Source organism: Phoenix dactylifera, chromosome 6 (assembly GCF_051530095.1).
Source record: "Phoenix dactylifera cultivar Ajwa chromosome 6, Ajwa_hap1_PhDact_Kaust_v1.1, whole genome shotgun sequence".
Lineage (NCBI taxonomy): Eukaryota > Viridiplantae > Streptophyta > Magnoliopsida > Arecales > Arecaceae > Phoenix > Phoenix dactylifera.
The window spans coordinates 21,356,193-21,428,281 of NC_143195.1; the positions used below are offsets into that span (position 1 = coordinate 21,356,193).

General features: G+C 38.3%; 3 protein-coding genes and 1 non-coding gene across 10 annotated transcripts; 1 reads left to right on the top strand and 3 right to left on the bottom strand.

The window, feature by feature from the left end:
* The first annotated feature begins 8,317 nt into the window (after positions 1-8,317).
* LOC120106672 (uncharacterized) lies at positions 8,318-17,477 on the top strand. 6 transcript variants are annotated; one of them, XM_088723349.2, is made up of 2 exons: positions 8,318-8,760; positions 15,255-17,477. In XM_088723349.2, the coding sequence occupies exon 1, from the start codon at positions 8,483-8,485 to the stop codon at positions 8,717-8,719; it is 237 nt and encodes a 78-aa protein (XP_088579475.1). In that variant the 5' UTR covers positions 8,318-8,482; the 3' UTR covers positions 8,720-8,760; positions 15,255-17,477. The 6 variants fall into 6 exon arrangements, with proteins under 6 accessions (XP_088579475.1, XP_088579479.1, XP_088579476.1 ...); XM_088723353.2 differs by lacking the exon at positions 15,255-17,477 and adding an exon at positions 14,556-15,140; XM_088723350.2 differs by lacking the exon at positions 15,255-17,477 and adding an exon at positions 12,020-12,971.
* Positions 17,478-17,553: 76 nt separating this feature from the next.
* On the bottom strand, positions 17,554-45,631 carry LOC103720268 (transcription factor MYB3R-5-like). Its single transcript, XM_008809883.5, has 9 exons — positions 45,516-45,631; positions 44,690-44,744; positions 44,324-44,381; positions 43,172-43,266; positions 42,979-43,079; positions 27,642-27,770; positions 25,557-26,775; positions 21,721-21,769; positions 17,554-18,959 (listed from the first exon to the last, which is right to left on the bottom strand). Exons 1-7 carry the CDS (start codon positions 45,629-45,631, stop codon positions 26,211-26,213), a joined length of 1,119 nt encoding a protein of 372 aa, XP_008808105.3. The 3' UTR covers positions 17,554-18,959; positions 21,721-21,769; positions 25,557-26,210.
* Positions 45,632-57,162: 11,531 nt separating this feature from the next.
* LOC103720263 (transcription factor MYBS3-like) lies at positions 57,163-60,273 on the bottom strand. Of its 2 annotated transcripts, none has more exons than XM_088723354.2 (5): positions 59,916-60,273; positions 58,233-58,429; positions 57,986-58,081; positions 57,708-57,830; positions 57,163-57,598 (listed from the first exon to the last, which is right to left on the bottom strand). In XM_088723354.2, exons 1-5 carry the CDS (start codon positions 60,166-60,168, stop codon positions 57,401-57,403), a joined length of 867 nt encoding a protein of 288 aa, XP_088579480.2. In that variant the 5' UTR covers positions 60,169-60,273; the 3' UTR covers positions 57,163-57,400. The 2 variants fall into 2 exon arrangements, with proteins under 2 accessions (XP_088579480.2, XP_008808102.4); XM_008809880.6 differs by having other exon boundaries at positions 58,218-58,429; positions 59,916-60,270.
* Positions 60,274-71,552: 11,279 nt separating this feature from the next.
* On the bottom strand, positions 71,553-71,661 carry LOC120106676 (small nucleolar RNA R71). Its single transcript, XR_005508759.1, has one exon. It is a non-coding gene; the product is annotated as a small nucleolar RNA R71 (small nucleolar RNA).
* Positions 71,662-72,089: the final 428 nt, after the last annotated feature.

The window sequence follows — 72,089 nt, forward strand, 5'->3', positions numbered from 1 at the left end:
TGTTGTAAGCATTTTCTTGTTGTTAATTTTCTTATTGCAGTATCTATTCCTGTTTCGCTTCATTCACAAGCTTCATCTGTTACGATCTTTAATGGATCTAATTTCTCAGAGTGGAATGAACAAGTCCAGTTTCACCTAGGTGTTCTAGATCTTGATTTAGCACTCCGATCTGTGAAACCGGCTGACATTACTGATTTGAGCAGCTCGGAAGAAAGATCTTTTTATAAGACTTGGGAAAGATCGAACAGATTGAGCATTATGTTTATGCGGATGAGTATAGCGAACAATATCAAGTCAACGCTTCCTGAATGTGACAGTGCTCAAGCATTATTGAAAACTGTGGAAGAACGTTTCCGATCTGCTGATAAGTCTCTGGCTGGGACATTAATGGCTAAACTTACCACCATGAAATTTGATGGTACTTGTGGGATGCATGAGCATATCCTTGAAATGACAAATATAGCTGCTAAGCTGAAGGCTCTTGGGATGGATGTGAATGAATCCTTTTTGGTTCAATTTATTTTGAACTCCTTGCCTCCTCAATTTGGATCATTTCAAATTCACTATAACACTATTAAGGATAAGTGGAATGTGAATGAATTGACCAGTATGCTTGTTCAAGAGGAGACAAGACTTACAAACACTCCATAACGAAGTTATCACCACTGAACAATGAACACACAGTTTAATAACAATGAACAACAAATTAATGATCAAACACTCCATAACGAAGTTATCACCACTGAACAAGTTGTAGAAGAACCACAAGGGATGACATTAAGGAGATCTCAAAGAGAAAGGAGATCTGCCATTCCAAATGATTATATGGTTTATCTACAAGAATTTGATTTTGATATAGGGACAAGAAAAGATCCGGTTTCTTTTAAACAAGCCATAGAAAGTGTTGATTCTACTAAATGGATTGATGCCATGAAAGATGAGTTGAAATCAATGGATCAGAATGAAGTCTGGGATGTTGTTGATTTGCCCGAAGGTTGTAAAACAGTTGGGTGTAAGTGGGTCTTTAAGACCAAGCTCGACTCAAAGGGTAATGTTGAACAACATAAAGCCAGACTGGTGGCCAAAGGTTTCACTCAGAAAGGAGGCATTGATTATAAAGAGACCTTTTCTCCTGTATCTAAAAAGGACTCATTTAGAATCATTATGGCTTTGGTTGCACATTATGATTTAGAGTTGCACCAAATGGATGTAAAAACTGCTTTTCTGAATGGGAGTTTAGATGAAGAAGTCTATATGGACCAGCCCGAAGGTTTTTCATTAAAGGGAAAAGAACACATGGTTTGCAAATTAAAGAAGTCAATATATGGTCTTAAACAAGCTTCCCGACAATGGTATCGCAAGTTCAATGATACCATCACTTCCTTCGGTTTTAAGGAAAACACTATTGATCGGTGTATATACCTGAAGGTCAGTGGGAGCAAGTTTATCTTTTTGGTCCTATATGTTGATGATATATTGCTTGCCAGTAGTGATCTTGGCTTATTGTATGAAACTAAGGTTTTTCTCTCAAAGAACTTTGAAATGAAAGATATGAATGAGGCAACCTACGTGATAGGCATTGAAATATTTCGTGATCGATCACGTGGATTGTTAGGGTTGTCTCAAAAGGCATATATAGACAGAGTTCTAGAGAGATTTGGTATGGAGAATTGTTCAGCCAGTGTTGTTCCAATTCAGAAAGGAGATAAATTTAGTCTCATGCAATGCCCACAGAATGAATTGGAACGTAAGCAGATGGAAAATATACCTTATGCTTCTGCAGTTGGTAGCTTGATGTACGCTCAGACCTGTACCAGACCGGACATCAGTTTTGCAGTTGGAATGCTAGGAAGATACCAAAGTAATCCAGGGATGGATCACTGGAAAGCTGCAAAGAAAGTGATGAGATACTTGCAAGGAACAAAGAATTACATGCTTACATATAGAAAGTCAGATAGCCTTGAGGTGATTGGCTATTCGGATTCAGACTTTGCTGGATGTGTGGATAGTAGAAAGTCAACGTTTGGCTATTTGTTCCTATTAGCTGGAGGAGCAATCTCATGGAAAAGTGCCAAACAGACAAGCACTGCTTCGTCCACCATGGAAGCAGAATTTGTGGCATGCTTTGAGGCCACGGTTCATAGTTTGTGGCTGCGTAACTTCATCTCGGGACTTGGGATTGTCGACTCTATTGCCAGGCCGCTGAGAATCTTTTGTGACAATACTGCAGCCGTCCATTTCTCCAAAAACGACAAATATTCTAATGGTGCCAAGCACATCGAACTTAAATATTTTGTTGTCAAGGAGGAAGTTCAGAAACAAAATGTGTCTATAGAACATATGAGGACAGAGCTCATGATTGCAAATCCTTTGACAAAAGGTTTACAACCGAAGACTTTTAAAGAGCATGTTGAAAGAATGGGTCTTAGTTGTAATCCATGATATTAGTTGAGGATTGTATTATGTTTATTTCTTTGACACTTAGATATAATTGATTATGTTTCTGATTTTCCTGTTCTTCAAATATATGTACATGTATGGTTTTGAATGTATGATTACAGGAATTGTCTCTGACAAAGACATAATGTTTGACCATTAAAGATACTTCTCATTTATGGACTGTGGTTAAATAATTTGCTAGTGTTGTAGTACTTGGAAGGAACTATGTCATTATGTTGATGTGGAACCGCCTTGACTCGCATTAGTAAGTTGTTTAATTATGGTATTATGATGACCCAACTGACTGTGGATTAGAATGATGCGCGCCTAATGTTTATATCATTCTAACTAAAGTATGGTCATATGGGCCAAGTGGGAGAATGTTGGGTTTTGACCCACATGACCACAACGTGGTCAGTTACAGAATGAATCCCGTAACTGACTCCTAGAGAAGTGGAAACTCCCTTAATCCTTGATGGAAGGATAAGGCTTATGGGTCTCACCCTCTGCCTATTGATCGACACAGAACCAACCATCAGGGGGTGTCATTAACGCAGGGTCAAGAGGGAGAAACGAGGACTGTAGTTGTGCAGATTACTCATGGATCCAGGTATGCTTCCTTTCATTATTGGTTCATGATCCTCTTTATAGATGTTCCTACATAGACGTCTGAGTCGACCTTCAATTGTTTCATACTCTGCAATGCTGTCGGGGTTGGTCTGAAGAATGGCATCGCAATACCAGCAAATCCGGTCATAAGATAGCCGCCTATTACCATAAAGATCCATCATAGCCACCTCCTTACCACGCCAAGCTTGATGATACGGCAATTCAACACCATATTGTCGACGAATATCCTTTACAATATCACTCGGCTTATATAACGGCATATCTTGAAGTTGATCTTTAACAATTTTCGAAATCCAATATTTTGAAGCCTTTGGATGAGACCGCACTTGCAACCCTCCTCCACATGTGTGGTTACAGTGCATTTTTTTAATTGCAAACTTTTCACTATTCCCAAGGCGAGAAGCATGGATACGCCATTCGCAACCTTCATGTACACATTCTACAGTAACTCGATCACGATCGTTCTTCACGAAGACAAAATCTCTGCAATTTGCAATGCAATAGTTGCGAATGGTGTCACATAGAGTTTCCACATTCATGAACTCCTGACTAATGCCCTCTATACTATTTTTCTAAGTATCCAACGAATTTTTTTGACGTGCTTCCTCTTCAATTGCGGCTCTTGTTTCTTCAACAACTTGACCAAAATTACTTGAGCTACCCTTTGAAAAAAATTTTCCCTCTCGAACTAATTTCAGCACAATGGGATGAGCCACTGTCCATACAATAGGATAAACATTATTTTAGCAAACTTACTAAAGTTCGTTGCACAAACTAAAATTTCAAATATGGAATACCTCTCAATTACCATAGCAGCACCTTCGATCAAGGTTGGAGAATGAGTAACAACCATCTCGATCACCTTGGCATTTAAGTTGACGTGTATTTGATGCATGAACATCCTTATCGCTCATGAGCGTAACAAGCATTCTAGACTTGTTTGGAATATAAAACTTAACTTTTATCATTGTAGAAGATAAATGTCTCTACCTTTCAACCATTTTCTTAAAAATTTGATCAATAATTGTGTCTTTTGAGATGGAAATAATCACAGCTTCGCTACCATAACAACAAATGGCCATAAAAATAGAGCTAGCAGTATCTTCTGAAGCCATGACAATGGAAAAAAAAGGAGGCAATGAACAGATAATTCCGAATTGTAAATAGAGTTAGGAATATAGTGGAGCAGAGTCTCACCACGCAGAGAAAGAGGGACTATCAGCGTTCTCTCAATATTTTTAGGTCAACACAAAAGCTCAACATGCTCTCTCCCTATCCGTCTAGCATCCATCCTAATGGGTGCCTGTCTTTTTCCTGACCAAACAATCTCCATTAGCAAAGACAAAACAGAGAAGAATAGAGACAAAATGTGTACCCTGTTGCAGGCTATTTTTTTACCTTTTTTCCGTTTCAAAATCTTCCTCTAAAGCCATCTTCGGTAAACATCTTCCATGGGATCACCAGGGGCATCTTCGCTTGCAAGTGGGAAGCTTACTTGGGAGCATCTTCTGTAGAGAAAAATAGAGTGTGTTTCAGATAGAAAACAGAACGCGGAAGATTTTTTTTCCACTTCCAGCAACATGGGGGTAGTTACCGTAACCTGGGGGCACTTTGGGTACTATATTTTAAAGAAAACAGTAACTCAGGGACCGAAAATCAAAGAACCATTTAGTGGTGAACCGGAAGTTTTGTTTTTGGTCAACAGGGACCTCCTGTGACAGTGGGGTCTTTAAAGGGATGGAAAAGTAATTTCCCGAATATAAAAAATGTGGGGAGCTTTTCTGGGAAAAAGGTTGCTGATTTTAGAGTTTGGATCCACTTATAATTGCGCGAGAATGTATATTTTGGCCTCGTGGATAAAATAGGAAACTGGTAACATACAAGAAAACATTTTGTGGGAGGGATATAGAGTTACTTGGTGAAAGATGAGTATGTTATGGTAATAATGCGATTGAGCATATAACCTCGGTGGTGTTTGATTATAATTTTTTTATTTCTTAAATTATTTTTTAAAATGTAATATATGGTGGATGGACCGCTTTATTATGAATTTGTTTATTTTATATTTTATTTGTTGTTGATTTAAAAAAGTTTGATTTTGATGATACAAAATATTTAAGTAAAAATTTACTAATTGTTTGTCTGGAGCATACAAAAATATTCAAGGAAGCCAAGAGAATATCAATCTAAATTACTCAAAGTGGTAAGGATACAAGTCAAAATATGAAGTTTAGTATTAGAGTAGTCGACTTCAAGAGAACACGAGTCAACCCCGATACCATAAAAAAGATTGGCATGCTTTCAAAAGTTCATCCCTAGATAAGCGAAAGACGGAAAGGAGTGAAAAATTGGACATCCAACCACTAATCGACCCTAGAATGGCCCTAAACAGAAATTGAATGGTAGTTAAAAATCAGCCCTTTCGCAAGTCGACTCTAGTGGATCATGAGTTAACTCATAGCAAGCTCAAGTCAACTCTAAAGTTAGATAAGTCAACCCGATGATGCCACAGAAAAAAGACAGAATGCTGCAAAAATGAGCATTTTATCGAGTCGTCCCCTAGATGAAGACTCTAACCCTAAAGATCATAAGTCGATCCTTGAAGAAGCTGAGTCAACCCATCTGCGTCTGACAATAGTAGCGACTAATTTTTCTGCGAGAACGAAACCGATAAATTCACTCTCAATGGCTATTTCAGCATCTCTAATGGATAAAAATGACCCTCCAATAGTTTTTCAAGTAATAAATATTTTGGAACATTAGAAGAAAAGAATAAGAATCAAAAAACAAGCAAAAAATGTAGCATTTAGTATGAGTTTTTAAAAACTATATCCACCACACATTGAGAGATATTATTGCAGAGCTTTCAAGCACACTTCAAATTCAATAGAGGCTTCCTCATGAGCTTCAACGACTATTACTCTTCAAGGAGCTAATGTTCTTATATTTATTCTATTGAATTAATTATAATAAGTTTTAAGTGCTGAAACTTAGGAAAATTTGTGTTGTATCCATATTAAGCCTAGGGAAGGCTTAGAAAAAGGGATGGTAGTGGTTAATTACCTATGAAAATCAACTAGATTGATTGTGAGCCTGTATAAAATAATCTGGCTATACTCTTGAATAGATTATAGTGTTATTCTTAAGATGTTTTTTTTGGAGAGTGAACGTAGGTGCTAAGTTTAGCACCAAACCATCATAAAATTAGTGTCTTGCTTGTCTCCTGTAATTTAAATTTTCTACCTCATGTACTTGCTCTCTCACTTCTCATGCACTTCGAAAATCAAATATACTAAATGCAGCTTAGTTGTAACAATTTTATAACATAATTCATCCTCCTCTCTTGGGTTACATATCCGGGCAATAAGTGGTGTCAAAGTTGGTACTCTTTCCTCCACATCGCCCCCTCGCCCACCCGCGCTGACTCAACTGCCAAAGAGAAAAAGATCTATGGCAACCCAATTGGATCCTCCCTTGACGATAGTTAGTCGACTAACCATTCTCTACTATTCAGTAGTGTGAATTACACAAACTAAAAAGCACACATGCACATTATTGTTTAAGGAAAGAGTCCGATGATTCTAGGGTCTCTTTGTTCTTTGATTTTATCAACCATGGATGGGGAAGAAGATGGACCAAGCTTTAAGGTTAGGGTTCAAAGCAAAATTTGTTAGAAGAGAACTCGGACTCAAAAGTAGACAGAAGAAAAAGATAAGTCATACCTTATAATAGGGCCAAGAAGATGGTTGTGTATGGAGAAAGGATAGACGAGTTGTAGATTGTATTGTGAAAATTATTATAAAAGACGCTTAATCAAATCAAGCCGACAAAGTGGGACCTACATATAAGAGTTTGGCCGGGTCAGAAGCTGACACCAGAGCTTGGCATCAGTTACATCCTATCACTTTTCTAATCATCGGATAATAAGATGTAGGGGGCATTGTTTGCATCATATCCTACAATAGTTGGACTAATGGATCACCTGTTTATAACAAATCCAGCATGCACAGTCAGACAATGGGCCACTTTGATTAAAATTGATTATGTGATGCTAGAGTGCTTATATTGGCCCAATAGGTTGGCCCAGTATAGTCAGGAATTGGTTGTAGTTTAAGTCAACTGAAGCGAAAAAATCTAATTGCAATAAATTTAGAAGTATAGGCAGTTGAAGGCATAGTAAAATGAGAGTGGATGTTAACCATGATGTGTATGTGTAACTGTATGGAAAGTAGAGATAAAAAAAGTTTGTAAAAGAGAGAAAGAACATTTATATAACAATAAAATCTGTCTCTTTACATTATTATTTTTACTGTGCTTTAGTTTTTACAGTAGTATTATAATAAATCAAGGCAGCATACTATTATTCTCAAAAATTCTTAAATTTACAAAACATTGGAATCCGATACCATCCTCTTTAAGTTTTAGCTATAGAGTGGTTGCATACATTCTCCTTTCATCGTTAGCTTGATATTCTAGTTTAACTAGAAAATAAACGAAACAGATACAACGCGAATTGGTTTGGAGTAAAGAATGCAACAACCATGCAGCTAGGGGTGGCAATCGGGTCGGGTCGGATCATAAATGGATCGGATCATAAACGGGTCGGGTCAGAAAATCATAAACCTGAATCCGACCTGTTTATTAAGCAGGTCAGAAATTACAACCTGAACCTGACCTGTTTATTAAACAGGTAACCTGACCCGATCCGTTTAACCTGTTTAATAAACAGTTAACATGTTTATCCAACCCGACCCGACCTGTTTAACCTGTTTGCCCAACCTGATCCATTTAACCTGTTTAGACCTGTTTAACCTGCCCAACCCAACCTGTTTAACCTGCCCAATCCGACCTGTTTAGACCTGTTTAACCTGTTTAACCCGTTTAACCTGTTTAGACCTGTTTAACCTGCCCAACAGTTAAACGGATTAAACGGTTTAAACGGATCAGATATCTAAAACCTATATCCGACCCATTTAATAAACAGGTTAAACGGGTCGACCTGTTTACGATCCGAATCTGTTTAGACTAAACCCAAATCTATTTATGATGGATCGAATACGGATCGGATTGACGGATCGAGTCATATTTTGCCGCCCATAACTTTGTGGCAGACAAATAACCGCAGCGACTTCTCTCCTGAATTAACCAAAAATACCGTCAATCCGATCTCCTAAAAAAAGAAACCAAAAGTTTTGCCCCCCGCTGTTACGCTATACTCAAAAACACCCGTTCAACGGTCCCGTGGCCTTTTTTTGTCCTGTCCGCTGTTACCCCAAATCTCTCTCCACCCATCTCTCTCTAGCTTTTACCTCTTCTGGCTCTTGAGGAAAGCCAAAAGAATAGCCCCCATAGTCGTGTCGATCTCCTACTCTTCGTCCTCCGGCGAGCAGGCCATCGACACGAAGCGTAGGTGATGGAGAACCAGGGGTTTCTGTCGTACGAGAGGCTGGAAGGGATGGCGAACTGGGTGGGGATGAGCGTGGCGTCGGCCTTCTTCGCCTCCCTGGAGCGCTGCTCCTGCATCAATCTCAGCACCGCCGAGGACGAGGGCGAGGAGGAGGAGGAGGCCAAAGACCGTCCCCTCATGCTCACCAACCCCGTCAATTTCGACTCCGTCCACAGCGACGATTCCAAGACCTCCCCCGTCTAATCCTCCTAGATCCTTGATCAGTTAATGATGATGATCAACTGGTACTCTTTTTTTCCTTATTCTGCCTCTGTGTGATGATGGTGCCGATTTGTTCTGTTTCTTGTTTCCTGCCTGCCTGTTTTGGGTACGCAATGATGATTGCTGCTGGTTCCGGGGACTTTTTTTTTTTTTTTTTTTTTTTTTTTGCTAATGCGGGTGGATCAGACCTGACGAGACCGGATACACCCAATAAAGTCAGAAAATAAAATACCTCGGAGTGCCAGAGGCACCTCCCCATCGCCACTCCATAAGGTGCTTCCGGAGTGAGAAGCTACATACGCAGCTACCCAATCCGCAGCAGCATTACCTTCACGGTAAATATGCTTGGCCCGAAAGACCCATCCATCCCTCGCCATAACCCAAATGTCACGGAGCAAGGGATGGTCACACCCGCCACGCCTTGGACCCCCCTGGATCCAACTGACAATGGTGGCTGAGTCACCCTCCAGGATAATGGACCTGGCCCGTAAGACACACCGGGCATGGCGAAGGCCTGCCCAGGCTGCTGTCAGCTCCGCGCTGGGAACTGAAGTGTCAAATAACTGACTGCCACCGGCAGCCACAACCCTGGCACACGGGTCCCGGATAACAAAATCCGCGCCTCCCCGCGTGCCACCATCCAAAACAGACCCATCAAAGTTGACCTTGAGGAAACTCGGGGGTGGGGGCTCCCAGGTGAAAAACACCGTACGAGAGGCTGCCGAAGCAGAGTGGGAACCCTAGGTGTCCCGAGCTATCAAGGTCCCTCCAACAGGGATAGTGTAACACAGCTCCGCCGCCTGAGCGCGGGCACTCTCGACAACAAATCGCGGCGACATACGTCGTTCGCTGAAAGTACGAGCATTCCTGGCCAACCAGATCTGGTAGGCAATACAGGTAGCTCGGACAGCCTCCTGACGCAGCACCAAGGACTCCGAACCCTGACGCATGGCCTGTAAGAACAGGTCCCTACATCGCCATACCACCGGTGGAACCCCTGCCAACCGCCAAGTGCCCCTAGCCCATGTGCACCGAAACAGGGCATGGTCCACCGTCTCGGCCACACCACAAGCCCCACACACCGATGGGATCCTCACTCCTCGACCTGCGAGTACAGCTCTCGTAGGAAGACGGTCCCAGGCCACCTTCCAGAGGAACAACGCGACCCTCGGGTGGAGCCTCAATCGCCAGATCCAGGCAAAATCCGGGCCAGGCTCATAATCCTGCCGCAGGATATGGGAGAGATCGCCCATCCTGACCCTGGATCTGGTCGAGGAACCCCACACACGTACATCTGGTCCGCCACTCTGTGGTAACGGTAGTGAGCGAACCCGCTCTGCCAAAAACTGCCCGAACAAACGGGCCAACTGAGTCTCATCCCAACCAGCCACCCCGGGGGTCATGAGATCACAAACCTGCAGACCCACCCCAGCCTCGACACTAACCATAGTCGGCCAAAGTCGCAGCGGGAGGCCGTCGACCCATGGGTCTCCAGCTACGTCGTTCCGGGGACTTCAATGATGCGTTTGTTTGGGGATGATGTATGTGAATTTGGATTAGAATCTTCTTGATTAACTATTTCTCTGAGATCTGCCTTTTTCTGTTGAATTTGGAACGACTTTATTTGAATTGTGTTGAATTGGTCGAGATTTCCAAATAATTGAAAATAAGATTAGAGCTTCTGGTTGTTGGAATGCCTCTGTGTTGAATTGTTGGGGTGGAGATTACGCTAACAGTTGCAACCTTTTCGTTTTTTCTTTTCTGATAAAAGCTTGTATGCATCGTGTGTGTTTTCCTTTTTGATACATGCAGTAATGCGCACATCAGGCTTTAATTTTTCGGCTTCCTATTGGGTTATACCAATCGGCCTGAAGCAACATTCTGTTTTGTGACGATTTAATTTCTTTCAATAACCAATGGTCCATGATAGGTAGCAGACTGATGGAAGATGCTCGCCATTCTTCTTATTCATGGGTGGTTTGCTTTAGTTCGTTATTTGATTTTGTTTTTCACCTGATGGGCAATAAAACACATGTTAATTGTAAATCATGAGTAATAATGCGATTTCTGGGGACTATCCAAACAGCTCGATTATGCAAATTTCAGAAATAATGATATTCCAGGTGTGTGAATCAGATAATTGAAATTATTATTTTGAATCAATGCATCCAGTTGCGGCCTTATTGTTGTTCTTATTATTTTGAATCTGATGATCATAAATGATACAGTTCTCATACATTCTGATGCACCATTAGTTCATTCTTTTTGTTCGGTATAGAAAATCCGCTATCTTTTCTAGGATTGAAGGAGAACATTAGTTGTGATCAGACGATGGATGTCTATAACCTAGCAAAAGATAGATTCTTTTACTTCCATTCTTGATCCAAATATGGATTGGACCATCTATGTGATTTTTCTTGCTTTATTTATACAATGTATTTCTAAAATTTGCTGTATAATAGCAAAAGAATCAAACATTAATGTGTATGTGGCAAAAAGCTGAATATTGACTTACAATAGCTTTCATTGTTCTTGTGCCCACACAAGTTCCTCGCTTGTTTACCCAATAGGTACTCCAGCTCATGTAGGCTTCATTTTCCCAATTCAAGGATGAATTCAGACCTGTTTCTCCATAGTTATCGGTTTGAGCAGACAAAGCATCCATGCCACACCATTTCAGTGTTTTGTTTGAAAAGCTGTTTGAATCAAGTTCTTTGCAGGTGATACATCACAGTCCTTGGTCTATGCAACTCAACATCACAGTCTCCTCTCATTTGGAGGATCCACATGCTGACGATGTTCTTTCTGCAGCATCTATTATTGCCATCACTTTGTGGGTAAATCACACACATCATGATGTCGCAAGATACCTTCTCTGCAGGCCACATCATGGATATATTCAATCCTTATTTTTCATATCAGTTAGTAGTGGACATTCTGTTTGTGTTAACCCTTTGATGGATGATTACTTTGCATCTCAGAGTCTTGTTATGAGCATGGCACTTAGCAGTATAAATAAAACCATTGATTTTGATTCTCCCAAGCCATCAGTGTCTTCCTATGTGGAGCCCCATTTAATTGCATAACACTTTCTTAGCTGTTTATTCCATCATGATGATATATGCAGAGGTTGTCTTTAAGGTGGAAGATGAACTTTAAGAGGAGCTCTCACAAAGCAATGCTCCATGTGTTTTTCAGAACTGTATGTTCATCTACTTGCAATATGCAACAATAAACTTTTAAGAGGAGTTCTCACAAAGCAATGCTCCATGTGTTTTTCAGATCTGTATGTTCATCTGCTTGCAATATGCAGCAATAACCTCTTAGAGGCTTATATCAGTGAGATGCAATCAAATCGGGATGAGCTCTCTTCTTATCCACGTAAAATTCGTGTCAACTTTGTAATCTCTGCATTCCATTCTTATCCACGTAAAAATTTGTGTCACGTTGGTAATCTCTCAATTCCAAGGCATCTTTAATTCTTGATAAAGATGCAACTTATTATTGTAAAATTCCTAAAAAAAAGAGGTGGAAACTCATTGGGGGATAAGGTCTCCGGGTTGGACCAAATACTGAATATGATTGAACGTAAATACGTAGAAAAAATTGATGAAGGTTATTTTATTTTTCTCATGTTTAATGTAAATTTATATTGGTTTATTGAATTTCTGTAGTAGAATCGTCTACCATAAATAGAGGGCTGAAACCCATAAAAATCACTCGAAACTTATTGAATGTTTGGGTATCTCAGTTTTTCCTTTTTTTAAAAAATGAAGGCTTACTCTTTTTCCAGAAGTGTGCAGACAGATTATGCCTTGCTTACTCCTTTTTATGCCAAAGATAGCATAGAAGTTGCTGGCTTGCTGGACATGCAATAAATCATAGCTTAATAGTAAATTTTGATATGCTGGGATTGCAATTAACTTCTTGACCTCAATATTCCTAGCACCGATTATGAGATAATTTTGACCTCATGACAACCCCTCATTTGCACACAAAGGAAATGTCTCCTTCTCCTTTCATCCTTGCTTCTATTCACTCTCCCCCGTTTGAGCAGATAATGCTTTCAGTGTGATATCAACCATCTTTAAATAGACTACTTGTTTACAAGCATGTGCATTGAACATGTTAATTACTATTACACTAGTGTTTGGCATGTGCAATGCACATGGGAGGAAGATGGATGGCTTTGATCACTTGTTGTAAAATTGAGATTCCAAAAATAAAGGAAAAACATTATCTACCCAATTGAAATTTTAGGGAAAAAAAATAGGATTAATTACATGGCATGAGTTTTGTCCAGCCACAAGCCCCTTACTACTTATTTATATAGATAGAGAGAGAGATTGTATGGTTTTTAGGCCATATTTGAGACGTGCAGAAATCTAGGTTTAAGTGCACTTTAGATTGTATAGAGATTTTAAGAATGCTTTAAATATTTTCTCATAAATGAAAGAAAGTTTAACATGAGTCAGAAATGATGGAAAAGAAAAAAATCCTTGTTGGTCAGGATAGATAAGATTAAGGAAAACTCTTTTCTTCTTCTTCTTCTTTTGATTGCCTATTGATTTGTTGTTTGAAGTTCTGCTTTGATACTTCACATTTGGAGTGAGGAACCTTTATTTGTCATGGAGAGAGACAACTCTTTGTGGTTATTCCCCTTCCCCTTCTCTCCAGAAGAAAAAGACCTATGTCTGACTTTTGTGAATGCGTAACATGGGAACATGTTGCTTTTAAACTGGTGATAGCCAATTGAGGATCTTCAAGAAGTTATTTGAGAAATCTAGTTCAACGTTTCTCCCTTTTCTTTGACTCTTGAAACTCATTGTACATTTAGCAGACTTCATATGGCCTTGTGCAGAAACTAATGATATTATTTCTTTTTCTTCTCTTGCTGTTCGAGCTTTAGGACTAGGTTAATTCCACCTCGGCTTGCAACTAATTTTGAGCCGATAAGCTGGTTTCAACATTGGTCCTGTTTGAACTTGAGGTCGATTCAAGCCCAATTCAAGCTAGGCTCAAGTTGACTCAAGCTTCTCATTAATCTCACAACTGATGTGACACCACTAATATGTATCCTGGCAGAAGCTTATAGGGCTACACAATGGGTCAACAATATTTTCTGAGGAGGGTGGCATAATGTGTCCATCTCTTGAAAGCCTTCCTTTCTTTCATTCTTAAATTATATTGTCTTTTATTTTGTCCGTCTATCAACTCTTATGGACCTTTTCCTTCCTCTTGTTAAATTACTATTTCCCTCACCCCTGTGACCCCTCTCCGGGGCACACCTTCTTTTGGAAGCATTTGCAAATATTTGCTTCCACCATTGCCCAAGTTTTTCTTGGTTTTAATGCCATTATTTGCTTGTTATATTGCAACAAACTTGCTGCGTCCATTCCATGCGGGTTGTGATGTTTTCCCTACAAGACCTTGCATTATTATTTGCTAGTATATAAATCTGTTCAGTGCACTTTTACGTGCAAGAAATTTTTTTTTTTTCTGGTCCAACATAATTTACAGACTCCCATTGTCAAGATGAGGTTTCCTGCAATTATTTTTCTCCGTCAAACATTCCATGTGTCCTTCATTTTTCTTTGGTTGATATGTGAAAACCAATTATCTTATTGTTTACTTGCTTCCAATTTTAGTACCAGTTTAAATTTTGAATTAAATGACTATATTTGAGAAGTATGACTATTTCCACTGTTAACCCTGATATACAATGCTGACTTGTTATCTATCAATTATCCTTGATTATCTGTGGTGCTAATTTTTATCTGTCATTGACACAATTGTCTCTTCATGTGCATGGTCCAAGCCATGTATGAGGAGGAGGTGATAAAGCCTTCCTTGTCAGCTTAAGCTTGGATTCTTGTTTGTCTTTGACTCAGTTATACCTCTACATGGATGGTTCAGGGTGCACATTAAAAAGGGATATTAAGCTTAATCTACATTGTTGACCCATCCTCTATCAGGTCAAGCTTTGAGGACTGATTCTTGTCTGTCTTTTGCTCAATTTTCTTTTCACGAGCATGGTTCAGACCACACATAAGAAGGCCTGTTAAGCCTAATATACAATGTTGGCCCATTCTCTATCAGCTTAAGCTTTTGGGATCGTGCAGTTATTTGGCATCCACTTCCAACCTTTTTAGAATTTTATGATGGTTATTTTTGTTTGGAGTGTCTAGATGTAAACATTTTAAGGTTGGAGTCTTTTATGAAATGGTATAGAATATGAAACACTATCTAAGAGAAGAGATGGTGCTAGTAATATTGAGCCATGGAAGTGGCAGAATGTTGTGATACAAAATGTAGGGGCATTCTCTTGCAATTGTTGCATTAATGATCATGAATGAAGATAAGCGCAGCAGCCACAGATCCTTTTTAGTTGAGAGATTGACAACTTGAAACTGACCATTTTGAGGGTGCCTTTGCTTTTAATTGGCTTTAGACACTGCTTTCGAATAGCTTCATCTAGCTATATACTGTCCATGATTATGTACATCTTTCGTGAAAGGAAACTCAAAACAGGAGGCAAATATGCTGGCCAATCTTTTACTGAAACTCAGGGCAATCTTCTCCACTGTTGATATTAACGGCATATGATGGCCCTTTGATTTTCCTGTGTTATGTTACTTTATCAATAGCAATACAAAGATATTTTTAATCAGAATTAGAAACCTTGGGTGTTTTGTAAAGGAGAGAAGGTTTGTTCTTCCCAACGAAGTTCTCCAGTTGTCTACACACTTGTATAACGTAAAAATATTGTGGGTAATGGATGTGAAGGAACCTGATTTAGCTCCCTTGTGATGTGGATACTTCATTTTGGCCGAGAATAAGTGCAATATTAGAAGGATTCTGGGATTTGTTTTTGTCCCATCATCACCTCTTCATGCACCTTTGGAGATTTATAGTCGAATCTTATAAGCGTGTTGTGAAACATTCTTAATCCTGCAACAGACCTAAAAGTTTCTTCTGCCTTGTGCTATGATCTTCATTCATGAGGAAGTATCATGTCATGCTTTATGGGGCGACCTAACCGTCAAAGCCATTGGATTAAGAAAATTTGATGCGCTGGAGTCCATTACTAAACAGTTTTACATCAAATTTTTGCTTAAAACCACTATATATTGAGTAAAATTTCGCTTGTACATGTCCAGCTAGCAGGAAAATTACTTGATGGATTAGGTCCACTGTGGTTTTAGAATGAATTCATCCTAAGTGGATTTAATTCATTCTTTTAAGGCCGATTCATTTCATCCTTTTAAGGCCGATTCATTTGAAACTAGGTTCAGATATGATCTACCTAATAATTTCTCCAGCTAGCATTGATCCTTCCCATCGGATCTGTAAACCCGCTCGTCCAGCCATCAGATCACATCCAACTCAATCCTGACGTAATGGTAAACAACTCAATTTCCAACAGCCTCAAGTAAATGGTTTGAGTCTGGATCCCCACAGCTAACCAAACTCTTTGAGGGTTGACTTTTCTAGCAATCGAGCCCAAATTCTATCATTTGGAGCCTGAAACAGGTCTTTCAAAGCGAAACTCTCCTTTCAAGATAAAATTTTGACCAGGCGTAACTCTCTATTTGAGAAGAATCAGACAAAGCGATAGACAAAGCGATAGAAAGTAGGATTGTTGTAAAAGTTGAGATCTACCTTCTCAAGATTTTTAGCTTTTTCTAAAAGATTTTTACTAGTAATGTCTATTTTAGGAAAGAGAGTTCTACTAGATTTAGGAAGAGAAATCCAAATTATGCTAGGACGGATCTCACATTATAAATATAGGCTACGTAGCTCATTTTCTAAATATTAATAAAAGAAAAGGAGACTTAAAGCCCTATTTTTGAAATTCTACTATCTTCTTCTAGTTATTTTCCGAGAAATTTGAGTTAAGCGGATTAAAGAAAATCTTTCTTTTCTTTGATCGGATCACTTGGTACACCATTTTCTATCATCTATTTATTCTTCTATGATAATGCAACAAAACATTTTAATACATTTCATTTTATATGGCCGTTTGACTCACGAAGATGCACAGAAGCATATAAGCCTTTATATGCCTCCTTTGGTTCATGGTACTTCACCCTCCTGGAGTCTTCCATGAAACCAAAGTTAGGAATCCTCTCATCTTTTAAAAAGTAAAAGAAATGATTCATGGGAAGTATCCAAGAAAATGAAAAGGCTTACGAATCAAAGACTTCATAAGAAGATTCCACTTGAATTTTATTAATTTCGATATAAGCAAGGTACAAGAAGGAAGATATATTGCGCTAGAAATCAACACAAAAATATGGAATAAGTAATATACTCCCTTTCTCATTTCCTGAGTGAGGAGAATGAACCTCTTCGGCAGAACTTCGCAAGCATCCATATATACTTTGTGCGGTATACACGAGAGAGATAGAGAGAGTTTGTGTGTTTAGGCTAAGTTTGTTCCTTGTTTCAATACTTACAATCTAAATAATATATTAAAAACAATTCTATAAAACCCACAATTTGGCAAATCCTTATTGCTGATCTCCTAGCATTTATTGAAAATGTACTCCAATACTTGCTTCTTGTTCCAATGCATATTAGTCTATTTAGATAATAATTTAAATAAACAGGAATGCTAGGGCAGCTCACAAGCTGGTTAGCCACCTCATGAATGTCTTAGAATTTATAGAAGATTGAGGATAATGTGGCTCACCATGAGGATTTTGCAGTATGTCGATGTTGATAGGGACCTGCCAGTATGATTAGTTGATTGAGACTTCCATGGCGATTTATATTTACTAGAACTAGTGAGATAAAATATGTAAAATGCATGCTGATAATGCACAAAAATTAATATCCAGCAGTCTAATATTGAAAATTGAAATACAGGACATTCCAAAAGGAATACATCTCCATTAAAAAGACATATTAAGGAAAAAAGTGATAATATCTTTTTTAGTTCATACATGCATATGCTTTTGGGATAAATCTAAGGAAATTATTCTTTCAGTTTCTGGTTGCAGCTAAACCTTGGGGAGAGCTACATAAATCACAACGATAGAGCACATACCACATCGACCACTCGTGGCCCTTTTTCTACAGATTTTGTAGCATCAGATTCTTCATGTTTTAAAAAATCGTGACAGAAGCAAAGCTGGTCGCCACTCAGATAAACAGTTCCGTTGCAATTGACATGGTTGCTGCTTCCTATGTGCACATGTTCAGACTCCAAAACATCCTCAAAATTTTCAGCCCTCCAAGAAAAATTGTTAATGCCGGCAGAATATCTTGCATCAGCAGTTTCCATCTGACTTTTCTTGAGACAACGGTTTAATTCTCTAACATCCTTGATTTCTCATAAGAGGAGTTTTATCAAAACCCTTTGCTGCACTTCTTAAAATAGAGACTGGGCTGCTCGGAATAAAGAAAGACTTAAAGCAAGGTCTGGTGGTGTAGAACAATGAACAGGACTTGGTGTAGGTTGAATATGATTGTTTGATTTAGACAACTTTTCACTTGAAAGGCAACCATCTACATCCATCAACTGCAACGGTGCAAAAGATAAGGAACCAAAATTTCCATTCTGAAAATATCGAGGTGCAGTAATATTTCTGTTGGTAGCAGCAGTTACGTCACTGTCCCATGCCCATAAACTTGAGATACTGGTACGTGAGATCTGGTTTTCTTCATTTTCCACCAATATGAGTAGCAAGTGAAACGATCCATCAATCCCTTAGCAGCGGGAAAGGAGTCTATCTATCTGCCTATCTTTAAACTTTTGTTAACATCTCTTAAGGGCCAAATCACCAGAATTTGACAAGCTCTGCCATAATCACTTCGGAGATTTGTAATTAGTTTCCCTTGATGTAGTGCAAAGAATCATCTTCCGCAATTGATTCCACCACTTTGCTTATGCATTAGAATCTTCTTGCAGTTAGGTATGCTACCTGCTCTTAAACACTTGGAATCTCCTGTAGAAATGGACTGCCAGTCCAAATATTGCTCTTTTGGGCTGGTAGTGTGATAACCCAGACACACATTGGAAGTGATAGGCCTGTCTATATTTAGTTCCCGATCGTCGCTGGCATATCTCTTCAAAGGATCTGCTTTTGGACATTCTGCATTGTTCACATCAAGAGCAACAGCCCCAAAAGGTTGTTCAATAAACCCTGATGCTAAAAATGGATGCAATCTCTTCCTGACAGAACAGTTCCAGCGATTCTTTGTGGAGTTATATGACCTGATAATAAAAAATAAATAAGTTGATAGATATCCGAGAAGGTAAAGATAATTACATGCAGCATGCTAAATTTTGACTAAAGTGAATTGACAGTCTCTCACAGAAAATAGCACACCTCTGCAACTCTTCCAAAGTTAATTTCTAATTGATAATTACGTATCTAAATGACTTCTAAATACTGAAAGAATTTTAAATTATCCATACTGAAAGTAAATATCGTTGGTTATAAGCTGCCATACCACAAATTAAATTTACTGCTCATATGCTATCAATAGTCACCTAGCCTCCATCTAACATAAAAATTGCTTAAAGAGTGCAAGCTCTAGATAGTTCATATTAAGAAGTTCAACATGGATTTTGAACCACAATAAATGAGTTCTATTCCATATATTTCACAATAAATCCAAAGGAGCTTCCTGGTAACATGGTAAAGAGGAGAGGACAAATAACTACCAAATAACACGAGTGAACAATGTATATGCAAATAACAATTTTACAAGGGTATTCATACAATTTCACATAATTAAGAGGGTTTATGTGCAAAAACAATAATTTTATTTTTGTCTATTTTAATTTGTTTTAACACTCAGATTTTAGTCTAGTGCCTGCTCCTCAATGTTTTCTGCAAAAATATTTCTCAAGAAAAAGATTGATTAAGCAATTAGATAACAAAAAGAGTTATGGAAGTTCTTTTGCTAATCATGAGATTAGTCTACGTTATTCTTCTTCATTTTTAACAACCACAATATCTTATTTCATCAAAATATAGCTTATCATATTTATTGTTATAGATGCATATATGAGGGCATGTATTAGAATATAAAAAAGGATTAGAATCTCTTAAAGGCACACGATAGGTGGAAGAATCCATCAATTATCCCCAAGCAAAATTATTGAAAAAATTCAGAACTTTTCAGACTTATTAATAACCTCTGCGGCCATGTGGTAGAAGGTCATCCCTTATGCTGTATACTTTAAGCCACTTTTCTTTGGAGCTTTAGATTTTCTAGAAAAAAAATCTCTAGTATATCCTAAAATTTCAATATTTAGAAGGGTATGTATGCAAAAAGAAAACATATTTTTTCAAATTGATATATGACACAACTAACCCCAGAACAAATAAACTTAAAAATTTTGATAGAACTTTTGGGTCTTGATGATATCATAGAAGTCAAAAATCTAAGAAATTGCAAAATTGATTGGTTTATTTTTTAGCTTGCCTCTCTAGCTGAATTTTGCATGCCATGTTGCATACACAGAGCATGTCAAAGTGAACTTTAAGAAGTTCTCAGGAAAAGTTAAAAACCAACAGATTTAGCAAATAGTATATGGATTGTTGTTTCAATGGTGATACAACTACAAATGAATTCCCTATCAAGACTAATTACCTAGAAATATAGATTCAGTTATTCTATTATTATGGATCCACTATATAAAATTACAAATAGATCGGGAGAAAATAAAGACTTGTCAAATGTATATCCAGATGATTGACACATAGCACTTGAAACATCAAGAAAATTTAGGGGCAACAAAGACCACATTGTCATGTTTTCAGATTATGGGCAATAAAATGATTCAAGAACATGAAATGACCATGGTAGGGACAAGAAAACTGATGTTGATGTGTGATAAAGCTAAAACCTATAGGATGATGATGACTACTATCATGCCCCAGATCTAGAGCAAGACATGGTCATCCTATCGCGCGGTATTGCCCACAATAACACAAAGCCCACAATAGAAAATTTGTATAATAAGCCAATAATAAAAGTGGTCATAAGATTTTTTATTTATTAAACAAAGAGGAGCGGGTATAGAGCATCTAATTCCAACATTTGAATATTCAATGCTACATAACCCATAATTTTATGTCATAAACCCTTTTTTTATTAATAGCTTGCTACTACGCTTCAAGCTTATTAGAGCATCCGTCATTTCATTTTTTCCTCCTCGCTCCAAGCAACCTAAATTATCTAAAAAAATATAAAAAGACGAATGAGCTTAACGTCTCAGTAAGTACCATGCACCATCTTATCGGATCAAACATAAATTTTTACATGATTAAACATACCATTAGAAAAGTAAATTTTTATTATAAAATAGAGCATTTCATAGACATAATAACAAACCATATCATAGCAATCCAATCATATATGTACAAATCATGCAAGTTCGTAAAGCCAAATTTGAGTGCAATTAAAATATTTGTAATCATCAGATATTTGCTAATTAGCCACATAATCTATTAAAGCAATGCTCATAGATTTGTCGTGCTACAATCACTATAACCCATAACAGGACCAATTTGATAATCGACAAGGAATAATAGTTCGTAATCGTTCCCAACTTTAACCCATTGGCAAATGGTGATTTTTATTAGATGCTAGCTCTAGGATGTCGATTGGCCCCCATATCTAGGGGCGGTCATGGCTATCTGAGAGCTTTTAAAATATTTCATATTTTCTATAAATCATACTTAAATAATTAGGTTGAAAAAATGCTAAGTAGCATCATAAAAGTTTGAAATGCATAATCATGCAACATATATGTCATTTCATAGTAGCATGCATTTTTTTCATAATTTTAGAGAAGATAATTCATGTATAAATCATTTATAGTAAAGCACGATGCTAAAATATGAATTATTCATAATCATAAAAAAATTTAAAAAGAATGCAAGTCCAATCACATCATTATAATTTATATTTTCATACCTTATATAAATTAAATTAGCAAGGTTTGTGTCGAGGTCACTTACATTTGTTCACCCAAAGATCACTAAGCTCAAATGGGCAAATCGGCTGCGCCTGTCCAAAACCATTTAAGAAGATAAATTAATTGATATTCGACTATTTAAAAATCTAAATACAAATTAAGAAAAAATTGAAATGGACTTGAACAGGCTTCAAGTCCAAACTAGGTAAAGAGGTAGAAAAGACTGGTCTAAGCGGTCACTGCAACATCGATCTAGGACCCTTAAATAAGATCTATAAATCAGGTAGAGAGAGAAAGAATGAACCAAAAATGGGATCTCTCTATCTTCCTTTTTTCTCTTTTTTTCCAATCATCTCTCCCCTCTCTTTTTTTTTTATTTTTCCTTTTTTTTCTTTTTTTCTCTTCTCTCTTTTTTTCCTTTCTTTTCTTCTTTGTCGCCCACTTCTCTTTTCTTGGGAGGAACAGGGAGGCATGTGAGCCTACCCCACCAAGGAACAAAGGCGAGGAGGAGGCCCTCGGGCTGACCGCAGTTGCAGCCGGAGGACCGAAGGTTGTAGCCGAAGGAGCAACCAAAGATTCGGCAACAAGGTTGCGGGTGGAACAACCAGAGTGAGGTGGTGAAAAGAATTGGTATGTTTTTCCTTTTTTGGTCTATTTTTGGTGACCTTTTGCTGGATTCTGGCCATTGCTGGGTTGATCAAAAAGAGAAAGAATGAGGGAGGAAATCTTGGCTCCAACGAGCTTGAGGTTGTAGATCTGGCGTCTCAAAATAGGGCATGGTGAGCCCAAGTAAAGAAAGGAAGAGGAAAGAAAGGGAGGAGAGAAGAAGAGGAGAAGAGAGAAGATTGTGGTGGTGTTGGCAATTGGACAAGGAGAAGAAATAGAAGGACGAGACTGATCTCCTTGTGTTGTCCTTTCAAGATTGGAGACTTGCCAGCAAAGAGATTGGCCGAAAAGGAAAGAAGGGGGTGGAGCCTCAGTGAAATTGCATGGCCTTGCCCTCCCTTGCAGCGGCTAGCTGGGATAAGTTCTACCCAGCTATCCTACGGCAAATTAAGGTTGGTCATTCTTCCCTTCTTAAAAAAAATTGTCCTCAAAATTGCATACTTGAGTCTTCAAAAAGTTGCGGGTGCTTCGGTCGCATTTCATCCTCAAGTTCCAATTGCCTCTCTTTATTGTAGATTTTCGTTGATTGACCTAGACAAATCAACTGGATTTGGTTGTGAACCCAAAAATAACTAGGCTATAATCTGGATTATAGATTATAGTGAAATTCTCAAGAAAAGAGTCTTGGGGAGTGTAGATGTAGGTGCAGGGTTGGCACCGAACTACTATATTTTTTTTGTATTTGCCTTGTTTGTTTTACTTGCTTTTATCTTTAGCATATCTGCTTATTAGTTTATTGCTAAAGTTTATCTTCTTCCATTAAGTATTTAATTCTACTGCATTTAGCAAAAAATTTTGAAAAACCAATTCACCCCCCTATTGGGTTGTATAGCTGGGCAACAAGTGGTATCAGGGCCCTGGTACTCAAGCCATTCATTGACCTAACCGTCAAGAGTTAAAGAGCTATGGCAGCCACTGTTTGAATCTCTCTATCTGAGGAACAATCCATAAATAGACCTCCATTTTTCAATGGCTTAATATACTTATTGGAAAGCACGCATGCACATTTTTATTCAAGTACTAAACTACGACATGTGAAGTGTCATAGTTAATGGACCTCACACACCCACAAAAATAATTGATGGTGCGTCTCTTCCTAAATCCGAAGGAGAATGGGATGAATCAGATAAGAAAATGGCACAGTTAAATCCTAAGTTCATGAATGTTTTGAATTGCTCATTGGATGCTAATGAATTCAATCAGATTTCAACTTGTTTGTCTACTAACAAAATCTAGGATAGGCTAGAGATAACTCACGAAGGTACTAACCATGTTAAGGAATCTAAAGTTAATATGCTTGTACATAATTATAAATTGTTTAGAATGGAGTCTAGTGAGTCAATTTTCGATATGTTTACTCACTTCACTAGTATTATTAATAATCTTAAATGTCTTGGAAAATCATATACTAATAGTAATTTGATAAGAAAGATTCTCATGTCACTACCGAGAATGTGGGAGGCTAAAGTTATAGCTATCCAAGAAGCAAAAGACCTTAACACCCTTCCTCTAGAAGAACTGTTAGTCTTGTTGATGATTCACGAACTATCCATAAAGTAGAACCTAGAAGAAAATGAATCAAAGAAAAAAGGACCGTCGCTCCTAAGTCAACAGTTCAACAAGAAAAAGAGAGTGAAGGGTCTGATCATTCAGAAGGGAATGAAGAAATGACTTTAATAACAAAGAAATTTAGTAGATTCATGAGAAAAAGAAGGCAAGGAAGAAGGCCTTTAGCTAAGCGGAGCCGAGCAAATAAGAGGAGGAAGAACAACCACTTGTATGCAATGAATATAAGAAGCCTGGCCATTTTAAAGCCGACTATCCAATACTAAAGAAGGCCCTAAAAAACCCAAGAGAAAAGGCAGTGGACGCTACTTGGAGTGACAACGATGAATCTAGTTCAGAAGAGAAGACCTCAAAAGCAGCAAAATTGTGCTTCATGGTTTGTGAGGACAAGGTGCATTCTGAACCATTAAATGATTTTATTTTTGATGAACTAGTGATTGGAGGGGACTAGCGAGAGTGTGAGGCCAATAGGGAGATCAGTGGTGGTGGTGGCGAAATAGAGACGAGAAGGGTTAAAATGAGGAAAGATGCCAATGGCTCCAGCAATCACACGCATGTTGAGCATTTCGTGCCCGTTCCTCCTCTTTTGGAGGGGGATACACTCGTTTCCCTTCTTGCAATGTTGCCACTGCATTCGCAAATCAAGCTGGGTCTCTCGATGGTCCATGGGACTATGGCTCAGTCTTAGATAGTCAGAAGGGCTGGGTTCTCACAAATTCACTCAGTTTGGCTTGACAAACTCTCTCATGCCTCAAAAGGAAAAATTAAAAAGTTACCAATCAACCCGAGAGTTCATTTTTCATCTGGCACATCTAACAATATATGTGATAAGATTAAAAATAATAAGAAAAAATATGTTGAGATCAAAACCATCCATCATGATTTTTATCATATACTTTGCATATGTTTGCATATCTTTGAAATTATATTTTCCCAGTGGATACTGGTTAGAAATTACTAGGCTTCCTTTTGTTGTCTTTGCCTGTGATTTCTACATTTCAGTTGAGCTTCAGATATCGGTAAGAACAAAGATCAGGGTTAATGTTTCATATCCCTCCAACATGCTGACAACAATACAAGAAATAGCACAGTGCAGCTTGCAGCTCAACATAAATTAAAGCCCGATAAGTTTCTCTTCAGCCGCATCAATCTAGACAATCTAAACAATATATTAAAAACAATGCTATAACAGCCACTATTTGGCAAATCCCCCTCACAGATCTATTAGCATTCAGAGAGAGGATTTACTTCAATACCTGCTTCTTGTTTCAATACCTAGTAGTCTATTTAGATAATAAATAAACAGCAATGCAAAGGCAGCTGACAAGTTGGTTAGCCACCTCATTAATGTCTTTGAATTTACAGAAGACTGAGGACAATTGTCTCGCCATGAGGATTTTGCCAAGAAGAAATTTGGTCCTAAGTTCATGTTATATGGACCTGCCACTGTGATGTTATGAGGATCCATGGCAATTTATATTTGCTGAAACTAGTGAGATATGATATGTAAAATGTGTGCTGATAATGCACAAAAAATAATATCTGGCAGTTTAATATTGAAAATTGAAATACAGGACATGCCAAAGGGAAAATGTCTATATCAAAAGGATATGTTAAGACAAAAAAAAGCGGTAACATCTTGTTTACCTAATATATGCATATGCCTTTGGAATAAATCTAAGTAACATCTTACTGTTGCTGGTCGTAGTTGAACCTTGTGTAAAGCTACATAAATCACAAAGATAGATCCCACTCCATATCGAACACTCCTTCTAAACTTTCTTCCACAGATTTTGTAGCACCAGAGTCTTCATGTTTTAAGAAATTATGAGAGGAGCAAAGCTGGTCACCAGTTACGCGAACAGTTTTGTTGAGATCAAAATGGTTGTTGCTTCCTATCTGATGCATGTATTCAGACCCCAAAACATCCTTAAAACCTTCAGCCTTCCATGAAAAGTTGCTCATGCCATCAGAATATTTTGCACCAACAGTTTCCATCTTTGACTTTTCTAGAAACAACTGTTTAAAACTCGTGTCCTTGTTTTCGCAAAACAGGAGTTCTTTTGAAACTTTTTGCTGCACTTCTTACAATAGGCTCTGGGCTGCTTGGAATACAAGAAAGACTTAAAGAAAGGTCTAGTGTTGTAGAACAATGAATGGGACTGGGTGTAGGTTGAATATGATTCTTAGATTTAGATAACTTTTCACTTGAAAGGCAAACATCTCCATCCATCAACTGCAAAGGTGAATGAAGCAAGGAACCACAATTTCCATCATCAAAATGTTGAGGTGTAGTGAGAATTATGGTGATATCAGCAGTTCCGTCACTGTCACTTGGTTTACATGTTTGTAAACTTGAGATACTGGTACCTTTAAATTTTTGTTCACATCTCTAAGGGCCAAGTCACCAGACTTTGACAAGTTCTGCTGTAAACTCTTCAAAGGTTCGTAATTAGTTTCCCCTGGTGTCGTACACTTAGAATCTTCTGTAATTGGTTCCACCACTTTGTGTAAGTGTTTGGAATCCTCTGGCAGTGTATGTATATTCCCCGCTCTTAAACACTTGGAATCTCCTGTAAACGTGGACTGCACATCCAAAAACTGCTCTTTTGGGCTGATATTCTGATGACCCAAACCCACATTGGAAGTGTTAAAACTGCCTGCATTTAGTTTCCAATCATGTGATATAAAATCATCAGCATATCTCTTCAGAGGTTCTCCTTTTGGACATTCTACACTCTGTATATCACTGTTCAAATCAAGAGCAACAGCCCCAAGAGGTTGTTCAATAAACCCTGATTCTGAAAATGAATCCAATCTCTTCTTGACAGAAGATTTCAAATGACTCTTTATGAAGATACCCGTCCTGATAATAAAAAACAAAAAAAAAAAAGTTGATAGATACTCGAGAGGGTAATGCAGCATGCTAAATTTTGACAAAAGTAAATTGACATCTCACAGAAGAACACGTCACTGCAACTCATTCAAGGTTAATTTCTAACTGATAATTACATATCTAAATGATTTCTAAATACTGAAAGAATTTCTAATCACCCATTTGTCTAAAAAACACTACCCAATCAGCTAAAATCATCTATGGGTATATAAGCTGCCATACCACAAATTAAATTAACTAGTCATGTTTTTGCTTAAAGAGTGGAAGCTGCTGATAGCTCATATTATCAAGTTCAAGGTGCATGAGGCAAGGAACCAAAATTTCCACTCTCAAAATGTCGAGGTTTAGTAAGAATTCTGTTGATATCAGCAGTACCATCACTGTCACTTGGCTTGCATTTTCGCAAACTTGAGATACTGGTATCTTTAAATTTTTGTTCATATCTCTAAGGGCCAAGTCACCAGTATTTGACAAGTTCTGCTGTAATCACTTAAAAAAAAATTCATAATTTGTTGCCCATTGAAGCAGACATTTTTTTTCCAGCAATAAGATCAAAAAAATTGAGATGGAGAATTATAAGTCTATAAGTATTTTTGTTTTACTTAACTGTATATCAAGTATGCTTGCGACACTCTGTCAAAATGCTTTTAAACCTTGAGACTCATTGATACAAAATATCCAAGTAGGGTGATCATTATTTTTGTAACAAAGATGATGTTTTGCCAAACTTCAACAATAAGCCGAGAACATCTCAGTAATATCAAAAGAAAGAAATATAATATATATGAAAGACAAGAATTGCAAGCCTTTCTAGATACTAACAACCATAGCAGTACCTTCCTGGTAAATACTTGGCTATTTCTGCCCATTTGCTTCCATATATTTGGTGGGCACAAACTAGAACCTCCTCTTCCTCTCTTGTCCATGCATCCTTGTTTATTGCAGGGTTCAAGTAGTTGAGCCACCTAAAAAAGAAATAGTCAACCTCCAGCTTTGAGAACAAGATACAAGCATCTCATGACATGATATTATTTCTTGAAACTGATATATGACAGCAGAACTAGCTCCAGAATAAATAAACTTAAATTTCGATGAATTTTTGGTACATGATGATATCATGAAAGTCAAAAATCTGAGGAATTGCAATATTAATTGATTTACTTTTTAGCTTGCCTCTCTTGCTGAATTTTGCATGCTATGTTGCATATATAAAGAGCATGCCAAAATGAACTATAAGAAGCTTTCAAGAAAAAAGCTATAAACCAACAGAACTAGAAAATAGTATAAGGATTGTTGTTTCAATGGTGATACAACTACAAACGAATTCCTTATCAAAAATAAATACTGTTGCCCAGAGATGGTCACCCAAGAGGGGGGTGAATTGGGTGTTTTAAAACTTTTTGTCTAATTAAAACAAGACACACAAGTGTATGTGCTAAAGTAAGAATAAAGTTATAAGTACAGTCAATCGCAAACACAAAGATTTATAGTGGTTCGGAGCTTCCACTGCTCCTACATCCACTCCCCAAACACCTTTGGGAATTTCCACGATAATCAGCGATTACAGTCCGGTAGTTTTCCGAGTGCACTACCCAACTCGTTGTTTTACCCCGGGCTAACAACGAACCCTACAATTCCCCAATTTAACCTAGGCTTGGGACGCCTATCCCTTGTTCCAAGTCCCTTGACTGGAACAAGCACAATAATCAAATGTTTTACAAAGATTTAAAAGCTCTTATGAAAGCAAATATAACAATGAAAAGCAACAAAACCGGAAGAACCCTTTTTGCCGTTGGAAGCGTGGGCAATGGTGGTTCTTCCGATGTGGATCACGTTAGCTTGAATGCGAGCTTTGAATGCCGAGTGGGAGTGAGTAGTTGAGCACGAAATCAGATGAAGAAAACTTGAATGCACTTGATTTCTTCTCTTGAAAGCACCAACTCCCTTGAACCTCTTTTTCTTTCTTCTCTCTTGAATGATCTTGTGTTTTTTTTTTGGTGAGAAGTTGTTTAAAGGCACTTAAAAGCTCCCTTTTATAGCCCTACAAGCAATAGATCCGTTAGACACAAAGATATTACCGTTTGAAATTCAAACAAACCTGCAAAAGTGTGTCAGTCGCGTCCCAGGCGCTCCGGAGACGTCTCCGCCTGACCGCGAGACGTCTCGGCTGTATAAAAATTCTTTTGACGATGTTTGGAGTCGACTCGGCGCTTTTTGGGGTCGACTCTGAAGAAGAACAGCTCGACTTCTTGTTTTTCTGTTTTTCTGAGAGAGTCGGCTCGGCACTTTACGGGGACGTCTCGGGATGCTTGTGCTTTATGCATGGGGACGACTCCGCGACGTCGGGGACGACTCCGTAGTTTTATCAACGAAAAACAAGTCCTCTGGAATCCCTGAGAGAGTCGACTCCGCGCTTTCTGGGGACGTCTCGGGATGTTTGCTTTTTATGCGTGGGGACGACTCCGCGTCCTTCGGAGACGACTCGCGCGCATCCCTTGAAATCGGCCTTTCTGCCGTCTCTGAGAGAGTCGACTCCGACCCTGCGAGACGCCTCGCCAGGTGCCGGGGACGTCTCCAGACGTGCCAGTTCTTCCTCTACGTGCCAGAGACGTCTCTGGGACAAACCGGAGACGTCTCGGCTGTCCCTGATCTGTTTTCTTTATCTCAAAAAATCTTCAATAAATCCTTGAAAAATATGGGAACATGCCTTGACAATTCTTAACAATATTCTTAGTTAAACACCTGAAATCCTTAAATAAATTGTTAATATGAAGGGAATTATACTCTAGTGTTTTGTATTCATCAAAATCCATTAGGGGGTCAACAATCTCCCCCTTTTTGATGATGACAAAACACTGAGTATATGCAAAATTTAAAATTTAAACATATACACAGTATTTGTTCAGATGTACAAGTATTGTGTTTTGGTTAGAGCTAGATACAGTATGCATAATTCAATATAGTCAACTTTCAGTTCTATCCTTATGCATAAGTAATGATCTTAGTAGCTCTTGAGCAATTTTGGCATATCAACTAGATTTGAATCAAGTTAAAATGTAAATTAATGAAATAAGACAATTGAAAGCTAAATACTTTTGACTCCCCCTTTCTTTTCCAGAAGGGCAATTGTCTTAAAGTCAATATTCTTCAATTTTATCTTTTCTAATTCAATTTTAAGTATGAGTGTAAATTTTGTATTTTGCATTCCATATATTGGTTCTACTCCCCCTTTTTGTCATCAACAATGAAGGGGACAAATTTTCCTTGGGTGCCTAAAGCACGATGCCTATTAGAATTCAGCATTCATATTATAATGAAACAATCAATGATTTCCAAGTTATTGCCATCCATGAATTCAGCATTCATTTTACTCCCCCTTTGGTTTGAAATTCATTTCAGACCTTTTGAATGCAGTGAATATAAGTTGTGCTCCCCCTGTTTCATATGCATTGACAAGTTGGCAAAATAGTAAAGTGGTTGCACATTGTCAAATTTGAACATTCTCATGGCACATCACAGAATTAGAAACATGCACCAAGATTCAAAAGGAAGTGTATGACATTCATATATCATTGCAATCATTTGAAGTCATTACAAGGATAAAAAGAAAACCATTACAAGAATAAAAGGCCATTACAAGTATTGATTGCTAATACAAAAGAAGAAGTTTCAAATAAGCCTAGGGTTTTACAAAAAGATGAACCCTAGATGTCCACAAAATGTCCCTCACCGGCGACCACGCTCAATAGCCCTAGCAGCAGCCTCTATAAATCCATTTATTGCATCCATTAGGCTTCTGAAGTGATCTCCCTGAGATTGATTGAGGGCTGTCACTAGTGCTTCAAACTCATGAGTTGCCCTGTCAATCCTTCCTCTAAGTTGGGCAGCCACACTGCCCACATTGCCTTCAGGGCTCGTCAACTCTTGAAGACCATCCGATATGATCTTCAATTCAGCCTGTATCTCCATTGATCTTATAGTTTGGTTTGTTGCCACACGAACCAATTCTGACCCTATAGCTTCCATCTGAATTTTGATCTCCTTCAATTATTCTAGGAGTGCTTCATTTGAGGTGCGGATGGGAGCTAACTCAGCAGAGATTATTGATCTCATCTCTTCCCTCATCTGCTGGCACATCACGGATGCTAGGGTGTGCATCTGCTCATCTGATAAGGACAATGATCCACTAGCTGGAGGAGGAGGCACTGAAGTGGATGGTCCAGCCGAACTGGAAGGTACATCAGAAAAGGCCATAGGGCTATGTGGAGGAGAGAGGTGGTCAGGCTCCTGATGTTGGATCTCAGGCTCTGTGGTTTGGGATTTTCTTTTAGAGACCTTAACCCAAGACCCATCTTTCTTGTGAAACTCCATCCTATGTAATGTGCTCTCATTGTAATAATCAGTGTTTCTTAAAGGTTTTTCTGGCTCATTTTCAGGGATTGGAACCTTAAAGTGTTTGAACAGTAGGGTGAAGACCATCCCATATGGTATGCTAAATCTAGAATACCTATGACATATGGAGATGTAGTTCATCATGAGCCTAGGGAGGTTTAGGGGAATCCCTAGCAAGATTTGGTGCATGATGGCTAAGTCTCGCTCCGAAACGAAATCGAAGCGACCGGTTTTTGGAAACAAGACCCGGTTAACTATGCTCAAAAGCAATCTCATTTCGGCATTGAGGTCTTGGGACTTAACTATGTCAAGAGGACCGCAGTCCTCTCTACCTAAAATTAGGTTTAGGGCAATCTCCCTTTGGGGATGTGAGGTCGGAGCCTCACCGTACTTGGGTATTTGTAACACACTAGATAAAATGTCTTCATTGATCTCTACCAATGTGCCTCGGACATATCCGGTGTACCCCGAGTTCCCTAAGGCCATATTGCTAAAAATTTCTCTCATTAGGCCGGGATAGGTTGACATATTTAGGGAACATAGATGTTCCCAACCTTGGGCACGGAGTCTCTCTCCAATAGAGAACCCCTCACTAGCTAGAAACTGAAAATCTATGTATCTACCTGTGGTTACTGTGCGATTCGCACAGGAGGGGGTCACGGTTGGCGGAGCAACCGGAGGAGACGGCGCGGAGGGCTCTTCCCTCCGTTCTTCGTCGTCATTTGCTACCCTAGGATGCCTCCCACCCGTTCGCCTAGCTTTCTTAGGTGCCATGGATTGGAAATCTAGGAAAATGGAGAGAGATTTTGGTTTGGTTTGTGGTGGAGAGAAGATGGAGGCTAGGGTTTCGGTTTTCATTGGGGACGAAGGAAGGCAGCTCGGGACGGCTCGAGCTGTTTCGACCTATTTTAAAAACTTTCATTCGGTCCCCGAGACGTCTCCGCGACTAATGCGAGACGTCTCGCCGGGGGGACGTCTCTGTGATTTGCCAGAGACGTCTCCAGCACTGAAAAATTTCAGAATGATTTCTATCTTTTCCCAATTTGTTTTATTCAACTACAATAATCAGTGTGATTTCTTTTGGTGAATATAGAGTGAGCTTGCTTGTGATCCTTCCCCTTAATAATACATCCTATAAAAGTTTGATAATGATTTTTGAATTATCAATATTGAAATGAGGAATGTTTGACCAAATTTCGAATGCCTATGAAATAGGCTCTGAAAATATCTCCATGAAGAGTCCAAGGGAGGGTAACCATCCTCCGGAAAGTCAAACAATTCGTCATCTAACTTTGATAGATTCATGTTTTCACTTATTAGGCACTAGGTTTACTATATGTGACCTTGAAGTGTATTATTAGTTTGAGTAGCATTCATATGTATCTCTAGAGCTTACAAAGCATTGCATTACAAGTTCAATCTATTTGTTAGGATCATACAAGCACAAAGCATTCCTTAAAAAATTGAACCTATCTTTACAAAGGGGCTTTGTAAAGATATCGGCCAATTGATTTTCAGTGCATACATACTCAATCAATACATCATTTTTCAGCACATGATCCCTTATAAAGTGATGCCTAATCTCTATGTGTTTTGATTTAGAGTGTTGGACAGGATTTTTTGTTAAATTAATTGCGCTTGTATTATCACATCTAATTGGTATGTTGTCCATTTTGATACCAAAATCTTCAAGTTGTTGCTTAATCCAAAGAACTTGGGCACAACAGCTTCCGGCTGCAATGTACTCAGCCTCAGCTGTGGACAATGCAACTGATTCTGTTTCTTGCTAAACCAAGAAACCAAGTTAGCACCCAAGAATTGACAAGTACCACTTGTGCTTTTTCTGTCGAGTTTGCACCCGGCAAAATCAGCATCGGAATAAGCAATTAAATTTAAATCAGATTGTTTAGAATACCATAAGCCTGCATTAGATGTCCCTACTAGATATCTGAATATTCTTTTAACAGCTTGCAAGTGTGATTCCTTAGGACATGCTTGGTATCTAGCACACATGCAAACACTGAATAATATGTCTGGTCTACTAGCAGTAAGGTAAAGTAAAGATCCTATCATACCTCTGTACAATTTGCAGTCTACACTTTTACCTTTTTCATCTTTGTCAAGCTTGCAACTTGAGCCCATGGGTGTGCTGATTTTCTTTGCATCCTTCATCTTGAACTTCTCCAACATTTCCTTGATGTATTTGGACTGACTGATGAAGATGCCTTCCTCTGATTGTTTTATTTGTAGCCCAAGGAAGAAGTTGAGCTCACCCATCATGCTCATTTCAAATTCTCCCTGCATAAGCTTAGCAAACTCTTGACAAAGACTATCATTAGTAGCACCAAAAATTATATCATCCACATAAATTTGCACAAGCAATAAGTCATTCCCTTTTCTTTTAATGAAGAGTGTTTTGTCTACATTTCCTCTTTTAAATTTATTTTCAATTAGGAAATTACTTAATCTTTCATACCATGCCCTAGGGGCTTGCTTAAGTCCATACAATGCTTTATGCAATTTAAAAACATAATCTGGATGTAAGTGGTTCTCAAAACCTGGAGGTTGTCCTACATAAACTTCCTCCATTATATAACCATTTAAAAAGGCACTTTTTACATCCATTTGATAGAGTTTGAAATCCATGAAGCATGCATGTGCCAAAAGTAGTCTAATAGCCTCTAACCTAGCAACAGGAGCAAAAGTTTCATCAAAATCTATTCCTTCCTCCTGATTATATCCTTTGGCTACTAGCCTAGCTTTGTTTCTTATTACTATTCCATCTTCATCTAGTTTATTTCTATATACCCACTTGGTGCCTATAATTGAAACATTAGGGGGTCTTTTCATTAGAGTCCAAACTTGATTTCTTTCAAATTGGTTTAATTCCTCTTGCATAGCATTTATCCAATTTTCATCTTTTTCGGCTTCTTCTAGTGATTTAGGCTCTATCTGTGAAACGAATGCAAGATAATTACTAGTGTTTCTTAAAGAGGATCTTGTCCTTATCCCTTGTGAAGGATCACCAAGGATTAGATCCCTTGGATGACCATGTGCATACCTCCATTCCCTAGGAAGATCTTGATTTCTCGCTGGAGATTGATCTTCTTCATCTTGCTGAATTGTATCTTCTTTGATTTCATCCTCATGTTGTTTGTCTTGTATGGAGAATTCCTTCATTCTATCTTCAAGTATACCTGCATCACCATCTTCTTCTTTTCTAGAAGATCTCCATTAGCTTCATCAAAAACAACATGAATGGATTCTTCACCAACGAGAGTTCTCTTGTTGAAGACCCTGTATGCTCTACTAGATGAGGAATAACCTAAGAAGATCCCCTCATCTGATTTAGCACTAAATTTACTTAGATTGTCCTTTCCATTGTTTAAAATAAAGCAGCGACAACCGAAAACATGAAAATAGCTTATATTGGGCTTCTTATTTTTCAACAACTCATAAGGTGTTTTCTTTAAGATAGATCTAACTAAAGCACGGTTTAAAATATGACAAGCAGTATTTATTGCTTCAGCCCAAAAGTACTTTGGTAGATCCGATTCGCACAACATGGTACGAGCCATATCTGCTAGTGTGCGATTCTTTCTTTCTACCACCCCATTTTGTTGGGGTGTCCTAGGAGCCGAGAAATTGTGATTGATACCGTTTTCTTCACAAAATTTTTCAAAATGCTGATTTTCAAACTCGGTACCATGATCACTCCTAATTGCTTTTAGTTTAAGATTAAGTTCATTCGAAATCCTATTATGAAACTTGATAAAAGCGGGAAAGGACTCATCTTTGTGGGCAAGAAATGAAACCCATGTAAAACGTGAAAAATCATCAACAATTACAAGACCAAACTTCTTACCCCATAGACTAGCAGTTCTAGTGGGTCCAAATAAATCCATGTGAATTAGTTCTAAGGGTTTTGATGTTGAAACTATGTTCTTAGACTTGAAAGAACTTCTTGTTTGTTTTCCTAGTTGACATGCAGCACAAATTTTGTTCTTTTCAAAGTCTATTTTTGGTAGTCATTTGACTAGATCTTTTGTAATCACTTTAGAAATTAAATCCATGCTAGCATGCCCTAACCTACGATGCCATAACCAGCTAGTCTCATTGACCTTGGCATCCATGGCTACAAGACATTGGCCATCTTTCATGGTGAGATCATCAAGATCTACCATATAAACATTTCCACGCCTATGTCCCATAAGTATGATCTCATTGTCAATTGGACTACTAATTATGCATAGGGAAGATTCAAATGACACTTTAAACCCCTTGTCACAAAATTGACTTATACTTAATAAATTATGTTTTAATCCATTAACTAACAATACATTGTCAATAAATGAGGAGGGTGATATGGAGATTTTACCAACGCCAATGATTTGACCTTTAGCATTGTCTCCAAATGTGACTACTCCTCCTTTTGATTTGAAAGTGACGAAAAGACTCTCGTCACCGGTCATATGCCTTGAGCTACCGCTATCAAGATGCCACATTCTCTTTTTGCTCTCGGCTGCAAGGCATACCTGCAAAATAATCATGTGAAGCTCTTAGGTACCCAAGTTTTCTTGGGTCCTTCTTGGTTAGTGTAGTTGGTTCCCTTAGGCACCCACATTTTAGTTGTGTTTTTACGCTTTACAAATGTATTCTTGTTAGTTTGAATTTGAATGCAAGAATAAGCTTTATGTCCACTTTTCTCACAATGAAAGCATGTAGGTTTTTCAGTTTTGATATCTTTTGCTTTCACAAAAAAGTTCTTTAGATATTTTTGTTGTTTGCTAGTTTTGTATCCTAATCCGGCTTTATTAAAAACAGCTCTTTGATTGGATAGAATAAGATTTAATTTTTCAGAGCTATGTGTAAATTTCTGCACAATTGGTTTGTACTTGTGTACCTCATCTTTAAGGTCCAAATTTTCTTTAGCCAATTCTTCCTTATCATTTTTAAGGGATTCAACATTTTGTGCAAGTGAGGTATTACTATTGAGTAGGAATTTGACTTTTAGACTTAATTCCTTAATGAGTGTTTTTGCCGATTCATTTTCAATGCTAAGTTTTGAATTTTTATCCTTTAGGTCAATGATGTTATCATTTTCATAGCTCTCCTTCTCAATCAATAGGTTTTTAATGTCATCCTTTAGTTTTTGATTGGAGGCCTTTAATTCTTTATTTTTTGCTCCTAACATACTACAATCACTCATGAGCTCTTGGAAAGCTTCATATAATTCTTCTAAAGTAAAATCTGTACTTGAGCTTTGACATACCTCATCGTCGTCGAATGCCATGAAACACAAGTTGGCGGTCTCTTCCTTCTCTTCCTCGGAGGAGGATGTGTCACTATCATCCCAAGTTGCTTTCAACGCCTTCTTCTTCTTCTTTCCATAGTGCTTCTTCTGTTGAGGGCATTCGGAGCGGATGTGTCCCGGTCTTTTGCAATCATAACATATGATTGGGTCTCTTTCTTTTTCTTTTTCCTTTTTCCAATCATTTCTCCCTCCAAACTTCTTTCTTGGAAAGGGTTCTTTCTTCTCATGAATTTTTTGAACTTCCTTACTATTAATCCCAAGTCTTCATCTTCACTTTCCTCTTCACTCTCACTGCTTTCTTCTTCACAAACACTTGAAGTAGCCTTGAGGGCGATTGTCTTCTTCTTTGGCACATCTTCTTCATGTTGCTTCATTGTAAGCTCATGCGTCATCAATGAGCCCAATAGTTGTTCAAGTGCCAACGTGTTGAGGTCTTTAGCTTCTACGATCGCCGTGACCTTCGCTTCCCAAACTTTTGGCAAGGACCTGAGAATTTTCCTCACAAGTTCTGAGTTAGTGTAAGTTTTACCCAAATTCTTTAGACCATTTATTATATCAGTGAAGCGTGTGAACATGCATGAAATAGTTTTGTTGGGTTCCATCTTAAATAACTTATATTTGTGAACTAGAATGTTCACTTTAGACTCTTTGACTTGATTGGTACCCTCGTGGGTAACTTCAAGCCTATCCCATATTTTCTTGGCGGAACTACAGGTGGAGACTCTATTAAACTCATTTACATCTAGAGCACAAAACAATGAGTTCATGGCTCTAGCATTGAGTTGAACCATCCTACTATCATTCTCATCCCAATCCTCCTCAGGTTTGGGAACTTGAATGCCATTAACTATGTGAGATGGTTCGTGTGGTCCCTTAATTATAACCCTCCACAAGGCATAATCTTGTGCTTGAATAAAAATTCTCATTCTAGTCTTCCAATAGGAATAATTTGTCCCATTGAAGAGTGGAGGTCTATTGGTTGCCTGCCCCTCAGCAGGGACATTGTTGAAGGGTGTTGCCATCTTGATCTTTGGCAAAGACGGTTAAGTCTTCAAGAATACACAGAGCACCTGCTCTGATACCACTTGTTGCCCAGAGATGGTCACCCAAGAGGGGGGTGAATTGGGTGTTTTAAAATCTTTTGTCTAATTAAAACAAGACACACAAGTGTATGTGCTAAAGTAAGAATAAAGTTATAAGTACAGTCAATTGCAAACACAAAGATTTATAGTGGTTCGGAGCTTCCACTGCTCCTACATCCACTCCCCAAACACCTTTGGAAATTTCCACGATAATCAGCGATTACAGTCCGGTAGTTTTCCGAGTGCACTACCCAACTCGTTGTTTTACTCCGGGCTAACAACGAACCCTACAATTCCCCAATTTAACCTAGGCTTGGGACGCCTATCCCTCGTTCCAAGTCCCTTGACTGGAACAAGCACAATAATCAAATGTTTTACAAAGATTTAAAAGCTCTTATGAAAGCAAATATAAAAATGAAAAGCAACAAAACCGGAAGAACCCTTTTTGCCGTTGGAAGCGTGGGTAATGGTGGTTCTTCCGATGTGGATCACGTTGGCTTGAATGCGAGCTTTGAATGCCGAGTGGGAGTGAGTAGTTGAGCACGAAATCAGATGAAGAAAACTTGAATGCACTTGATTTCTTCTCTTGAAAGCACCAACTCCCTTGAACCTCTTTTTCTTTCTTCTCTCTTGAATGATCTTGTGTTTTTTTTTTGGTGAGAAGTTGTTTAAAGGCACTTAAAAGCTCCCTTTTATAGCCCTACAAGCAATAGATCCGTTAGACACAAAGATATTACCGTTTGAAATTCAAACAAACCTGCAAAAGTGTGTCAGTCGCGTCCCAGGCGCTCCGGAGACGTCTCCGCCTGACCGCGAGACGTCTCGGCTGTATAAAAATTCTTTTGACGATGTTTGGAGTCGACTCGGTGCTTTTTGGGGTCGACTCTGAAGAAGAACAGCTCGACTTCTTGTTTTTCTGTTTTTCTGAGAGAGTCGGCTCGGCATTTTACAGGGACGTCTCGGGATGCTTGTGCTTTATGCATGGGGACGACTCCGCGACGTTGGGGACGACTCCGTAGTTTTATCAACGAAAAACAAGTCCTCTGGAATCCCTGAGAGAGTCGACTCCGCGCTTTCTGGGGACGTCTCGGGATGTTTGCTTTTTATGCGTGGGGACGACTCCGCGTCCTTCGGAGACGACTCGCGCGCATCCCTTGAAATCGGCCTTTCTGCCGTCTCTGAGAGAGTCGACTCCGCAGAGTCGGGAGTCGACTCCGACCCTGCGAGACGCCTCGCCAGGTGCCGGGGACATCTCCAGACGTGCCAGTTCTTCCTCTACGTGCCAAAGACGTCTCTGGGACAAACCGGAGACGTCTCGGCTGTCCCTGATCTGTTTTCTTTATCTCAAAAAATCTTCAATAAATCCTTGAAAAATATGGAAACATGCCTTGACAATTCTTAACAATATTCTTAGATAAACACCTGAAATCCTTAAATAAATTGTTAATATAAAAGGAATTATACTCTAGTGTTTTGTATTCATCAAAATCCATTAGGGGGTCAACAAATACCAAAAGATAAGAGGCATGATTATTTCATTATTATGGTGATACAACCAGTGGAGGCTGGCAAGCCGTACGGATGACGCTCCTCCGTGCGGAAAATAGACCGGTCCTCTATTTCATTCGAAATAAGGGTACAGCTTCTTTTTAATTTTGCGATTTTTAAGTCAAGTCGATAAGCGATTTGCCGACTTCACTTAAAAATTGCGAATAAAAAAAAGAGGCCAAACTCTGACCTATTTCTTGGCCACAGAGCCTTTCACTGTCTCCTGCCCGAGACGCCGGCCTCCGACGGCCCTCCACCGTCCTCCACCACCCTCATTCTCTCTTCCCCCCTGTCTCCTTCTCTCCCTCTCTCTTTTCTTTACTCGCCCTCTCCCCCGCCTCCTCTACTGTGTTGGTACAGGCCAGGCACAACACGACGTGGGCCCGTGCCACCAGACAACTAGTCCGGGGCTAGGTACTGGCACAGCAGACCATGTAACAGACATAACTCTTGAAACTTGATGGAAAATTTAATATGGAAATAGAGACCACATTATCATGCTTTTAGATTGTTGAGCAATAAAAAGATTCAAGAACATGAAATGAGCATGGTAGGGATGACAACGCTGATGCAAATATGTGAAAAAATCAGTAAACTAAATGAGATTATATAAGACATGAACTGAAGGAGGCCAAAGTAATGATCAAATGAGATTGTGCAAGCATGTGCAAGAAAGATTCTGGGGCAAGGATCAAAGTACCACTCTGTGCTGGCACTGTATCACTTGATACATACAATACCCGTCTTCTTCATTTTATGCCTGAACTAGCCATTAGCAAGTGCCCATCACATATCTTAATTTTCAAAACCTTGTTTTGAAGTATTCCTTTTGAAAAGGGCTTCTTATTGTGTTATTATATTAAGCTACATATCTAGAAGACCTGAGAGATAACATACCAGAGTTTTGAGGAAAGAGTTTGGGAAAGCTCATCGTGGCAAAATATATAGCCCATGATAGAATTAGCCAAGGGAAAAAAATCCTATAGCCTGTAGCAAATAGTTGGGCCATTTCCCAACAACATGTAAACATCCTATAAACTTGTAGATGTCTTCGCAATCTGTGTTTTCATCATGTCCATAAAATTTTGTTACATCCAAAATTCTGCTAGACCCACTGATTATTCAAATCATATGCTAGCAAGATCATTTTCTTCTTTTGTTATATCCAAGACAAGTTCCAACATGATAATTTAATAAAATTATTCAAACAATAGCAGCATTATAGAATTCGTTTCAAACACCCAACTTTTCAAAGCAACTCCTAAAAGTACTAAGGTATGATTGGAAACCAACATCTTTGAATCAATACACTTTTATGAGACAGCAACCAACCAAAACTTGTAATGCAAGTAAAATTTCATGAAACAAATAAAAAAAATGGGACACAATCTCATTCAGAGGAAATAAAAGCAGAAGAAAGGTTGTCATTTTAGGGGATCAAACTGATCACTACATGGCCAAAAGTCATTTTTCCCCTTTTGCCAAACTATGACAATAATGTTGAGTCTGTAAGAGATCTAAGTGCTGAATTGTATGTGCAGCAAAACTAGGAATAATAGAGCAAGGGATAAGTACACATAACATACAATATAAAGCTCTAGAGAACAATTTGAAATGGTACTAGAGTAAGAAAGATCGAAAGAAACTCCAGTAAGGAGAAGGTGTCAAATTGCATCAAAGGATGAGGAAGAGAAGTGAAAGACCTTTACAATACGAATAGAACAACATGAATGGTGTCATGAGAAAAAGGACCTGGAACAGCTTACAATGGTGGTAGATGTCGTGACTTTGCTAATGGTTAATATTATGGTGTAGTTTCAAATACCCACTTCTAGTGATGTTATCAAACTTTGTTGGAATGATTCGCGCACTCACATACACGTGTATAGAGAGAGAAGGTAAGGCAAGATGCAATGATTTCACAATAAAGTCTTGTTCAAGCGCATGAAGATGTTTCAAACATTAGACCTTCTAGTGTAGTTAACTAGCGAATGCATGATATAACAAATAGAAGTGATTGAGAGTTCTTGTACACTTTAGAACCATAGTTCTGATATGGAGAAGCATGTAAATTGCATGAATGAAATAAGAAATGTCACTACCATACAAACTATAACACGGTTTGCCGAACCATGCCAAACAACCAGTTCGGGGCATATTGAACCTGGACTAATTGGCTACCAACACAATTCAGCCTACTAATTCAAGATAGAGTGGTTTAGGATTTGTTCTCTTATGCTTGTCACTCTCGAGTGCATGCAGCCTCGTGCTCATCTCACCCTCGCCAATCGACGATCATCCCACATATGCCAACGGCTGATGCTCCCTCTCTCCCTCTCCGTCCCTCTCTCTCCCTCTCCGTCCCTCTCTCTCCCTCTCTCTCCCCCTCTCTCACTTTGTCCTCATCGCCATACCAGATAGTTGACAGCTCAAAGCTCCTCGGCCCTCTCTCTTCGCTCTCTCTCTCCCCCTCCCTCTCCTTCTTCCTCTTCTCGCTCCCCCTCCCTCCCTCCCTCCCTCTCTCTTCCTCCCTCTCCAACCAACCATTCCTCTCCCTATTTCCATCATCCATGACCTCCACCACTGCTAGATCTGCAGTCCCCAAATCTTCTTTGTCATCCACAGCTTGTTCCGCTGCTAGATCCGGGCTTCCTAAACTTTCTGTTGCCACAGCCTCCTCTATAGTCAGATTTGCACTACCTAGGCCACGATCTCAGCCATCAAGCATTATCCGAGTATGGAACGAGCCTCTCACTCTCTTCTCCTTCTCCCTCCCTCTCTTTAATTTTCCCCCTCTCCCCCTCCTTGTTTCAATACATCTCAAAAGGGCATGGTACAGACTTGTACCGCACTGAACCAATCACCAGCTGGTATGACCTATAGTATCGGATCGGCAAACCTTGCTATAGAATGTTGAACAATAGATAATAGAATGATAAATTCACATATTATTACATGTTCATATTTTATGAAGATATGCATGACAGAAACAAAGACAATGGACGACAAATATTGATAAAAATAGGGAATATTAATATAGAAAATAATAAAAATATTGATATTTTCTAGCATTCAAAATAAGAAACTTGAGACTGACAAATATTCCAAATATGTAATTTCAGCACATCCCATTTCAGTTTCTGCAAATTTCAAACCCAGCCAATTCAGCCTATCATCCTATTGCCTTTTTAGATGAACTGTGAGCTAGTAGCTCTTCTATTTTAAAGATGACTCTCGAAGAAACTAAGCTGTGATCTCTTACAACAGTCAAAGTCAATTGTACAAGAAAATCTATAACGTGAAGAATCTGCAGCTCCCAAGACATGCAAACTTGAACAACAAGCCTCATCCTTCATATACAGGTTTAGCTATGCAGATCTTAATTAACCAGCAATTTCTATGAATGATTAACTACTCTATAAACTTAACATGTAGGGTTTTCAAATAGTAAATGAAAAAACTCAGAGCAGACAATATCACTAGAATCACTTGTCCAAATCTGCATATAGTCTGATTGAAAAGGGGGTACATTGGAGTTTTGGTTCAGAAACTTTAGTAACTTTTCATATCTAATTTCTTGACAAAATTAATTTACTAAGTCCTGTTTGGTTTAATTTCTAAAATTGTATCGAAGATAGAACCTCAGCTTAGGAGAATTTAACATTATATATTTAAGATACATATATTAAACAATCTGTATCATGTCTTGAGAACTATTAGACTAGTTCTAACAGAAAACGGCTGAAAAACATGAGGATTATTAGTTCCAAAAAGAAGAGCTTCCAAAAATTTTATTTCTTTTAATATAAAAATTATACCAGAACATTGCCACATTACCTGTCTTGACATTGCTTGCCTATACGACCTGGCAAGGACTTTGCAATGACAGACCACTTACAACCATGCTTTTCAACTAGTTGAATAATAAGGTCATCTTCCTGCATATTTAATAGCAGATTCACTAAAGCAACTTATAAAATATGGTGCAGTGGCATTATACATAGAAGAAACGGAGGATGATGGACTCTACCTCCTTGGTCCAGGTTCCTTTTATTAGCTCAGGGTTGAGAACTCTCTTCCAGCGGCTGCGACACTGCAAATCTGTCCGACCTGGAAATAGTTCAGCTGGGAAAAAGCATAACCATTGTCAGATAAGATCTGCATACATAAATTTTAACTTTTTCAATAAAAACATATCTAAAGTTATAATTTCAATGTTCTCGACAAACGTGAATCATAACCCAGAAATTGGAAAGCCAAGAAGGTCACATTGAAATATCACATTTGACTTGAAGATGTAATTAAATTTGAATTCTATACTTTAAAATTTATTGAATTCATATGTTTATGAAGTAAAAAAAAGGAAGTAAAAGTTTATCAAGCAACAAAAAAAGCCTAACCCACCCAAAAGCTCGTACTTCCAAGTGAAACTCTTAGAAAATCCCAATAAAAATTTTAAGAAATAAATAGTAATTATTGCAATGCTTGATTATGATCAAAGTGAAACATTCAAGAAACCCAGTTACAGTTTCACAAAGTAAGCAGGGATAATGGCATTACTGGTTTATGCTGCTCATCATCCTTGAGCATGATAGTGGAGGCAAGCAAATGAATCATTGGTCAAATAACTACTCTTGACTCTGCACTGCATTTATGTATCATGGGCTGCGTATTTGGAACAGGCAATGTCTATACTGGAGGGTACAATGCCTTCCATGATGCATCTGTGATGTAAAAGAGACAAATGAATATCTATTAATAGCATGAGAGGTGCAATATCTGTTTGGTAGTGAATGTTGGACAAATACTCACAGTTAAAGCTTAAGTGAAAAATCTTAAGTTGCCGTCAAATATGAAACAAGGAGTCAAGTGAACCAATAGGTATTAAAAAGCAAAAATGCCATTTAATTAAAATAGCAGCAACTTTTTTGAAAAATTTATAGCAGAGTAGATTAATTGAAAATTTGAACAAACATGTCAAATCTTATATGCTTATTATCTAGCATTGCAAGATGTTTCATAAAAAATATGATCCTCATAAAAGAAAAAGAGCTCAGGTAAGAACTATAGATCGAGAGAGTCGGGTAACCAGGCAAGAGAAAAATATTACTACATATAAACACATTATAAAAGAACTTGTAAACAAATCAGGAAAACATTTATCAGATAGAACAGCATTTACCTATTTTCTTCCAGTTTTTCCCATTGAATTGTCTTACAGCTTTGGTCAACATATCATCCTGTGACAAAATTGGAAAAAATTATCGCCTGAAGTTGATATCTATTATAAAATTCAAAAAATTCTCAAGAAAAAGATGGCTCTTTGCTCAAAGTTGTTATCCCCCAGAGCTGCCTTTTATTCTCTCAAACAAGGTTTAGTTAATGTGACAATATCATCTGTAAGGTGTTGTTAATAAATATTTTAACTGGATAACATATCAGATCAATTTCTTCCGAAAGTTTGCTGACAGAGCCTTAACTGAACAATTTACGTGTGCATTTGAACCATAACACACTAAACAAAGTACAATCATGTAAGTCTAGTCACCTCCTCATCTGTCCAGCCTCCCTTTGTTGATCTTCTGACTGGACCACTTGTTCTCCTGAAACAAGAACAACTACCATTACTGTGGATGTCATAAAAGAACTTTGCACACATCAGTGTCCTGAGAAGCAATGAAAAGCTAGACATGCATAGCTGGAACGTCCGTATTATTTTGTCAAGAAAAAAATAAACATAACTTATATAAGCTGATGCAGCTATTATCTGCCAAAGTGACCGACTAAAGTAATCAATTCCTGTTTGGTTCAACAAGCAAAGGCATGATTCGTGAAAGGTAGTACAGTAACAGCAATATTAGTCGTTAGGAAATACAATAGTAACAAAAGAGCAACAGGGCTCCAGGTACCAAAGAACCTACCATAGATTTCACATTCAAAGAACGATCAATAGCTATTATTTTCTGTTAACACTATCAATGAAAAAAGAAAAAAAAAGAAAATTATTTTCTGCTTGATAATTTTCCTCCTTGCGGCGGACGAAAACTAAAATTAGTGAATCAGAATTTAATAAAAATTAAAACTCAAAATCTTTTCATTGATTGGATTCCTTTAACATAAATATATAATAACAAAAATAAATAATCCAACTAAGAGAGAGCGTTAAAACTCTCAGATATCTCCTAAATTTTTTCATCCGTAAAGATGCAGACTATTTTATTGCGAACTAAAACAGAGGAAAAATATTGAATATACAGTCACAACAAATCAACTTATGAGCCAAAAAACTTGTTTTCAAAACGAATTCAAGCAATCTGAAATTCTAAACATATAATTGCAGGAAAGACTACGAGTAAGAGTAGAAAAGAGATTACCCAGAAACAGTCATAAGTTTCAATTTAGACCCGATATCCAAAGCCGGAGGGCACAAATCCAGGGTAGCTTCATGAACCTGCTTGCCCTTTTCATTCTCCCGCTTCACTTCCGTCATCGGTACCACCTTCTCCCAATTGCAGCAGCACGTAAAGAAGAACAAAAACCGTTCAAGAACCAGTAAAAAAGATCGAAGAAAACCAATAAACAATCCTAGGGTTCCTCAAAAGCTTTGGAGAAGACGCTCGGATCGACACCACAACGCCGCGGAAAGAACGAGAGTGGAAAGGCCTCCAAACGGTAACAAATACTGAATACGGTTTCGGTTTTATAATTTCGATTTTCATGATATTTGCAACGGTTCAAGAAAGGAAAGGTTTGCAAGATCGCGTTCCTAAAAGGAAGCAACTTGAATTATAGTCAGGTTAAAACTTTGTCTGATTAGGAAACATCCCAGCTCAAGTTGGCTCCCAAGGTGGAGGCTTTGTTTGGTAACAAATAACCATTATTTCACATCAAAAAACAACTAACCATTATTTATGGTAGTATTAATTATAGTAATTATAATCAAGGTAAATTATAGAAACAGTTTTTACTTTGACCAATTTGCACCTCTTTGGCTTGAAATTTTTTAGACCGGTCCTTGACGTTACCATACAGGCACAATGATTCGACTATTCTACACAGGATGATGTCACATTGCCAATCACGTAATTATTTAATTTCTTTTAGGACTACCCACATCACAATTAACAATTATATAAATTCTCAATGCACTGTACATGATTAGCAATGCCTATATCATCGTAAAAATGGAAAAAAATCCAATCGTCCTTCATGTTGAAGGAAATACTCCCCATGCTGATCATGTCGAGTCAGGCACCGAACTAGAACATTCAAAATACATCCAACACTACACATAGGTTTATCCATTCTGAGCATATTGTGGTGTTTAAAGTTATTAAATTTCTCTTTAGCATTTCACCAAAATCTTGTCGTCCACATTGTTGGAGCCATAGACAAGAAGACGTAAATGTTGGTGGGAGAACAGCTCGAGCATATGATAGGCGGCTACACATTCTTATAGTTTAACTCCATAGGACATGCAAGACCTGCTCTTTATTTGCGTCGTTTCAAACTTAAGCAGTGGTAGAAGCAAATAATCTAATACATTTATTCAAAAAAATAGTCCACAAGAAATAATAATAATAATGTTATGTACAAATCAAATTTATTCAAAAAAAAAGCTAACCAAATGTCTTCTAAAATCCTAAACTCCTTAAAGCTTGGCACCACGTCCCGCCCATTTTGTTGCATTTGTAAAAAAATTTGAAAGATGTATTGAGCTTATAACTCAATAAGTTTTCAAAATCTTTAGTAAGATCAAGCATAAAATAAAATTTTCTAAATATAAATACTTTAACAATATTAAGATGCATTCACCAACATAATTTTTTTTCAAAATATGTAATGTATAATAGTAAATCGTAAACTCTCTCTTCGTCTTAATGACTACTACCACGATTAGCCCTGTGATAAGGTCTAAAACAGACAAGCCGCTGAATGAAGAATACGCAGTCCATCAGCATATGCTAGTGATCAGTCTCAACTAGCTAGACCCGAAAGAAAACAAGCTCTGAATCACATGGTCATGAGGGTAAAAAGACTAGTCCTGAGGACAAAAAATGTGATCCATTAGCGTATGCTAGTGTTCCGCCCCGACTAGCTAGGCTTGAAAGGACTAGTTCTACTAGCGATAAGCCCCAACTGGCTAGATTCAGAAGAAACTAATTTTTGACATGCAGCAAACGATCAGTCTCGTTGGCTAGACCTGAATTGTAGTCTAATTAGAAAGTTTTTTTTAAAATATCCATAACAACTAGTTTCTTATAGACATTCTTGTTTTCAACGATACAATAGTATCAATCAGAATTCTCACATTTTATTCCAAAAAGAAGAAAATTTATTTTCTTTCAAAAAATTTATGCAAAATTAAAACACAAGTAATCATTTCTTTCCAAATATTATTTAGTATTAAAATAGAGATATCATCTCATTTCAACATTACATTTATAGAAATAATTCATTATTTTCATAATTGTGTCAAAACAAGGATTTATGCTTAATTCATAATTTTTATGAATTATTCTTTTATGTAAACATGCATAATATTCATAATTATTCATATTTTTCCAAAATTTTCATTTTCCAAATATTTAAATATTTTTTCAATTATTCATTCAAATGGTAATTATAAATTCTAAATAAATGTGTGGTATACATTAGAAAATCACCAGAAGTAAAGAAAACTTACAATTCAGATTTAATCAAATTCAAAGTTCATCCTGATAGACTAATCTCAGCTTCTAACACATGCCCCGATCTCTAGACCCAATATATGTTCCTATGGGAGTTGAAGGCTCTGATCAAAATAATTATATCGTCAACCTTCGAGAGAGATAAAGAGATTAAAACAAGGAAAGTAAAACTTGGTCTGGGTTTGGATATTAGACTCAACCTCAGGGGAAGGTCTAAGCTTAATTGGACATTAGACTCAATCTGGAGAGTCAGTAAGTGGGTTTCCTTCTTCATTTTTTTCTCCCTTTTTTTTCCTTTTTGGCCAAAGCAGGGATCAGTAATCCCATTAAAATGGAAAAACGAAGAGAGGGGGAGGTGGTTTGGTGGTTCGGCGATGGACTGGCCTATGACAAGTGGCACGTCTTGCGGTGGCTTGCGGTGCAACCTGCGGCATGGTGGCATAGCCAATGACTAGGTGTCCGCGGTGGTTCAGGCACACACATGGATAAAATGGAGGAAGAAGGGAAGGAAAAATGCCCCTAGCTGCCTTAGGTGGCAGCACCTTAGCCAAAGGAAGCAACAAGAGGGTGAGGACTCAGTGGTGAGTTGCAGTAGCGGTGGATCTCACAATGGTGCCGCTTCTGGCAAAAAGAGAGGTGATGGATGTCAGAACAAAGAAACAGAGCACTCGAAAGTTAGAGAGAGAAAGGAGGGTGTTTTGGGTGGCGATGCTCAGTTGTGGCGTCACAACGGTCATCAAAGAAGAGGGAAGAGAGAGATGAAGCTCAATGGTGTATCGTTCGAAGGGGGTGGGGGTTTTAAAAGGGATTTTGGATCAACTTGATCGAAGGACAAATAAGGTTGGCCATTCATCGGTTGCAGTGGCCTCCAACGGTCGTTAGCCATTTGTGTCGGCCTTAGAGAAATTGCACCGGCTATGCCTCCTCGGCATTTTTCCTCCCTAACAACGGCTATTCAAGCGGGGGATCGTGATCCCCTGTCCTAGTAACTCCTTTTTTTTAATTCTTTTGAATGAAAGTCGGCTGAGCCTGTCGACTTTGATCCAAAACAAGCCTAGTTGGCCTAGTTCTCACAATGGCGGTATAAAGAAATGAAGCAAAGGTAACATAGAGAGGTGGAGTGGAAGGACAATGGCTTGCAGCAACAGGCGAAGAGGGACTGCAATAGAGGGAGAAGAGGAAGGTGTTTGTACTGGCACTCTAAATATTTTTTTTTGATAAAAAATCTCCAAATGCTTTGGATGCCATTGACCTCAACATCAATAAAGATCCACACCCTTTTTTCCTTTATTGGAAAACAATGAATCACTTTCATTTTTCTAATAAATAACCATTGGATGAAAATAAGAAAGATAAAATAGAACTTGGACCATTCAACCTAAAAGGTGGAATATTCCTCCCATTCATCAAAAATGGAAAACTATAAGAGCCCATACACAAAGAAACACCGCCATCAAATGTAACTCCAAGATTCTGCCTTCTAAATTTGCTTCAAAAGGATGCAACAGTTAATAATAATGACCTAAATTTCTTAAACCATCAAACTTTACACGATCATATTCAGCTATTGTCAAGTGAAAGTTGGGACATGGCTTGAACAATGCTTGAATTCATGGATAAAACTTAGTGCTTAAGTTGAGCTTGCATTTATTTATTATTTTGTTGATCAAGCTTGGAATAATGATAAGAAGTGTTATTCGTTGTTCATTATTATCCTTGATCAAGTTTTGTTTATTGGTATGGTAATACAACGCAAGGACAAGAAGGACGCTGAAGGATGCGGTGAGGAGCAAGGAGATCGCGAGGGTGAGCTTGAAGTGGAGGTCAATTTGGAGAATGACTCGGGACTAAGATAATAATGGTTGGAATTTGTCTTAGGTTAACTTTGAATTAAATAAGTAGATGCTATCTTAATTTGCTTTCTAATGCAAATTCACCCAAAATGATAATATGCCACCCCTATATGTTTCAATATTGTAAAGAAATTATTGTCATTGCATTTTTTCTATATACATTACTTTATATTTTTTCGTACTTGAATTTACAAATTGTGAATTCCCTAAATTTCTTATAAGTAAAAATATCATTTACTAAATTTAATTTTTGAAAGTGAGAAATATGGTGTTGTTGTGCCCTAGTATATGATGGTAACATTCACCATTTGCAAGCATCGATTTCTTTCCTATATGGCAGTATGATTAAAAAAAAAGGATAAGGCTTATGGATCACATTTTATATGGATACAAGGAATATTCTGGAAAGGCGTAGATGCATAGTGCTCCTTTAGATAGCTAGCAATTTCTATAGAAAAATTTACTGGATAGTGTTGGAGGCAAATTTGTTAGTAGGACACAATATTAGGGAATGGCTAACAAAAAAAAGGGACAATCCATTATAAAATCATCCATGTGTCCTCTAGGACATCAGTTGATGCAAGTTTATTGCATTCTTATATACTTGATGTTACATTATTGAGAGACATACCTTGAAAAATGTATTAGTGCATGCCTATTATCAAATCATATCATTTTTTCTTTTTTGGTAAAAGCCTATTGTAATATGGTTTAGTGAACTTGCTATTAGTCCAGCTTATGCAAACTATGCCCTTTTTAAATATTTATGCCTCATACTTGGTGAGAAGTGTCAATGCTTGGTTCAATACATGCAACTCAACCTATTCATTCTATCTCTACTTGTTGAGCCAATAGACCAAGTTGACATGCTCTTGCAAGGCATTTTGGTTCAAGACATATGTAACTTGATATTAGGTTGCCTCTTACCCTATGTTTGGTTGGGGTTATGAGAGGGAGAAATGAGAGGGTTGGAAGAATGGATGGCTCCCATCCACCATTAGGCTCAAAAGAACTGAGGAATGATGGATGACAAGAAGGAATTGCTAATCCAACTTGGCCCTTCAATTTGCATCCTCCTAAATTAGGAGAATACAAGGAAGAATCAATGAAACATGTGAGGGGTGGATTTCTATGTTGATAAAATTACCCCTTACTAATGAAACTAATGAAAATATGGATGGAAGATCCAACCATCCTCTCCCTCATCCATCCTTCCTCCCCTATCCATCCTTCATCTAATTCAGCCTTCATACCAAATAGAGGGTCAGTACTCACTAGTTGATGTGCAATCTTCTATGAGGTTCTTGTGTATAGAAAATAATAGGGCATCACATTGGCTATAGAAAATATTCATAAAATAGTAACGAGTCAGGTTGGATTACCTGTTATGTTATTTTCTCTAAATTTTTCCACCATATTTCATCTCACCAGTACAGCCTCAAGTTTGAGAGTCATAATTTCATTCACCAAGCTCAGCTAAAAAAATTGTATCATTAGTAAAGTGTACACCGCAAGCATTTTACTTTTTTTTTTTAAAAAAAAATAGATAATAAGGAAGTCCACCTTTAGATTGGTTGGTTCTTTCCTGGTCTATATAAGCTCAAAGCTGGACCAGTCTATAAACTTATAGAGTTGAATCAGCCCACATATAGAAGTAAATTTAGTATAATGAGAGAAGATGAATTGGTCAACGCTTAATTGCATTTCTTTTTATTCCACATTTTTCTCCAAGATTTCTCTCCAGCCTCCGACTTCTTCTCTCTTTGTATCACAACCACCTTCCATTTTCTTTCTATGCCATTTTCAAAAATTAAGGTTATAACAAATACATCCTCTCCCACCATATATAATATAAAGAGCCATTCATGTTGAAGACTACAGGTAGGATGAAAAATTATACCATACACTACGAGCACCATGCCAATCACACATCAAGATTTATGTGGACCTCATTTATCATGCACTTATATCAGACTGCCACCCCATGCACCTCGTTTCGATTTGCTCCTGCAGTGCATCATAGACATGGTGCATGTGGTGTAGGGTATAATTTTTGAGGTAGGATGGGTATGTCCTTTTTTGCCCTAATATAAAGATATTTGATGCTAAATTGATGAATGGTAGGATGGGTATTCATCCTTATATTTCGATGAACAAATTTCTTTGTGCCCTTGTTCTTAAAACCCATGACCTAAGGTGAAGGAAATGTGAAGAAGGATGATGCATGGCCTGAGATCATGTAGATCGTGGTAGGTCTTCTTGATATTAGGATATAGTTTAGAAGACACCACATAAAATCTGGTTGAAAATACTGTTTAGTCTTAAAATGCAATAAGATTTCAGAATAGATGATGAAGGTATTCAGATTTGTAAAATTTAATTTATTTTTGTTAATGCGGTGGATCTAGTCCTTGATGTCATTAGACCATTGGTTGGCCGCCCTTTAGAATGCATAGATTAATTCTATAGTAGTGGTCAGATTAAGGAACCATAAACTCCCAAATAGGGATCTCATCAATGATTAGAAAGGAGCTCCAAAATTGGAGTATATTTTTTTAATATCACCAAAAATTAAATAGAATCCAATGGTTCAAAAATTCACAGCACTAACCTAGACTCAACCATGTCTGCTAGATTCTTACATAGTTTTGTGATTGCTGTCATATTGAAGGGCTGTGATATTCTCATTAGGAGACTGATAAATGAACTACCGAATCCACCTGAGAAGACAAGAAGTTTGGTATGAGATTCCCCAAAATCTAATCAATTATCCATTGAAAGTCAAAATATGATGATCCATTATCAGCTTCATATGCTGGTTTCCACCTATTGATACAAGATTGCAGGCATATGGTTGATAAATTGAATTCTTATGAGGTGCTTGCGCATGTTTATGGACCAAAGAGTGCAGTAGATTCAGTTTGGCCTATATGGAAAATCATACAGGGACTACTTTATAGACTTCTATTATTATGCTCCCACTCATTTTTACATGTTGATTCTCATTGATGTATATATTTAAGGATAGTAAATTATATCTGGTTTATTAAAAAAAAAAAGAGTGGCCAAGTTGAGTACAAGGAACTGCTATAGGATGATGTCAAACTGTCAATATTGTGTTTTCCAAGGCTATGGGTAAGACATAAGATGGCCAATCCAAAGTTTACAATCAAGAGCGCTCTCTTCTAGAAAGACATGTATGTTCCCCATTCATAGTAAGCTGATTTTATTATGTTTAAGTTAATTTGGCTCCTATCAAAGGAAGGTTTATATATTCTTGATCAATGGATGGACGCCTATTCAAGACCAACCTTGGGCAAACTCAAGCCTCTTCCTTAGAAAAGGATCTCTTCAAGTTCAAGCTTGAACCAAATAGGTATAAGCTCTATCTCACATTAGTCTACACAGACCTAGTGGAAGTGGAATATAGATTTGGACTCAATCCTTTGTACCCTAGGTTTGGACCGGGTCAAGAGGAGCATAGTTAAGTCAAATAGTTCAAAAACAAGAGCAGGTAAAAAAGAGCTTCAAAAGGGCCACCCAAATATAGTTAGCCTAAATTAAGTTCAACAGTCAAGCACAAATCAAAATGGCACACATTTGGAAATCAATTTCAATGGATTCGAATCTACACTATGTTAGATGACTTTAGACTCAATCAGAATGAGAGAAATAAAAAGACAAATATATGGATTCTAACCAAGCCAATGAAGAGTGGAATCACACTGATGTCGAAAGGGTTTGAAGCCTAAATAGATGGATCCATGTCTACTTGATGAATGCTTTTCAAAACAAAAATTCAAAGGATCTACTTAGGACAAATTTAGTGAGATGAATCTAGTGTAAAAAAATGAAGCAGAGGCATTGGAGAAGAGATTGAGTTTGACGGATAGATGAAGGATTGAATGTGAGAGAAGTGAAGCAAGAAGGAGGAGGTGCAATGGAGCAGTCTAATTTAGGGAAGTGGAACAGATTTCATAGAAGCTAGCTGATGTGGGAATTTCTTTCACACATTTTCTTAGTCTTAATTGTTTTGTTTTAGAGTGTTTTGTATGTTCTTAGCTCATTTGTCTAGAATTTAGGTGTCTTTTACATTTATTTAATTCTTAAAAATTCTTGGTATTTTGCAGGTGTTTAATTATTGAATTCGGTTGAAATTGGGCTGGTCTAGTCAACCCAGAACACTGTTCGGTTTTTGGATTCTAACTGGAGCTACAGACGTCCGTTTCATATGTTGTTTAGCTTGCTGGAAAGATAAGAGAATTTTACTGCGACCCAGACCCTGTTTCGGTTTTCAGCTTGTATATGGAATTATATAAGTCAGAATAATGCAAACCCAGATGCATTGGAAAGCTGAGAACGAGATCTAAAACTTTCATGAAGGGTCCAACTCCAAAGTATATCGTTTTGGTGCTCTAAATTCAGCTGGGAGTCGAGTCTAAAAATTAGCCTAGAATTTCGGGATTTCAGCTAGCAGATAGGGAGGAAATCTGTTTTAAAATTAAAAAAAAAATGAAATTCCGAGAGAAGGAAAAGGGCCAGCAGATACGAAGGGAGGAGAAGCAGAAAAAAAAGAAAAAATGCAGAGAATCTGAAATTCCGAGAGGAGGAAAAGCTAGAATTCTGAGAGGAAGAAAAAGCTGGAATTCTGGGAGAAAGAACGGAATGGAGGATTTTTGCAAATACAGAGTTCTTTTCTTTTCTCTTATATATATACATATTTTATTTTTTTTATTTGCTGAATTGTTATTAAGAATGTTGAATGCGAATTTATGTTTGAGAAATAATGGGATTGATTTATTAGTTATGATTTGCTAGTTTTCTTATCCTAGGGCTAGGACGTAATCATTGAATTTTTGATATGAATTGAGTATGGTTGTATTGAACATCTTTTGTTAATTGCAATTTGATGATTTCGGTTTTCATTCTTGCAATTTACTGGCCATGAATTGCATGCTTAAGATGTTGAATGAAGTAACGAAAGTTGAAGTTCAATATTAGTTGGTGAATTTATCAAACATTGGTGGTGTAGTTTAGAAATAAATGCACACCTTTGTGACCTACAATCAAGAATTTCACATATCATAATGAATTTATATCATGAAAGTAGACATAGGATTAATATAGGTATAGGTGTTATGCCTTGAAAGAGGATATCACATAAAAAAAAAGGGATTCGGTCATTGTAATTAGCAGAATATTAACGATCAGATTTAAATTCATTGAAGGAATTCAATTGATGAAATCCAAGCCCTAGGAACCTTTCATATTTGATTTTTCAGGTTAAAAAATTGCAGTCAGTCACATCAATTTGGGGTCGTCTAAATAATATAGAAAATTTATAAATGGGTACTTGAATCGCCTCCTTGTGGAAACGATACTCTTTTTGCCCTATTCTACTTGTCATGACCTATGCACTTGTGGTAGAGTCTAGGGACTATCACTAGCCATTTTGGGTGAGGTCTGGGCCGTGACACCTCTCTTGTCTTATTTGTTTGGCTTCACAAACTCAATTACAAATTGGAGTAGTTGGATAAACCAAGTAAAGATATCTTATGGCCTTGAAGATAGACGTGATAACCATCATGGATGAATGCATAAAAAGATATTAAATGTCTAGCCTAGGTGCCGATAAAATTGCACCGATGCCCCATACTTTAGTAGCCAAATCCCACTGCTAATAAAAGTTTGACTCTTTTAGATTCCAATTCAAATTGGATAAATGATTTGTGAGGTTAGGACATCAAACTTGAATCTGAAAGCCCAACAACCCTGTTTTCATTTTCTTCTTTCTTCTTTTTCCTTTATTTATATCATTATTATTTCAAAATGTAATTTGTAATTTAATTTCCAAATATTGTATTAGGAGTGTATCAAGTATATGTAACTAATAACTTCTATTATATTGAAACTTTAAAGTGTGTAATCAGTATTTAATGTGAAGAAATCCTTCCCTAGAGAATTATACCTGCACCATTGTAGACCTAGAGTTGGAAAGCAATTTGGTTATAGAAGAATACTAATTCCAGTTATGTTGTCAAAAGAACCAACATTGCTCTGGCTTCCATGCCTCTTAGAATTTTGGAATGAATTATCTAGTGCGATGGAAATTGAGGAGACTAGGATTGAAGAAGTGAGAAATAGAGAGCAGATCTAGGGAATGTAGATGATCTAAGCAGATATGGCTCATTTTCTATGTAGAAAATTCAGCTTTACTAATCATCTTTTCCTCTTTGAAGAAACAATAAGAAGATGATTCTATCTGACAAAAGGCAACTCTTATGAACAATTCTGTGATCAACGCACACCATCTTCCACTCTTCTGCCTTCTCCAGCCCAGTCGATCAGCTAATATTGGCTTCTAAACATACACAATAAATCAGCTTCCCTCTATTAACCTGTTTAAGCATATGCCTTTAGGATCATTACTAATGGGAATTTAGGCACCATAATTCTTCTCTTGCTAAGAAAGATATAATAAAGCCGAAGTTCCCTTGGTTCCACATATCTTTGGTTTGGATATCGTGAATAGCAAAGCCAGCCCTTCTCGATCATTTGGATATGATAGTGGAGGAGCATATGTACAGTGATTACTTCTAGGCTAGATAATCTGTAAGTATCTTCATATAACTGACTCCTAAATTCCAGTGAGTCAGGATCCACCCTTTTAACTCGTTAATTGCATTCAGAGAATTCATCAACATGAAAGCTGATCTCTTGTTCAGGGAATACCAAGTTTAGATGCTTTCTTGTTTATATGGAAAGATGGATTGGTTTCTCATGAAACTAGAAAAGAGAATTTTCAAAGGAGCAGATTTAGCATAAACATCAGATCACTTGATCCTCCAGCCGGATTGATCACCTTTTCATCTGCCTGTTTGGGGCTCCTCTCTTGTGCCACTATGCCACTGTTTATGGGCTTTCATAACATCTATGCCCTTGATTTAGGTAAAGCCGATGAATCTACCAATGGGTGATAGGAGATCGCGTATTAGTAGTTGAATCACCATCACCATGGAGTAGGAGCACCATGTAAACTTATCGACTAAAAGGATAAAGATCAAAGTAAAACATTACCTTAAAACATTAGGCAATGATGAGAGGAAATTTGTTAAGTAGTCTGCTTTAAAAAGATGACCATACTATAGACACATGAGATTCACAATCCTACCATGTTACTTTTCACAAAAAAAATACTAGTCCACATTCCATTGGAATGACAATTTATTTTATCTAGAATGCAGAAACTACACCTTGATTGAGCAATGAGGTCATATGAGGACAAGCTCCTGATATCACCCTTCTCCCACTATTTTTACCATATGTATCATCCCCCATCGTCCATGGACCACAGACTCACTTTTACCAGCCAACATACCAACATTAGAGAATCTAAGAACCACACAAACAGTTGTCGGCTACCGTCACTGTTGCCTAGGACGGGCACAACAAATAAAACACATATTGCCAAGATGGGAGACTTACCTATCCTTTTTTTATATTTTATTGATCTAAATCAAAAATAGGAAAAATAAAAAGTTTTCTTGCCTTGTACAGATATATCAAAATGCATGAATAAAAAACAGGTGACTATAAGAGCTAAGAGAATCAAACGATTAAAACATATTAGGTTAAACGACACCATCTACTGCTGCCTTCGGTGAAGATAATTTGGTTAGGCTATACAGCTGAGGTGGTGCAATGCTCAGCTCTAAATCATTGTTTTCTAGTGCAGGAACAACAGTAGACTGAGTAGGGTAGCGTGCGTGCAGCTGGATCGACGAACTTAATGGTACTCTGAGGAAATCTGTGGCACATGCAGTCAAGCTGGGTTGGCACAAAGGAAATGTCTGGTTGGGGAGCAAGAAATACAAGCGGGACAACCTGGTCCTTCGAGTTGCCGGAGATTTGAGCCTGTTGAAACCCATTTATCAGCAATGGTTGTATATGAATTCTATGATAGAATAGAAAGCTATTTAATGCCTAAATAAGAAGTCCAAGGATCATTATTTGGTTCCCCTACCATATGGTTGACATTGTGAATGCTTGCTGCTTCTCTTGAGTCCTCTTTGATCAAAGGCAAGGCTAGGGAGGCCTCTGTACCATCAGACACAGCTTGGGTGGTAATAAAAGCTGGGGTTCTTGCCTGTAAATAAAATAACCGATTTTCGGCCAAATTTAAGAAAGGAATCTCAGGAATAGTTCATGCAATTTGTAGGAAAGAGTTCAGGGGATTGGTGAATGTTTACTTTCACAAACATGTAAAATTTGCATGGACATGAGAGGGTACGCAGAATTTACCAAACAACAGTCTTGGAGATGATGATTACTCTCTTCTGTAACTTCACAAGGTCTTTTTGATGATAATGGTGGGGCAGAAGTTTCAGGTGCAGGAGCCTGCAAATAGAGTGATTATCACAATATAAGAAGTGAGGAAAAACACAGTAAATTAATATGAACAATTGATAGAATGATTGAAAATTTGATATTTTTTGGGGAGCCAACACTAATAATCAGAATGAATGAAACTTACTGGATCACTTATCACCACGTCAAAAAGGCTGGACCTGCACTTCTTTTTATTGGGATTACTCTGCCTAAGGAAATATTTCTGAGCATGACTAGCCACCTGAGTTGGAGTTCTAGTGGTCACAAAATTCCTTGATATTCCCCTCCAATGCCCCTTACCAAGCATTTTAAGACCAGCTAGAAATGTCCGATGTTCTTCTTCTGTCCAAGGCATGCCTAAAAAGAAAAAAGAGCAGAGTCAATGAGAGATCAATAAAATTGAAAAAAGAAATATGAAATCTCTTTTCTTGTCAGCCCACTATCCACACAAAGGATGAAAAGAGAATATGAGAATCTTGGCATGAAAACAATGGGAAAAGCAAAATGATCTCGTTGAGCAAAAATAGCTATTAATAGAACTTGACATTATGCCCAAAGAATGATTAAAGGGGTCAAGTTATAAAAACATATTTGGGTAGATTACCAGCAGCATTAATCATACACCCTTAAAACATATGTATATTACATTGCTAAGGCTTCTAGAGTTTGAGATTTTTATTGCTATAGAAACCAAAAAATTTAATTGCAAAATGAAAAGTTTACATAGTCAAAAATGACAAGCAGATAGGAAAAATTTACACTTCCGTTATATTTCTTATATGCCAGCATTCGTCCCCATTCAATATTTTTTTATTTTTTCCAAAATCACTTCAAACTACTAGCAGCAGAAGTTTCGAGTGCATCCCTTCTATTTTCTTCTCTGTGTGAAGCAAGTGAAAAAAACAGAGCTTGTTTGCCCAACGGTGATTGAGGAGTAAAAAATAAAATTAACGAATAATACTAGAAACAAAAACTTTCTGTTAAAAAAAAAGATGAACAATAATCAGAACAAATAGATTAAGATGCACAAACAAAAGTAGCATCTAGTTAAGAAAGCAACAAGGCTTTATGATAAGAAAAGCAATGACAATTACATAAAAATATCAACACACTTGGTGCTGATTAAAATCCAATGGCCGATTTTATAAACAAATTGATACCAACAAACATAATAAATCCACCTTTATTAGCTCCAGTATTCAACTTACAAAACGCTGCAAGAGTTACCCAATTAATATGGAAAATATTGTGATTATAACACAGCAGAGAAATCTTTGAGAATATTGCCAACCTTGTAAAGATAATTCCTCTGATGCATGATTCCAGTGTTAATAATACATTGTTGCAAGAACAAGAAATTCAGAGCTATCCGAAGATATCAAAAGGAAATTTAACAGGTTTGAAAATTAAGCTGAAAATCTAATAAAGAATGTATATACCATTATAGCGTTCTCAGATCCATTACTAGATTTACACAAAAGAGAGATTTTTTTTTTGGAAAGATTATAACCTGTCAACAAAAAAATCCACCTACCCAAATAAAATTTTGGAAATATAATAACATCGACAACAAGAATTTTCTATCTTTGGATTGAACTCCGCCATTAATTGATGTATGATTGAAAAGATCAGATCGTTCACAACAGAACCACCAAATCTCAGCAAGAAAATCATAAAAATCCAATCTTTACTAGAGATTCGTAATAAAAACACTAAACAAACCAAAAACCATGCATCGGCCAACATTGAATCCAAAATAAACAAGAAATAATCGATCAATCCTTCTTCAAAAAGTTATTCATTAACAATATGAAATGAAAAGAGGAAAGAAGGATCAACTAACCTCTCTTCCTCTCCCGCCCGCGCCTTCTCCGGGAGGACAGGAAAAGGCCGCCGTCGGAGACGTACCCATTGTCGCCGGCACCGTTATCGGCGGCCGGATAGGAGCCGCAGGCGACCAGGTTCCCCATGCTCTTGCTCTTCCTAATCACCTCCTCCACGTCCTCCTCCGCCGCCTCCTTCCCCCCACCGCCATCGCACAGAATCCTCACCCCAAAGAGCTTCAGCCCCTTCTCGCTGCGCGACTCTTGATGCATCCTCTCTCCCTCCCCCCTGTCTTCTCCTCCTTTTTTTTTTTTTTTTGCTGAAAAACCTCTCTTCTCCTCGTCGCGATGGGAGAGATGGTGACTCCTAGCCTCATAGGCTTCCTAATCGGTTGATATATATAGCAGAGGGTACGCGGAGACGATTGGCTGTAATTACAGAGTTGCCCATAATCTTTAAAGAAACCTTAGTCAAGCGGGACGTACGGATCGGGCTACGGTGACCGCCACCGAAGAGGAAATTTTACTTTTTCATTGGAAATTATTGATCTAATATTTATAGTATTTCACCAATTAATGGTTGCACTGAGATTTGTGCAGGTAGATGATAAGAAGTTTAGAGTAGTTTAAGATTTGTGTGGGTTGCCAGAGTTACATCCCTCGTTCAATGGCTCGTTGAATTACGAATACCGTGCTAGCATAATACTAGAATTGAACAAATATAGTTCGGATATCATTATATTTGTATTCATATTTATTTAAATTTGATGATACGAAAGTAGATGCGGACATGGATATCAGTCAGAAAATCAAATTCATATCTACTTCTAAATAGATTCGGTATGAAAACAGGTTGAAACGGTTATCATCTGATTGACTTTAATCTTTATGCTTATATGATACCGGTAGAAAACTTACTTTTAAATAGTGCTTTACGTTATATGTCCAACAATTTGGAAGAAAATAATATTTTTATATGATAGGAGCTGCATGGTCAAGCATTACTTAAAGATATTTGGCAGATTAAGAGAGCTCTTCAAGCATTTATAGCACCATCTCTTAATGGAGGGCAATCAATCTATGGATTGATGTGCTAATAGAGGAGTCAAGGAGAATATAAAGTTCATAATGATTCCAGTTAAACTTCAAACTCTGCCTAACTTCTTATTGCGTATTCTTATGATTACTCATTCTTCTAGTCTTATTCTTCTTGTTTTGAAATTTTCCTTCCCCCACATACCAAATAATATTAGAAATAAAAAAATTTATTATAAAAATGCTGTTGAATTCGAATTTTGAAGTTAATTAATTTACTCGTCAAAACAGGTTTAGCAAAAAGAGAAATCTTCAAATTCATCCAAAAAAAAGTGTTTGGCAAAAATATTTGATATAATTCATAAATCACTATGGCACCATGTATCGTAAGACAATTGCATCCTGGATAGTTTGTCATTTGTTCATATTGATGCAGTCCAATTATCCACTCTCCAGTGTTATATGAATTGGTCCTTAAGCAAAATCAATGCTTCTTATATTATAAAACATTGGAATCTTTGAATAATAAAAAATATAAGGGTTTTGCTTTGGTGCTACGGCAGAAGAAGATGGTTGGGCAGGTGCTTCTTTACTCTCTTGCTGAGCTACTACTTTTTTCATGCTGAATACTTGGTCATCTACAACACTTTTGGATCTTGAGGACATCTTAAGTCAGATGTTGAAATACACTCTATCGCACACCTATACATACATATATGTATGTACATGTGTATATAAAATGTAGTACATATGTGAAAGTTATCATAAACATTCTGCATATGGTCAGCTTGATGGATCAAAATATGATCCAAGAAAGTTTGAGAGCATTGTATGACTGTATATTTGCCTAGTGTCATCCTTTCATGAATTGGTTTTCGATCCCCAAGCAAGGCAACGTGGTGGTTGATAGGAATTCCATGAAATGCAGCTGAAGGCTTATTTGCAGTTTTGCAGCAAAGAAGTAATTCCAATTTTATCTAAACATTGAGAGTCTAGTCCAAGAAGGAACTTGTTGATGCTTCTGCACTTTAACATAAACAATTTGCAATCAATCTCTTAACTTATTGGCAATAAATGGATTTTAGAGTACAGGAAATAATTTCTGTAGCATGAGCAGCACCAGCACTAGCAACAATAATATTATTAGTGGTAACAGCATTACATGGCCAGATATTTATATTGCCATACAAACACATGCACACGAGAGGTTTTAACAAGTAGCATTTTGTTAGTCTCTAGAACATGCTTGTTATTGGATCAGAATATAACAAGAACACGAGCGGTTTTAATGCAAAAATTTGGTATTCAGTTGCTTGATGACTACTTCATATCACTTTTCTTTTTTTTTTTTTTTTTTGGAATGAGACATAATTGTCTGACAGTGGGTCAAATCAATTTGTATGTTAATACTTCTCTTTTTTATTTCTTTACTGAAGGAATTTAAAAATAATTCATATTTCTCTGAAATGGATGTACTTAATTAACATTTCTGTTATATTATAGATTACAGGTCATAATCTCAAACTCACCGATAGCGAGTACACACATGCTGATGAGAGCACAAAAGTGCAATCTACATACCACTTAAATTAGTCTTATTGTTAACAGATGATGATAATTTCGTCGAGTTAATATTATACTTTTGTTTCGTATAGGTTATAATAAATCAGAGATAAAATGCATATTTGATACAGATTTGGTTCAGGAAGATGCATAGCCCAAGCTGTGCGCACTCGATCTCGCCATGGCCTAGTCGAACCCATCATTTATCAAGCTCCAATATGGGCAGCAGCCAAGCTTGACCATATTAGAGCGACACTTGGCGACCATCCACATGGAATGCACAACGGATCCGTGATCTGCATTATCCCATGAACAGAGCTCCCCAGCCGTCCGTGTGCAGCCCATCATCTCGCAAGCATCTCCACGTGCGAGCTAGCGTCCGCGCACGATTCTCCCGCACCCAAAGTACTGTGTTCTTTCCCCCGAATCAGCCTCCGTGATCCATTCTCGCAATTGCTCATTTCATGCGCCTCCCAGCTTCCTCCATCTTCGTTCTTCAGCGTGCAACCCCATATCCTAGCGTCCGCCCGAGCCTGTGAAGCCGCCCAGCATCCCGCATCATTTCCTTTCCCCATTTCAAAGCTTCCACAGTCAACGTCTGCCATGATCCCAGCCTTCGCGATTCATCCGGCATCCATCTCGTCCGCGTTCTCCTCTTCCACAGCGTTGCACCCGATCAACGCTCCCATGCCCGTGAATCCTCCCAGCGGCCGTCCGGAAGAGATCGCGCTCCTCCACAGCTTCCGCCCGAGCCCGAGCGTCCGTGAGCCAGCATCTGTGGCGAGTCACTCGAATCCCAAGCGCCAGCAGTCCAAGCTTCATCTTCAGCTCTCACGCGCTTCCGAATCTTCCTCCCCACCAGCGCATCATCCGGTCGCGATCTTCCAGCAAAATTCCAGCCATCCACGATGCATCCGAATTCATTTCCTTTCGGATTAGCATGTTAGGGATCAACCCTACGATTGCGGAATATAAGAAATAGTAGGAGAAAGAAGAACACGGCAAAAACAATAGCAAAACGCACAAGACACCCAAGTTTATGTGGTTCGGAGTCCCTTACTCCTACGTCCACAGCCGCACAGATCAATACTTCACTATATAATCAAAGAAAGTTACAGAGATTCAAGAGAAGAGAACAAACTCTCTTTCTTACAGCAAAACAATCTCTCTCAAGACGAGCAACGCGTCGTCTTCCTGATGCACACAAAGGATCTCCTTTTGGAAACTTCTCGTTGATGAGTTCTAGGGTTTCTCAAGGTTGCCACACACCTCTCGTGTCCCACAAGAAGTCTATATATACCTCCCAATCTCTTACTTTGATTAGGGCTCAAAAAATCTTGGCTTGGACCCGGTTCATAACTCAGCCTCGCGTGAAAATCGTGCTCGAGTCGACTCCCGCAAGTCTGCGAGTCGACTCGAAAACAGTCCACAGAAAATGCCTCTCTGTCTGCCTGTGGGAGTCGACTCCTGGAGTTCTCGAGTCGACTCCAACACTGGGGAGTCGACTCCTATGGATCTGGAGTCGACTCCAAGACTGTGCCAAGTCTGCCTGCGTGCCAGAGTCGACTCCAAGTCTGCTGGAGCCGACTCCGGACCTTGCTGAGGGTTTCTTTCTTTGCTGATTCAACTCTGAATCTTCTTGAACTCTTTCTGGCTTGTCTTCCCTTGATCCTCCACCACCATAGTGCACATAGGGGTCTTGGAAAAGGGAATGGATCAGGCTCCACAACCCAACAACTCTCCCACTTGGAGACTGATACATCCAATCGTGCATCTATCTGAAAAATAAACAAACTTCCATATCTTGATCTGTATTCTCTGTGCGGCACCTCCATTCAACTAGCTTTGGAGGCCAATTGAGGCCATGCATAGCCTCAATTTCTCTGTAGTGACTGTCTTAGTCAATATATCAGCTGAATTCTTTGCTCCTTGAATCTTCTCAAGTAACAAACTGCCATCTTCTAGCAACTTCCTGATGAAGTGATACCTCAGTTGTATGTACTTCGTTCTCGTATGAAACATTGGGTTCTTGGCTAAGTGAATAGCACTCTGACTGTCGCAGAATAGTACACTACAGTTCTGTTCTCTGCCCAGCTCTTTCAGAAGGTTCTGCAGCCAAATCATCTCCTTGCTGGCTTCTGTAATGGCAACATATTCTGCCTCTGTTGTCGAAAGAGCAACGATCTTTTGCAGCTGTGAGAACCAGCTCACTGCTGTTCCGCCTATGGTATAAACATACACTGTGGTGCTTCTTCTAGTGTCAGTATCACCTCCCAGGTCTGCATCCACAAAACCTTGTAGTATTTGACTGCCTTTTCTATAACACAAACCTACATTTCTGGTGCCTTTCAAATATCTTAGGATCCACTTGACAGCCTCCCAATGTTGTCTACCCGGATTGGCCATGTATCTGCTCACAGCTCCCACTGCATGTGCAATGTCGGGTCTCGTGCATATCATAGCATACATCAAGCTGCCTACAGCTGAAGCATATGGTACTCTTGACATCTTCTTCAGCTCCTCATCATCCTTGGGTGATTGCTCTTTTGAAAGTTTGAAGTGGCTTGCCAAAGGTGTCTTCACAGGATCTGCATCTGTCATATTGAATCTATTCAGCACTTTATCAATGTAGTTAGCTTGAGAAAGCTTCAGTGTTCCAGCCACCTTATCCCTTTCAATCCTCAGCCCAAGCATCTGTTTTGCTGCACCCATGTCTTTCATTGCAAACTTCCTTGATAGCTCTTTCTTCCATCTTTCAATCTCTTGTAGGTTAGGTCCGGCTATCAACATGTCGTCAACATACAAAAGTAAGATGATAAAACTGCCATCAAGTACCTTAAGATAACAGCAATGATCTTCTTGACATCTTACAAAACCATTGTTGATCATGAATCCATCGAACTTTTTGTACCACAACCTCGGGGCCTGTTTCAAACCATACAAACTTCTCTTCAGTTTGCATACAAGGTTCTCCTTGCTAGGGACTGCAAAGCCGATAGGTTGCTGCATGTAGATGTCTTCATCAATCTCTCCATGGAGAAATGCAGTTGTAACATCCAATTGCTCCAAATACAGATTTTCTGCTGCCACAATACTCAGAATCACTCTGATTGTTGAATATTTGACTACCGGAGAGAAAATCTCAGTGTAGTCGATACCTTCCTTCTGTTGGAAGCCTTTCACAACCAACCTTGCTTTGTACCTCTTGCTGCTATCATGTTCCTCTTTAACTTTGTAGACCCACTTGTTCTGTAAAGCCTTCTTGCCTTCTGGTAGTGAACTGAGCTCCCAAGTTTGATTTCTATCCATGGACTTCATCTCGTCCTTCATGGCTAACTCCCACTTCACCGAATCTTTGCTTTCCATGGCTTCTTCATAACACTCGGGTTCACCTTCATCTGTCAATAGCAGATAATGTAAAGAGGATGAATATCTATCCGGTTGTCTGGAGATTCTTGTAGATCTTCTCAGCTGCGGTATACTTGGTTGAGGTTGTGCCGCAACAGTTTCTGAATTTTTATGATTTCTCTGAACTCTTTTGGCAACGTCTTCTTCTGTAATCTCTTGCAACTCAACTTGCTGTTTTTCCTTGCTTTGCTCCCCTACATTCTCAAGATCTGAAGTATTCTTGTCCTTATAGAGAACTCGCTCATTGAATATCACATCCTTGCTTCTGATGACCTTCTGGTTCTGCGCATCCCAGAACTTGTAACCAAAATCATCTGTACCGTATCCAATGAAGAAACATTTTCTGGACTTTGCATCTAGCTTGTCCCTTTTCTCTGCATTGATGTGCACAAAGGAGACACACCCAAAGACCCTCAAGTGTGACAAATTTACTATTTTTTCTGTCCACTCTTCTTCAAGCAATTTGCAATCTAGGGAAACCGACGGGCCTCTGTTTATTAGATACGCTGCGGTGTTGACTGCCTCAGCCCAAAACATCTTGGGCAAACCAGCATGGATCCTCATACTATTGGCTCTTTCGTTCAGGGTTCTGTTCATTCGCTCAGCCACCCCATTTTGCTGCGGTGTGCTCGGTATTGTCTTCTCCATTCGGATTCCATTCACTGCGCAGAATTCCTTGAACTCACTGCTGTCATACTCACCGCCATTATCAGACCTTAGTCGTTTTATCTTTGCACCAGATTCATTCTCCACCAGACTTTTTCACTTCTTAAAGGTGATAAATACCTCTGATTTGTGCTTCATGAAATAAATCCAAACCTTTCTGGTAGAGTCGTCAATGAACGTGACATAATAGTGTGAGCCTCCAAGAGATGCAACCGGTGAAGGCCCCCACACATCTGTGTGTACAAGCTCTAGCTTTTCTGTCTTCGGTGTTCTTCCACCCTTTGAGAAACTAACCTTTTTCTGCTTCCCAAATATGCAGTCTTCACAGAGACCTACATCAACAGTTTTCAGATCTGCTAGCTTGTTCTTCTTCACCATCATCTTCATACCTTTCTCACTCATATGTCCGAGTCTGCGATGCCAAAGACAACTATCTGCACCTGTTTCTGTTAATGCCACCGTATCCTTGGTGTCATTGGTCATGTAGAGAGTCCCCAACTTGTTCCCACGTGCTATCACCATAGCACCTTTGGTAATTTTCCATGAACCACCTACGAAGGTAGTAACATACCCTTCGCTGTCAAGCTGCCCAACAGAAATCAAGTTTCTCTTCAAGCCTGGGATATGCCTCACATTCTTCAGTTTCCATACTAACTGATTCGGCATCCTGATATGAACTTCACCTTTCCCCACAATATCTAAAGGCTCATCATCAACGAGATAAACCTTTTCGAAGTCTCCTGCAGTGTAATTTAGCATACACTCCTTCCGTGAGGTAGAATGAAACGAAGCTCCAGAGTCTAGTATCCACAATTCCATAGGACTGTCCACGCTAAGAATCAAAGCATCATTGGCTTCATCTGTGGTTGCATTCACGGACACCTCGTTCTGCCCCTTGCTTGGATTCTTCTTTCTGAGCCAACAATTCTTCCTCGTGTGGCCTATCTTGCCACAATGCCAGCAGCCATCACCTTTCGATCTAGACTTGCTCCTCCTCTTAGACTTTGATCTGCCACGGTTTTCACTGCGTTGCACAGTTCTTCCTCTGCCTTCAGATGTGTTCAGAATCGAACCAGATTTCACACCAGACTCCCTCCTTCTGATATCTTCACTGAGTATCAGATTTCGGACCTCCTCAAACTTCAGTTTGTTTGAGCCGCAGGAGCTGCTTACAGCTGTCACCGTTGCACCCCAACTTTCTGGCAAGGAGGATAGAAGAATTAGGGCACGAACTTCATCCTCAAAACTGATTTCCACCGAACTCAACTGGCTCGTAATCAGATTGAACTCATTGATGTGATCAGTAACAGAGGAACCTTCACTCATCTTCAGATTGAATAAACGGCGCATCAGGTACACCTTGTTGGAGGCCGAGGGTTTTTCATACATATTCGACAGTGCTTTCAGCAAACCTGCTGTTGTCTTCTCTTCCAAAACGTTGAACGCAACGTTTCGAGCCAATGTCAAGCGAACAACTCCCAAAGCCTGACGATCCATTAAATCCCAGTCGGCCTGTGACATATCTATCGGTTTCATACCTTCAAGAGGTAGATGAAGTTTCTTCTGATATAAATAATCTTCGATCTGCATCTTCTAGAAACCAAAGTCTTTGCCGTCAAATCTGTCAATCTTGACCTTGCCTTCTTCAGCCGCCATTGCTCCCACTTTTTCCTTTGAACCAGATGGCTCTGATACCAGTTGTTAGGGATTAACCCTACGATTGCGGAATATAAGAAATAGTAGGAGAAAGAAGAACACGACAAAAACAATAGCAAAACGCACAAGACACCCAAGTTTATGTGGTTCGGAGTCCCTTGCTCCTACGTCCACAGCCGCACAGATCAATACTTCACTATATAATCAAAGAAAGTTACAGAGATTCAAGAGAAGAGAACAAACTCTCTTTCTTACAGCAAAACAATCTCTCTCAAGACGAGCAACGCGTCGTCTTCCTGATGCACACAAAGGATCTCCTTTTGGAAACTTCTCGTTGATGAGTTCTAGGATTTCTCAAGGTTGCCACACAGCTCTCGTGTCCCACAAGAAGTCTATATATACCTCCCAATCTCTTACTTTGATTAGGGCTCAAAAAATCTTGGCTTGGACCCGGTTCATAACTCAGCCTCGCGTGAAAATCGTGCTCGAGTCGACTCCCGCAAGTCTGCGAGTCGACTCGAAAACAGTCCACAAAAAATGCCTCTCTGTCTGCCTGTGGGAGTCGACTCCTGGAGTTCTCGAGTCGACTCCAACACTGGGGAGTCGACTCCTATGGATCTGGAGTCGACTCCAAGACTGTGCCAAGTCTGCCTGCGTGCCAGAGTCGACTCCAAGTCTGCTGGAGCCGACTCCGGACCTTGCTGAGGGTTTCTTTCTTTGCTGATTCAACTCTGAATCTTCTTGAACTCTTTCTGGCTTGTCTTCCCTTGATCCTCCACCACCATAGTGCACATAGGGGTCTTGGAAAAGGGAATGGATCAGGCTCCACAACCCAACATAGCATCCATCCGTTGATCTCCACCGCAAGAAATCAGGGAACATTGCTGGCCCTAGAGCTCGATTATAAGAAGCTCCTCTCTCGGCTGAAAAGTGGATTCACACACAAACAGGGGAGGAAGAAGAGAGGAGTCGGGAGGAAGAATAGTGGAGGCCTCTGCGATTGAAATAAAAAAAAGGAAGAAGAGAGAAACAGGGCCCTGTTTCTGTTATTAAAAAAAAAGAGTGAGAAAGAGAGAGGAAGATGATGAGCTAAAGTCATAGGTGATGGGTGAAAGAAGATCCTTTGGTGTACCGAGTTCATGATGTAAATTCTAATCCTTTGCTTTATACGATCTATCTTTTGATTATGTTATGATTCTTATATGTTGAAAATTCTTTTATGATTTATGCTTATTGATACATGTCTTTCTCAATTATTTGATTCATCATTGACGTTCTAAGGCACGTTGAATGCTGAAAAAGAGAATTCATGTAATCAAGAACATACTTCATAATTAAATTTTATCTGCTTATAATTTTTAAAAGAAAACAAAAGAATCATAGAATTTATCGCATGAACTTGATATTATTAAAGGAGATTCTGGATCCCTACACCATCTTAATCTATCCAAACTTCGATTCTCTATTTACTGGTTTATTTTCTATTTGCAAACCATCATCTTAATCCACAAGTTTATTGAATCAATTAATCTGAAATTAAGCTAATAACCCATAGATCGTTCCCTGAGGAATCGACCTCGGACTTCCGAGTTATACTACTTGTGCGATTCTCCTGCACTTGGGAGAACAGCTTTGCGAGTGCACCAAGTTTTTGGCGCCGTTGCCGGGGAACGGCGTAGGTATTAGTATAATTTTAGATTTAATTAGTACCTTAGTAGTTAGTCTTTTTCTTTCAAAAAAAAATTTATTAAATCTTTACTACTGTTTTTTATTCCCTGCACAGTCTGCATCAAACTCTGATATCAGAGAAATTCACCGTCGGATTGGACTCAAATTTGGTCTTCTGGTGCAAGACACATTTATCAATAATCTGAACGGTCTGATTGCTATTCTGAGACTTTTAAGACCATTAGATTAATATGAAATCTTGCTGCTTTCTGTTTTGAATTTTCTGTGTTTAAATTTTTTTAGATTCAGAATTTTATTGTTATCATATCTCATTAACCCTTGTTGCTAATTGAAAATTGATAAAAAAAAAACTTTAAGAAAAGATCAAAGGGTGATCATTCAAAATAAAAAAAAAAGAGGGAAGAACTCAAAATTTCAAATTTTAAATTTCAAATTTCAGAATTCAAATTTCAAATTTAAACTAATAAAAAAAAGGGAAATAAATAATTTGCTTGATCAACTATTCAATGAAATTTAATGTCATGTCATAAAACATTAAAAAAAAACTCTTGATTGTTGCATATAGTATAAGGCATCATCATAAAATATTCTAAGGGCTGAACCCATTAAAAAAGATAAGGTCGGGATTTCATCACTCGTCCTTAGCCCAAAAATCACCCCAGTGCATAAATATCCTAAGCTTAACTAAAATCAACTAGACGTGGGCCCATAAGGACATTCGAGCTCAATAGGACGAAGACCACCGAAAGCTGCACCAATTTTGCTCTATGGCCCAGTCGATGTCTAGGCAAGCTTTGTCCCTTTAAGGGAGACAGTCTCTATTCGAGAAAAGTGGGTTTTAAGTGGGACCCTTGCTAAACGCATCGTGACCCCTCCACTTACCTGGGAGCTTACCTGGTCGACTAGGTTACTAGACCGGATTGGAGGCTTAGGTGTCCTCTTCAAACCAGTTAGGAGCTGTCTAGAAATTTAAGAAAAACATTAGAAATTAAGGTGTCATGTTTTGATGCATGCTTGATTGTGAATAGATTTTTGTTTTTCTGTATTAGGTTGTCCTTTTAGATATCTTTAGGTAGCACTTATATTAAAAAAATAAAAAAAAAGAGAGGAAAATATTTTGCATGCTAAAGTGAAATAGGGACGACACCGGTCAATTAAGTCGTACAACTTTAGATCGTCCCTAGGACACATCCCTGAAATTCCTTCGCAGTATCTCACACCTTGTGAGATGGCTGATTTAAATGAAGATGCGGGGAGTCACCACAATCAAGAACGAGAACCCCATGTTATGACTCTAAGACAATACCTACAACCGGCTAGGACTAGTCAGCCTTCATGCATAATTCTTTCTGATAATGTAGGACATTTTGACATCAAACCAGGGGTAATCCAATTGCTGCCCAAGTTTCATAGGTTAGAGTCTGAAAGTCCGTATCTTCATTTAAAGGATTTTGAAGAATTGAGCATTACATTTAGAGTGCCAAACGTCACCGAGGATGTCCTCAAGTTGACATTGTTCCCTTTCTCTCTAAAGGATAAGGCCAAAACATGGCTAAACTCCTTGCGACCTAGATCAATAAGAACTTGGCAAGATATGCAGAGAGAATTTTTAAAGAAGTTCTTTCCCACACAAAGGACCAACTTTTTGAAAAGACATATCAGCAATTTCCAACAAAAAGATAATGAAACATTTTATGAATGTTGGGAAAGATTTAAAGACCTTCTTCTCTCATGCCCTCATCACGGGTTCGAAACCTGGAGAACTATTAGCTTCTTTTATGAAGGTTTATCTCCACAGTTGAAACAGTTTGTAGAGACCATGTGCAATGGTAGATTTTTAGAAAAACAACCTGATGAGGCATGGGAATATTTGGATTCCCTTGCTGAGACTGCCTAACTTTGGGATAACGGGGATAGAAACACCAAGTCTTTACCTAAGCCTACTAGCTCTGTACAGGGAGGCCTTTACAACCTCAGAACTGAGGATGATCTTCATGCTAAAATGGCAGCCCTCACTAGGAAGATAGAAGAAATTGAGCTTAAGAAGGTTGAGCCTGTCAAGACTATAGAGCTTAGAAACGAGTGTTGTGGTATCTGCGATATGTCGGGTCATACCACTACAGATTGCCCCACCATACCGGCATTCAAAGAAGTCTTGCACGATCAAGCAAATGCTA

What these genes read in the sequence shown, in the direction of transcription:
- LOC120106672 (XM_088723349.2), top strand. Translation starts at nt 8,483, where the DNA reads ATGGAGAACCAGGGGTTTCTGTCGTACGAGAGGCTGGAAGGGATGGCG.
- LOC103720263 (XM_008809880.6), bottom strand. Translation starts at nt 60,168, where the DNA reads ATGCATCAAGAGTCGCGCAGCGAGAAGGGGCTGAAGCTCTTTGGGGTG. An exon ending in CGGGCGGGAGAGGAAGAGAG is followed by an intron (nt 58,430 to 59,915) that starts GTTAGTTGATCC and finishes TTTTCTTTTTAG; the next exon opens with GCATGCCTTGGACAGAAGAA. An exon ending in ACGTGGTGATAAGTGATCCA is followed by an intron (nt 58,082 to 58,217) that starts GTAAGTTTCATT and finishes CTCTATTTGCAG; the next exon opens with GCTCCTGCACCTGAAACTTC.
- LOC103720268 (XM_008809883.5), bottom strand. Translation starts at nt 45,631, where the DNA reads ATGACGGAAGTGAAGCGGGAGAATGAAAAGGGCAAGCAGGTTCATGAA. An exon ending in AAACTTATGACTGTTTCTGG is followed by an intron (nt 44,745 to 45,515) that starts GTAATCTCTTTT and finishes TTCTTGTTTCAG; the next exon opens with GAGAACAAGTGGTCCAGTCA. An exon ending in GAAAAACTGGAAGAAAATAG is followed by an intron (nt 43,267 to 44,323) that starts GTAAATGCTGTT and finishes GCTTTTTCCCAG; the next exon opens with CTGAACTATTTCCAGGTCGG.